This window comes from Bradysia coprophila, unplaced genomic scaffold (assembly GCF_014529535.1).
Source record: "Bradysia coprophila strain Holo2 unplaced genomic scaffold, BU_Bcop_v1 contig_561, whole genome shotgun sequence".
Classification (NCBI taxonomy): Eukaryota; Metazoa; Arthropoda; class Insecta; order Diptera; family Sciaridae; genus Bradysia; species Bradysia coprophila.
Window position 1 is genome coordinate 1,715,299 of NW_023503807.1, and position 72,089 is coordinate 1,787,387.

Below are 72,089 nucleotides of genomic sequence, written 5' to 3' on the forward strand. Positions count from 1 at the left end.
ATTTTATTGTTAAAAACAGAACACTGTTGACAGAGAGAGCTTCGAGTTTTATTAAGCTGATGTCTGGCTTCCACAATTGGAATCCATCAATACTGTTCTCAAAAGGATGCGATATTTTCTTTGAGAACTTACGATGTCACATCTCTTCGTTCTAATTGATATTTCCTAAGTCCTAGCTCCTTATCCGTCGGTGTGTAACACATTTTTCAAATTCATTTTATAAGTCTCTTGAGGATGTTTCTTTAATTTTGAACGCTTTCAAGAGAATTGCTTCGTCTTACTCGACGACATTTTTTTCTTTCTTTTTTTTATGTTACTTCATGCCATTTTCCTATTTATGTTGGATAAGAAGACACGTATGCTTTGACATAAAAAAAAACTGTCGCATCTTCTTCACATCTTATACACTCTCTCCATTCACATAAATGGCTTGATGGAAAATGGGGAAAAAAAGAAAAACCTTTTTTTTTTCTTGAAATGCTACACACAAAACCATTATAATAAACGTGTCCTTCAAAAATGTTTCTTCCTAGCTTTAACTTTGTTTATAAAATATAAACGTATAAAGAGCATACAGCCAACAATCGCTCGAAAAACTGCAAAGGGAAAGCAAATATCACATCACACACATACATACTGTGTATTCAAAAAGTGAACGTCAACCATCCCCGGGTGGTCTGAGAATATTATAGTTGACAAACACAAAGCTAACGAGAAATCATACAATCGTGTCAAATTATCAACAAGAGGTGACTCAGTAATTAGATGCGCATCTAACAGCGAATATTGCTAATGTGGTATGACACTGCGACGGGACTGAAGTAGCATGAAACAAAAAAAATCAGAATTAGTTTTCATTTCAAGCATAATTATTCGCTCTTGATTTATGTTATGGGCCCTTGTATTTGGCTGGCGTTGGAATAGTTATTTGTTAACCGAGAGGTGAGAAAATAGGAAATTCCCTTCGCTCTGGCCCGAGTTGGAATTTCCCATTACTCCTGCACAACGTGTGTACATGGTGTGATTAACTGTTTTTCCCCGCAAAACATCAATTCGCCATACCAATTTAAACATAAACAATGTGATCTCGCCGAAGGCAGCGAGGTATGGGTAAGTGAATTACACTAGTTGTGCTGGTAACTAAGTGAATAATGCGGGAATGCAGATGAATTTGAGAGAGAATGAATAAATGGAGAAAGTCGTCAACAAACCTGAATTTGGAAAATAATTTTACCGGTCAAAGTGCCAAGTTTCACTAAAAAGTGCCACGTTTCACATACATAAAAAGCAAAGCCGCCTGGATATTTCGAAAATAGCCAATAATAGCCAATAATGTGAAGTATAAATAATTTATCAGTCAAAAAACCCTTAAAGGGTAAATGTGACGCAAGTCCTTTATCTTACTTACAAAATAACTGATATCGCTGAGGGTGACGCATTGTGGCTGTGGGTCGTACGCAAAAGTTTTATCAACAAAAAATTGACTTAAAAAATTTGTGATTTTACAACAAGAAATTTGCGTCACAAGTGGCAGATTCGGTTTTCTTTCGTTTAAATTCTTTCAGTACATTTTTCAACCATTTTGCTAACAATACGTTCCTCAACATCTGCCACTTGTGACGCAAATTTCTTTTTGTAAAATTTTCTTTCACAAATTTTTTGAGTCAATTTTTTTGTTGATAAAACTTTTGCGTACGACTCACAATGCGTCACCCTCAGCGATATCAGTTATTTTGTAAGTAAGATAAAGGACTTGCGTCACATTTACCCTTTAAGGGTTTTTTTTGACTGATATCACAACTTTTGTAAGTATGTCATTTCGAGAACATCAAAAAACCTTATGGAAATTAAAAAATGCTAGAGAAATCAGTCTGAATCCCAACATCTAGAAACCAATCTTGGTACACCTCACTTATATTGAAAATAACCCAAATCCATCGAAAAATCCGATGGAAGTTAGGAAGTGCTAGAGGAATCATCTGTCATCCCAAAATTTAGGAACCAACCTTGGAACACCTCACTCATATCGATATATCACAAATCCATCGAAAAATCCGATGGAAGTTAGGTAGTGCCAGAGGAATCACTTGTCATCCCAAAATTTAGTAACCAACCTTGGAACACCTCACTCATGTCGATATAACCCAAATCCATCGAAACATCCGATGGAAGTTAGGAAGTGCTAGAGGAATCAGTCTGAATCCCAAAATTTAGGAACCAACCTTGGAACATCTAACTCATGTCGAAAATAACCCAAATCCATCAAAAAATCCGATGGAAGTTAGGAAGTGCCAGAGGAATCATCAGTCATCCCAAAATTTAGGAACCAATCTTTGTGCACCTCACTTATATTGAAAATAACCCAAATCCATCAAAAAATCCGATGGAAGTTAGGAAGTGCCAGAGGAATCATCAGTCATCCCAAAATATAGGAACGGATCTAGTGGAAGTTAATGATCCCAACAATTCCCAACAAGAAATACATCCCACAATTCAACACACACACCATTCACCACATTACCATCAATATCATGCAACAAAATATACAACTAATACACACACATACAAATTGGCTTTTATATGGCATTTGTATGAAGACTTTGGGGAGCTTCAGCTCCCAAGATATGGGTTTTTTCCAACTTCTAAAAATTCCATTCTTATTTTTGGGCCAGGAAATTTCAGGAAAATCTCTAGAAACGTTTAGGAGTTGCTGGATCCACTTTTCCATAGGAACTAACTAAGTAACTGAGTAACGTAGGCGATTTGCGTTATCTGAAAATTCGAAATTTCGCTTATTTTCATACAAACATCAATATTTCAAAGTTCAATATCTCGGCCAATTTTGAAGCTGCAGTAACGTGTGATAGCTCGTTGAACTCGTATGGATTCCTAGATTCCAGATTCGTTAAAGTTAAGGGGAGAAGTCAAAAAGTTGCTGTAAATATGCTCCGCCGTCCTCAAAAAAAATTTGTTAAAACATTTTTGGTAGTGGACTTGCGTCACGCCCGCTTACTAACGTGCGGGCATGATTTTTAATTGATGTAAATGATTATTCTGTAGAACAAAAGTGTAGGCAGAATATTTGAAAAATGTCTGCTTCATTAAATATCTCACTTTAAAAGCTGTAATTTGAATAAGACTTCTCGATCCATTCTAACCCATTCTAATTGGATTCTTGCAAAGATTCTACTAAGTGTGATGACAAGAATATTTTGCAATAATTTCTATAAAAAATTAAATATTTTTTTCAATGGTTTTCATGGTAAATCATCTCTTTTCTCAAAGTCGCACACAGTCTATTGAGAGGAGAAACTAAGGTTGATCACACCGCACGCACGAAAAACTTGTAAAGTCGAAAAAATGAACATAAAACAATTGGTCGTGTAAAATGACAAAAACGCTTAATTTATGTCGATCAACATATTATATTTTTGCAAAGCCGAGCCCATTTACATGCGAAATAATTAATTTCAATTAAAAACAACATGGCTGTGGTGAACATATCAATCAACAAATGAAATAATGGAAAACCAAAAAAACAATACCAGTCAATAAGTAAAGCCACAACATGGAAAATGCTCTAAAAAGTACATTACACATTCCAGAAATACAGAAACATTTTTTTTTGTAAAAAAAAAACCGTCCAACAATTGTACAAAACAATTTAGTTTTTGCATAAACAATCGCCGGAACATAAATTATTATACAATCAACGTACTTTATTGGCAAATATGCTCAACTCTGAAAAATGTTATCCGAAATGTTAAAATCGAGTTCCCATTTTAAAATGGAATATAAGTGAAAGTAAGAAAATTCGCCTTTAAGCCTATAATGTAGGCAATGTAGGCAAATTTGCATTTTATTTCCATAGAAGTTATAAAAGTCTCGTTTTTCTTATGCACAAAATTATTGCAATACTATTGTAGAACCATATAAAGTCACTTGATTTTATTTTAAATTGAATAATAATTTTTTGAATGGTATAAACAGACTCAAAAAAATGCCCAATTCAGTGTTGTGGGAGAGAGGAAATACAATCGCACAAGAAAAATGTATTAACTTGTTTCTCAAAATGATTTCATTCTTTTCGGAGTGTCGTTTGATATAATTCTCAGTTGTTCAAATTTTAAATAACTTTTAAATTATTGAAATGGTTATGGTGCCAATTGGAACATAGCATGAATTCTTGACAATAATGTGCTATGATAATGTGGCATGCGTTTTCTTGGTTCAAAAATCGACCAGTGAAAAAGGGCCAATCAAAATCATGAGGCAAGTCATACCTTTCCGCATGGAAAAGTCTAGCGAATTGTTAGCGAAATGAAAGTAAACTCACATACACTTCATCATTAGACTGTAGATCCGTTAGTTTGCATCGTTTTGAAGAAAATATTTGCTAGATCAAAGTGATTTACCGAACAATTTATTTAAATTGAATATAAAGTTTTGTGAAGTTTCCCGCCGAAGATAACCACTAGTAAAATAAATACTCCAAAAAGATATTCGTAATTTAGTCAGTAAATCAAATTTAAAGGCAAGTATACAACCAGTTAGTGGAACGAAATTCTCATACATTTGACTGAGCTGGAAATTTTGGAAATGTGATTTCACCGACTGGTTGAATACATGACTTAATAGTCGGGTGCGAGTTGTCCTTTCGCTCATTTCGATTGTAGGTAATCGGTACCAGATGAAGAATCGCGATGTTACCCAGCCGAAAAAACCATAGTTAGGGTGGCTAAGCCGTTGCCGACATAAATGTTTTTTGGCCCTATAAAATCGATTTATGCACCGATTGAGCTAAATCCAGCTGGCATGGATTCAGTGATTCTTTGCTCGTCTTAGAAAAATACGATAGTGAAAAGAAATTTATAGATGGCGCTAAAATCCAAGATGGCGCAAGATAGCACAAAAATGACCATAAGTCATTTTACATAAATAACAGCCTAACAACTACCCAACAGATAACCTCCAAAATAACTGCCATTTGTTGAAAACAGCGCAAAATTCAAATTTCGTTTGTAAATCAAATTTAAAGGTAAGTATGCAAACAGGTAGAATGAAATTCTTATACATTTTTCCACGCGAGCTGGAAATTTTGACAGATGGCCCATACATTTTCTGTCAAAAATTTCATTTCACCGACTGGTTATATACATAACTTAATATAAATTTAAAAACATAGCTAACGCCGACCCGTACGAAACACCTATTCGTATCAAGAGCCTTTAATGTGAAACTCTTCATTTCTCTTACTTCATTTTCTTCTCTGCTGAAAAACTATTCTCCCTTTAAAATCAGTTACATTATCCACTCTTTGCCTTGTTATCATATACAACTAAATTGCCGGAGGCAATATAGACAGCCCCGTACGAAGTCAAATTTCAAAAATTCCTATTTAAACAGCTATATACCGCTATATTTAACTATATTTCACTATAAATAAACATTTCACAGATAAATATATGCTATTATATAGCTCTATATGCCTGTATATAGCTCAATATAGCTGTATATAGGTATATATAGATGTCCATATATGGAATCCCTGAAACCCCACACACATAACTAATTATTTCCATGTTAACAGAAACTATCTAAGTACAAATTTTCCCACTTTATATCGTTTTTACTAAAATCCAATATGGCCGCCGGCAGCCATTTTGTTAGGAGACCGGAAATAGTACCGACGCTTTACATTCGTTAATACCTTTCAAACAAAAAAAAATTCATGAAATTCGGTCAAAATTTACTCGAGATATTCTCAAAATACACCACGTTCACTGTACTTCCGAGTAGCCAGATAAGAGTTCACTTCAAGAGACCTAGCTCACGCTCCGGAGAACATAATTTCATGAACTTTTTTTTCCCTGATTGGTACGGTCAATACCTATCTAATAAAGTGAAAACAGACGAAATATGTTCAAATGTGGCCGACCTACAAGCAAAAACTGCTTGCCGCCCTGTGCCTGTTCCACACCAAGGGGTCTAACTCACGAGTCGGTCATCCGATTTCCATAAACTTTTTTTTTGTCGATCGGTATTGTAAATACCTTTTATTTGACGTATCACTTACAAGTTTAACGTTTAAATGTCCGGAGATATCTTCGAAAAACCGTAAAGCACTTATTGGGCCACAGCTCGGGAGGGGTCGATCCAAAATCACTCATCTTCGAACTTAGCCTGTCTTTTGACATTACCAAACAGGAAAAAAAAGAATTTTCAAAATCGGATGCGTTTTACTCAAGTTATCGTGCAGACAGACAGACGGACAGACGGACATTTTTTTTTCGCGGATTTGGCATCTCTAGACAACCACAATAGGTTTCCCCTTACTCAGGGAGTCCAATTCGACGTGTTACAAACGTATGCGTAAACCTATAAGACCCCAGTACTTCGTACGGGTCTAAAAATTATATCTTTGCATCACCGACACAGTGCGTACTTCCTCCATATCACCAGTATAATACGCTGATTCCCGCTCTTCAATTTTATAAACGTTGAATGCCATTAAGTCTTTATCATCTTATCCGACGGACTTGATTGCTTGACGAATAAATTCTTTCTGTTGTTTTATTATCTACCACTACCTACTACATTACATACAAATTGCGATTTTTGAGTATAGTAAATAACGCATTAAGTCAAGATCGTATTAAACACACATATCCATTATGAAATTCGATCGAAAGCGTTCCATATAAAAGTGCGAAATTCGATATAAGACACGACTTCGTCGTTTTCTTTATTATTAAGAATTTTTGCATTACATTGTTGTTGAACATTGTTCGAAGTCATATTTCGACAAAATTGCATTCTTCTTGCTAATTGAAAACATGAGCAGTGTCTTAATAGCGATGTGGTTTTCAGTAGAGACCATATTTGTTGCTCCTACCACAACTAGTTTGTTTTTGAGCATTATGGAAAAATATATTTGGATTATGCAGCGAATGCAATCGATCAAACATAAAATCCCAAAATGTATCAGCTGCTTCGGCTGTATTAATTTTCAGTTCGCTGTCATATCTATTTGTTGTAACAGGATGTTAAAGTGATATTCAAGGATAATCGAATTGATGTTGCACGTAAGAAAAGAAGAAGCGTTTTAACCAGACCAGATAATGCTGTGTATCAAATTACCGAACAGATTGTGAATATTAGAGAAGAACCTGTTGTGTGCTGTGGAATCACATACGACGAAACTGGTTCTTTTACGTTTAGATCAATTATATATTGTGGTGATATTCCAAATAAAGCTCCGGTACGCAAAAGTGTATGCACCGTTGTTTTTAGTGAACAATGAAATTTAAATGTAAACACGTTGACCCGCTTTAAAAGTTAACCACTAACACTTGTCTTGTTAGAAAGAAAGAAAAAGGAAGGCTCTGTGCATTTTCAATTTAGAATCTTCTGCTAAACTATTCCAATTGAGGCCGTATGACCATAAAGAAATATTTTAATTTTTTATGTTTTCGAAATGGCGATATTGTTATTCTTAATTGGCTGCGGCGATATCGAGAAGCTTGCATATAATATAAACATGAATTTTATAAGCAACAACATGTTGCTATGAATAATCTATAATAAATGACTTTTAGTTAACCGAAGAAAAAGAAGAAGAAGAAGAAGAGACCGATCCCAACAACGGACGTCATAAATATTTATATGAAACGTTTGGATATGGATATATGTACAGAAGGCATATAGACGAACGAATGTACGCGCAAAAAAGGAATGATATTTATTTCGTCTGCATGCAAATTTATTTGTTGTCTTAAATTTCCATTTTAACAAAATACAATCCAACACAAATGTATATCATGTAAAACAACGTTTGTATTATTATTATAATTACGACAACGGTCCATACCATATATTCCCATGAATGAATGGAAAACTCGCCTCTTTCTCTCTCTCTTTATCGTGACGATTAACAGTGCTGGAAAGCGCTTAATAATTTAGATTTACTTCTGTTTGTAGTAAGCTTCTCAATGGCCTTTATGGAAATGCGATTATTATTGTTGTTTGTAATATTAAGTGGCAGTATAACTATTTCTTTCATAATAGTCTTCTCTCTGGCTTAATTACCCCCAAAATACTCACAGGTATCAATTCTATGAATCAAATACTATTGAACGGAAACCTATTTTCGAATCAAATTAAATATTAGTAACAAGGCTAGAAATGAGCGCGTCTCCCGAATCCTGCTAAAAAACCGACCTGATTTAAGGAAAAAAATCGGGTCAGCATGAATCGGGCTTCGGTTTCTCGAGATTCGAAAATTTTATTAGGCACGGCAGAGTAAAATAAACGTTTGATTTGACTAGAAACCTGAATTATCTAGTTGCCATATATTTTGCCAATAAAATTAATTCAATTTTTGTCAGTGTTCATTTGAGTTCATTGTCAAGAGTGGATTAAGTGCCTTATTTGACGTTTAAAAAGTGAACCGCTCCTGCCTAGTTTACTTTTTTTACTCTGCCGTGGTTATAGTAAACTTCCACCCGCTAACATCTCCAGCATATGCGTGACAAGGTATCAAAAATCGGTCTATTCAATCTGTCAAAGTGACGTTTTCAACGTCAAACCAAAATTGTCATGCCAAATAATCACAAAATCGTTTATTTTTCTTTAAGTCTATTCCACTAATTGAATTGGAGAAAAACAGGAGTCTTTCTTTATTTGGCATAAAAGTTTTAAGTTTGACGTTTGAAACGTCACTTAGACCAATTTTTGATCCCAACTGTCACATAATGCCGTGGCAAAGCTTTTCGTTCACAACTATGCATCACAGAATAGTATTTTTCCTAACGGGCTTTTATAGCTAATGAGCCGGTAGCGAATTCGCTAAAAAAATCCCTTTAGAGTAAGTTAGGAACAACGTTTTGTTTATAGTTTATAGTGGGCCGGAAATGAGTGGCGAAGTCGCGATTTTTCAGCACTAGATAAACAAAATCAATTTCATTCACTGCCGGTAACTTTTGTCGTTCAGTTCAAACTGGCAATGTTAACTTTATGATTATATTCTTCACAAGCGATTTTGATCGGCGAAACTTGACGCTATATTGCAGCCTAAATTTGTGCGCAAAAATCATATATTTTCGATGATAATTTTGTATCCTAGAAAAAGTAGAACTATCGCTTTGTGCTTTGAGTAAAAATAATAAATATGTTTGTGGTGGTGTCACCTACTTCGAGAAAACGCAATAGTTTACGAAAAGTACAAAAATCAGCACAAACATTTATCATTGTTACTCAATGTCAAAGCCAACATTTCTTGACACAAAACACACCAGCCCGTAACTAACACAGAATCCTACTACACACGATCGTGGTACTTACGAATTATTTTTACTTACTAATGTATGTGTTGCCTCGGCCTCGGCTCGAACAAACAAATTCTCATATAAAAATATTTCTTCCCGTATAACGATCACTGTATGTGATGTAAATATCTAATCAATGTAGTGACGCATCCGTTTTGCGACTTTACAATAGTTATTTTCATCATAAGGAGAGAAACCACGAAATTACAGTATACGTGTGAATTCGTATGCCGACGAAGTCGAGACGCAACATACAATGCAAAAATAATTCTTGTGGGATACGAATTCACACACATGCTATGATTGAGTGTATTCTCTCCATATGATGAACACAATTTTACACGCTTTATTATACGAAAAACAGAAAAAACAAAAAGAGCAAAAGAAATTGAGAGAGTTAGCTCTGCCTTCGTGTACATCAATTCAGAACAGGTCACATGCGAGTAAAACATCATCTATATCCCTAGACATGTTTACAAGGTCTGCTCAGAGAGAACTAAAACTATCATGAAGCGTGTAAAATTCAAATTTTGAATTTAATTGATTGTACCCCGAGAAAACTAAACTTATGCAAGAGTCCGTTTAGTTTCTCTTTTCGATATCAAAATAGATGTATTTTTCGCACTAGTGCGTTAGGATTAAATTTTAATGAAACAATATTTTGTGTCCTCGTGGAATCTAGTAAATGTGGGTAAACCTAAAATTAAAACAAAAAATAAAGTTTTGCCATAATAACAACTTATAAGTTATAAGAGATAGAATACAAATTCTGAAAATCTGAAGCCGATTCATAACACTTTCGTCATGGCAGGTGGTGGCATAATTTAAAGGAAACTAAATTAATAAAATGTTTCTTTCGTTCTTTCGGTCATGTTGATTTATCTTTCAACTTCAAATATCATACAACGCGTTTATCATTAACAAAATCAAAACAACTTTTGGCTCGGTAATTTTGCTGAATCCCACTGAAAATATTTGAACATTTGGATATGAATGCTATAAATCGATGCTGGGATGTAACGAAGAACAGAGGTAAATCTTAAAAGAATTCGTTTACCATAAAAGAAGATTGGAATTGCTTACATGTTAAGAGTTTTACGCTTTATAATCTATCCCAATCAAAAATTCAATCAATCAATCTTGTCTAATCTTTCTTCTTGATGCTTCGCAACATCGAATCGTTTAATAATTTATCATTACTACTGAAATGTTCGATTAAGTGCACGTAAATTTTGCATATAACTTCTAAATATTTGATCACTGCAACAAACTCTATTCTAATCATATATACAACTTACACAGTACGTATGTGCTGACATAACAAAATTTCCATTTCAATTAACAGAAAAGCATTCAGTTTGTGTATTTTGTATTTGTACAATTTGGCCTTACCTATAACTTGGTATTTATGATTCGTTGTGTCTTGCATACAATTCCAGAATTATGTCTTATACATTCACCTCGCATGAAATTTTGTCGAAAATAAATGCAATTGGTATAAAAACAGATTACAGTGTGTTCAAACTAAATTCGAACACCGTAAGATTTTTTAGAGTTTCTAAAGTCATTAATGTCAAATAGAAAAAATTCGTCCGTTTCAGTCTTTTTCTCAGGCGCACTTTTTATTTTGAATTTGAATTTTTCATCTTTTTCAATTTTTCGTTGTTTTGCTACAGAAAGTGTTCAATTTTAGGTTTTATTATTTTATTTTCTAATTTATTTGGAGGCTCAATACTGTAATTTACGTCCGGGCAAATAAAAGAATCAATAGAAATAAGTAACTTTTTTTAAAAGTTTTATCAGATTTTTGTCGTATAGTGGCCGACTTTTAATTTTTTGGTATAGTGGCCGCGCGACTTTCAATTTTGTGGACTATTTCGATTCAGCTGTTTGAAAGTCTGGTCCATGTAAACAGGGAAAGTCAGTTAATTTTATAATCAGTTGTAGATGAAAGTAGCAACAGTGGTTTGTTTATTATCGTTAACAATAAATACGACTAAAGATAGTGTATTCGTTGTTTTTAGAAGATATTTTTTCGCATGGATAGCATGCTTCAGATGGAAAACATATTTCAGATGGGAAACATATTTCAGATAGAAAACATGTTTCACATAGGAAACATATTTCAGATATTAAACAAATTTCAGATGGAAAGAATGTTTCAAATTGAAAACATGTTCCAAATGGAGAACATGTTTCAAACGGAAAACATTTTTCTGATAGTAAACATATTTCCAATAGAAAAATATTTTAGGTAGAAAACATGTTTCAGATAAGAACATGCTTTAGACAAGGAACATGTTTCAGGCAAGGAACATGTTTAAGATAAGAACATGTTTCAGATAAGGAACGTGTTTCAGACAAGGAACATGTTTAAGATAAGAACATGTTTAAGATAAGGAACATGTTTCAGACAAGGAACATTTTTAAGATAAGAACATGTTTAAGATAAGGAACATGTTTCAGATAAGAAACATGTTTCAGATAAGGAACATGTTTCAGATAAGAAACATGTTTCAGATAAGGAACATGTTTCAGACAAGGAACATGTTTAAGATAAGAACATGTTTAAGATAAGGAACATGTTTCAGATAAGAAACATGTTTCAGATAAGGAACATGTTTCAGATAAGGAACATGTTTCAGATAAGGAACATGTTTCAGATAAGGAACATGTTTCAGATAAGTAACATGTTCCAAATGGAAAACATGTTTAAAATGTCAAACATTTTTCAGATATAAAACATGTTTCAGATTCGAAACATGCTTCTGATGGGAAACATATTTCAGATAGAAAACATGTTTCAAATGGGAAACATGGTTCATATAAGAAATGTGTTTCACATGGAAAAACATGTTCTGTGTGGAAAACATGTTTTGTGTCGAAATAGTATACTATCAGACGGAGAAAAAGTGCGATGAAGTCGCACTTTTTTGGTCCTAGGTATGAAAAGTTTTGTTTTTGACCCAGGTGGTGAAAACGTCCGAAAATGACATGAGTGGTTCGAAAATTGATGTCACTGGAAACGAAAAGTGTGCCACTGTAACGAAAAGTAGAAGAAAAGGTGAGAGAAAAAGTTGTTGTTTTGGCTCTCTACCTGGTGAGGGAATGTGAAGTTTTTTTCCGCCTGAATGAAAACTTTTTTTCTAATTTGAGCTGAATATTGGAACTTCATAAAGTACTTCATTAAACTTCGAACAGTTCTTTTTGTCTCTTTTACACATGTTTTTTCTTACAAATTACGGCATAATGGCTCTTCCTTTTCCTTTGAATTTCGATGAATCTAGAGCTTTTGTTTCATAACCCAGCTTTAGGCATTTCGTCAGAAAATTTTCGAATGTTTGTATTAACCTTTACGAAGATTTTTTTATGCGATATTCCAAAGTATTAGCATCTAAATTATTCTAATAAGACTTTCCTCTTCGTCTAAAATGATTTTAGTTTTAGTTGAAACAAATGTCAGAGTTTACCGCCATTGATAAACTTACCTTTCGCGATTAAATTTAATTCAAGAAACTTCTAAGCTAGGCTTTGATTTTCTTCCATAAATGGTCTCAATAGAAGCCACACACACTGAACGGTCCTTTATAGTCCGTAGAATAAGAATGTGCGTTCTTAGTATTGAATCGACAAATGTGTCGTAAATTCTTTGAATTACCAAATCTGAAAAATTTTAATCAGTAGGGTAAAGGTTAGTCGTGCTTCTATACAGTGACGCTGCCTTGTAACGTGTGTATAACCTTGAAAATGTCAATAAACGTTACGCGTTACCGAAGAACTATACTAATACTATTCATCTATGAAAAATTTACGACAAAAATCTGATAAAACTTCAAAATAATTTATTTATATTAATTCTGTTATTCGCTCAGTCTCAAATTAGAGTATCGAACCTCCAAATTATAAAATAAAATATTAAAACCGGAAATTAAACACTTTGCGTAGCAAAACAACAAAAAAATTAAAATGACGAAAAATTCAAATTCAAAATAAAAAGTGCGCCTGCGAGAAAGTGTGAAACGGACGCATCTTCTGTTATAGGCCGATGCCATGAAATCGATGACTTTTAAAACTCTAAAATATCTCAAATGTGTTCCGAAATAAAAATAACGGACTGTATTTCCTTTCATTTTTCGTTAATTATAATTTTGTCGTAACAGGGCGAGAAAATGAAAAGGTGACATTTCCAACAGTATGGTAAACTAGACGTGTTACAAACGTGTAGTAGTAAATGTATAAGGTAAATGATGGAGAGTTGACTAAATTGACAAATTCCAACTTTGAACTTGAATTTCTCATCGATTTTTAAACTATGTTATACGGACTCACTTTTATTTTAAAGATTTATTTTTTGTTTACTTAATAAGAGTTGAGATGACAATAGGGTGGTCCAAAAAGCACTTTGTCCAATTTTCTTGGGTCCTCTTAGATATTCTGAAAGCTCAAGACGAGAAGAGAAAATCCTTTTGTTGGATTAGTGCAGGATCACGAAAGGAGATGACACCCAAATCCATGCAATTCCTAAATGTTTAAGAATTTTATGGAATTCAATTCCTAAAAATAGGCTTAGGTGCGAAATTGATCTTCAATCAAATATGCATATTTCTTTCATGCAACTCAAGCTATTGCTAGCTTCATTCTCCGAAGAAAAATGAGAAAAATATGCGTTACGTCCGTGATCTTTAAGTATACATTGATCAACAGCTCTGTAAATAGTCGAGAGAACCTTTTGTGAGTTTTTTTTTAAGTCTTTCAGCAATGATGTGCCTTTTTGTTCAGAGAGATGCTAATATGACGACTGGGACGTCGTTTCGACATTCGACATATTCCCTCTATCCGTCGGAACTACCCAGCCGTCATATCAGAACCTCTCTGTTTTTGTTACTTCTCCCGCGCTTTTATGTATGATTATAACAGCAAAAAAAAGTTGAGGCTACGAGTGGAGAAAATGTGGCAATGTGGATTTAGCATGTGGAATATGTGGAATGAAAAACTTTTAGATTGAAATGGTATGTTCTTAAAATTCTCACTATGTATTTCCATACTTCAAAAAGTCAATTTGGATACTTTTTAGATGTTATTACACCCAGCTGCATTATAAACGCACATACTAGTACTAAATCAATCAATAAACGATCATTAATAGTTGGCTATATGAGTTTTGGTATAATACAACTGCTGAACTGGAACATTTATGGACATTGTTACGTTGTTGCATATCTGCATAAAATAAGCATTACCCAGATTGTTATGGTCAAATGACTCTTTTTCCGTACAGTTTATGAATCTCTTGGATTTTTTTTTTAAAGTAAGTTTCGTTGCATGGTGTTACTGTATTTGATTATATTTTCATTTTGAATACACCTACAATTTCAGTTGGATTACAGTAGGTGAATTTCCGTCAGCACTCGTGACTTGATTTTTCCTAAAATCGACGAGCTCTAGAAAATAGGATGAAATTTAAGGAAATTTGATATCAGTGGATAGCGATGATGATGATAATCAGTCAAAAACACTCAAAAGAGTAAAAGTGACGCAAGTCCCTGTGCATACTTCCAAAACAACTGATATCGCTGGATGTGACGCATTCTGCGCTTGTACGCAAAAACTGTAACAGGAAAAATTTGACCAAAGAAATTCTAGAAACAAAATTTTACCAAAAAAATTTTGCCTCACAAAGTGGCAGATGATTCGGACGTATTAGGACGTATTCTTGCCTATTTTAAAAAATTTCTTAAAAGTACTTTCCTCAACATCTGCCACTTGTGATGCAAAATTTTTTTGGTAAAATTTTGTTTCTAGAATTTCTTTGGTCAAATTTTTGCTGTTACAGTTTTGCGTACAAGCTCAGAATGCGTCACCTCCAGCGATATCAGTTGTTTTGGAAGTATGCACAGGGACTTGCGTCACTTTTACTCTTTTGAGTGTTTTTGACTGATATCAGTTCTTTTGGAAGAATTAGTAGATTGAAAAATTTTGAAAAAATTTGAAAAGATTTGAAAAATTGAAAAATTTGAAAAAATTTGAAAAATTTAAAAAATTTGAAAAATTTAAAAAATTTTGAAAAATTTAAAAAAATTTGAAAAAATTTAAAAAATTTTGAAAAATTTTCAAAAATTTAAAAAAATTAAAAATTTAAAAAATTTTGGAAAAATTAAAAATTTAGAAAAATTTAAAAATTTAAAAAATTTAAAAATTTAAAAAATTTAAAAAATTTAAAAAATACTAAATTTAGGAAAAAAATTGAGGCGAGCAGAGCTTACCAAATACCAAAAGCGAACAAATTTGTTCTACCATACCCATCCACACACACACACTTAAAGGTGTTCTTATATGGGACCTATATGGGAACTTCGAGGAGCCCTAGCTCCGAAACGAGGCCGGTTCCCCCCAATTTTTTTTTTTCTGGAATGTCTTAGAATGACGACTAGAATCTACTCCCAAAATTTCAACAAAATCTAAAGAAGACTTTAGAAGATAGGAAACACGGACGGACGGACGGACTAACAAAGTAACGTAGGATTTTTTCATTTCGTTTAAAGTACTGAAATTGACCAAAATGTTTGGAAATGGGGCTTCTTGGAAGATTTTTTGCGTGGCCAAATTTTAAGCTGCAAGAACGTGTGATAGCTCGTTGAACTCGTACGGACGCCTAGTTTTTTTTAATGGTAATTTGGAGTCATTTGTCTTTGAATTGTAGAACTTCAATATTTGCTGTATATATGGTTCTGCAGTCTACGACAAAAACATTTTTTTTGAATTTTTTTTTAGTAATAGGACTTGCGTCACGGGCGCTATGCTAACGCGCGCCCATGATGGAAAATATTTGCAAAAAATGGCCAAAAATAGTAGATTGTTAGAAAGACCTCATCAGGAAATATGGCTTCAAGCTAAGCTAAATGTCTGAAAACTCGTTCTAGCTTGATGCATTTGGGGCAAACAGTGTTAGGTTGTTTAATTAAGTCAGTGAACGTCTACATACCGCATTCAAATATATAGCTTTGGTATAGGAATGGTCATTGAATATTACAAATTCTTTTTGATGAAAGATGAGCACCACATACAAATTAAATACCTTTCACGTCAAGCACCACTGGAGATTCTCCAGTACACTTTAAGTTGAAACAATTATAATAAATCACGAAAATTCTTGGTCGATTCCCGCAGCTCCGCAATAGGAGATATAGTTTTTCCAGAGAGATGATAACAGGTGACATTGATTCCGCCTCGGTCATCTGTTATCACGTCTCTGAGTTGTTCAGTTAGATAATGGTGGATTTACTTGTTTCGCAATTCTAATTGCATTTGATCTTCCTTGATCTAAAAGTGCAAAATCCAAGGTGAATTTATGGAAATCTAATCGATAATATGGAACAGGAACCAATAAAATGAATAACACGACCATAAATACACTTTTGTCGCAATTCATCATTAATTTAACGTAACATTTTCAGTTTTGATGTTGATTTTTTTTTTTTGCTTAAATGTTAAATGTAAATGGTATTGAAAATCACATGAAACGGGCCAGTTATGCAAATTGACTAGTTGTTATAAATCGTAGTTAGACATGACAAGAAGAAAAACTGTATAAAAAGCATAAATACTGTATTATACTGCACATATTCGAAGAGTGATGTGGCAATCCATTTCGTCAAAATGAAAAATAGACAAACATGTAAACGATGTTACAAGAGCCGTAAAAGATTTGTACGTTTTAACATGTTATTGAAATTTTCATAAATTGCAAAACAATCAACAAACATTTCTCAAAATGTTCTCTGCGTTTTCGTTCAGTATATAATACCCCCGATCATCTGCATATTATTTGTATATATCCACAAAACGTTCGATTCTTTTCTGCTTTTTTTCTCTCTCCTGTATGCTATTTTGCAATCCACGACAGATACCATTACTCACAAATCAGGGAAATGTAAAAAAAAAATTATTTCGACGATCTCAATGCAATGAGATGTTATAAGTCAACATTTACGAACAGACATTGTTAAATATCATTGACCTTGCATTAATCTACATATGCTCTGATATATTGCATTGGGTTAGATGGAGCATCCATGTAATGTAACGTACATTGATATGCTAATCAAACGATTATGTATGTTGCGTTTCGATGGATGTTAATACAAAAAATATTTTTCATATATTCGGCTTAGCATCTTGTTGTATATATGCATCAGAGATATATCGGGTATTGTCAGTCTCCATCTCGAGAATCGTTATTAACCGTCGAAATGTGCATAAAGGCATGATGAGTTCTTGGGATTTGTTTCAAGTTAAAAAATTGATTTTACATCCCCCAAAAATTCAAGAGAAACATCAATTCAGGCATTAACAACATAATCCGAACCTTGTAAAACAAGGTGGAAATATTTTTTGTTTTTCTCTGGAAACACATTACCTTGCCCCTAGGCCTAAATGACATGTGTCTATTGAGTTAATAAAACCGTAATCAGTAAGATCTCTCGTTCTCTAAGCAAACTGACATTAATGATGCATGAAATTTCTTTCCGAATAATACACACGAAATTCATCCATCAGATTAAACAAACAAACAAACGGGAAAAAAAATTAATGGTAAAAGGGTTGAGGTTAAATACAAAACTTTTTCGATTGATTTCAATAAAACAAACAAACATTGATTGATCAATAAATTAATTGAGTTGAAGCTGATCAGTTGGACGTATCGATCAAATCATAGCTTTCGAGCATCATCGATCTGACCGTTATATTGGATGATTACAAGAACTACTTGTTGTACGTTTGAAAAGATGTTTTTAAACTGATGCATTTCAAACGGCGCAATTAAATCGGAAAACAAAATGCTGTCTTAGATCAGGGCGTATTATTCTGATTTTTTTTTAATTCTTAAGAATTTCGAGAGTTTTAATTTAAATTTGACTTTAAGAGCGCTCACACCTTGGTAATTTTCTAGCCTACATTTGTGCGCAAAAATATTAGTTTTCTGATGATTTCTCTGAACCAAAATATTTTTTTTGAAAAACCATTGAAGCGTGCAAAAATGTGTTACTTTTAAGAGAAAAATTGGTTTGTGGATGATAACTTATTCAACTTGGAAAAACCTTTGCAAATGTGTAAATTTATGTGTTTTGCAAAAGTTTCTCCAAATGGGTTAAGTTATCTACCACAAACCAATTTTTCCCTTAAAAGTAACACATTTTTGCATGCTTTAATGGTTTTAATTTTTCAAAAAAAGATTTTGGGTTAGAGAAATCATCAAAAAACAAATATTTTTGCGCACAAATGTAGGCTAGAAAATTGCCAAGGGGTGAGCGCTCTTAAGGTCAAATTTAAATTGAGTTTATGTCACACTTAGCTCACATTTAATCTACATCTAGATCAAGCTCAAGTCAAATTTAAACTAAATTTGTGACATCCTTAGGTCAAATTTATAAGTGTACGCCAAACTATGGTCAAATTTAAATTAAGTTTTCGCCTAAGTAAAATTTAGGTCAAATCTAAACTGAGTTTAGGCCAAACTTAGGTCAAATTTAAACTAAGTTTGCGCCAAGCCTATGTCACATTAAAATTAAATTTAAATCAAATTTGGACTTAGTTTATGTCAAATTTGAACTAAATTTATATCGAATTTAGGCCAAACTTAACACATTTAGTCACATTTAGGCCAAACTTAACACATTTAGTCACATTTAAACGCTAATTTGTGTCAAATCTATACAAATTCAGTTAAATTCAAACTAAATTTGGACTAAATTTTGGTCAAATTTGGACTAAATTTAGGTCAAATTTGGACTAAATTTAGGTCAAATTTGGACTACATTTTAGGTCAAATTTGGACCAAATTTTAGGTCAAATTTGAACCAAATTTTAGGTCAAATTTGGACCAAATTTTAGGTCAAATTTGAACAAAATTTTAGGTCAAATTTGAACCAAATTTTAGGTCAAATTTGGACCAAATTTTAGGTCAAATTTGGACCAAATTTTAGGTCAAATTTGGACCAAATTTTAGGTCAAATTTGGACCAAATTTTAGGTCAAATTTGGACCAAATTTTAGGTCAGATTTGGACTAAATTTAGGTCAAATTTATAGTACATTTCGTACCTAGGACTAAAAGTCAATTTTAATAATATTTTTCATATCCGACGATGAAAAAGTGTGATGAAGTCGCTCTTTTTGGACCTAGTTAGGAAAAATCGATTTCGGAATGTTTCGAAACTTTTAGGAATTAAATAATGTTTCAGAAATTCCGAATACTAAGCCCTGTCTAAAATCCAAATATAATTTATTTAAATAAATTCATGGACCTGAGTACAAATTCACTTTAATGTTCTTAATAGAATTTTTATTTTCCGTTTCGAAATTAAATCATTTGAATAAATGAAATCAGGCAAGATTTTGATTTATATTATGTTTACATTTAACAAACGAGAGAAGAAAAAATAAAAAAAAAACTTTCTATTTTAAATATCTAATTCAAAACATGTTATTTTTCGGCAGATAACTAGGTGGAATTGCCGATATGATGTTAATTTAAATATTAATACAATTAATTATCACTACGCTGATTAATCACTTTATTAGAAGGCCATTTGCGGGATAAATTTTCGAAATCGTTAGCATCCAAATAAACATTAAATTGAATAGCATTTCTCGTTTGGTGGTATTAATTTGGTTGAATTAAACAGAACCAAATTCATGATTTATCGATTTTGAACGAAATGTCTGGGCAGGTTGAATTTTTTAGTTGACTTTTGTTGTTAGCGCATTCCAAAACAGATAAGGAACGGAAATGATTTAATTTTACTAAATTAGCAATTTATCAAGTCTTCAATTATGTCCTTCTCGTGAAGCGTGTTCAAGTTTTCCCTGGATTTTGGGGAGCAAACGGAGAAAAATCAAATCACAAAAATTGAATCGGTCAATTGGGTCTCGAGATAATCATAAATAAATTCTCATGTGTCTGACTATACCAAAAGTTTTCACAATCGCAAGTCTCAATTTTATTATTCAAAGCTTTTAACAAGCTTTGAAAATGTCAGAAAAATCAAACAAATACGATAATCCTAATTATTTGTGGAAGCTTTACGAGTTAGCCAAATTGGTGATGAGTTGAATTTTCATTTCAACTATGATTCGCTAGACTTGTATGTGAGCACTCATTATATCAACGTCAAAATAGCTTCCATATTTCAAAGATGTATGCGTGCACGATTGCATGTGTTGTGCGTTTTTATTCACACTAACAAATCATGACTCCTGTCTTTACGAAAGAAATACAATGCCTATTGCAGTCTTCGACATTTCAAATGTCTCACTGTCATTTCTTTTCAAAGAATGTCATTGTGAATTCGCACATGTCCGGAGCGTTAGCGGAGGACTTGACGCAGTCTAACTTCCAAAAAAAGAACGAAGAAATTTTTTTGAGACGCGGCAACTATATATAGCCGAACATTTCAGTTTCTACCCTTTGGTTTATATCACCACAAATCCTATTCTATCTTATTCGCGCTTCAAATACGAGCAAAACGAGCTATCACTCGACTATGTAGCTTTAAAATTATCGTTTTGAAATTGGTCACTTTTCATACAAAATACACCAAATTGACTGTTCCCAAACAATCAAAATCTTTCAACTTACTCTGTATGTTTCTATCTATCTATCGACGGACGATCTCGGAAACTAGTCAGCCAATCTCCATGAAATTTTGCAGGAACCTCAGGGTGGGCATAAAAATGAAATTGAGATACGCCATTACCCCAGGAAAAACCAGAATTTTGTTTTATTGGCCTCGAAGTGGTTTCTGAGCGTGGTTTTCGAGGGTCGGGAACGCGTTTTCGGGTGTAGCTTAGCTGTATTGAAACCTACAGAGGCGTGCGACCCATCAAATGAAAGGTATTCGTAACACGATTCGAAAAAAAAAATTAAAAAAATCGGGGCAGATTCGTTTGAGCTAGAGTGATTAGAGTGACCAAATTTTGAGCTACTCGAGCGTAGGATGAAAGGAGTAACATTTTTTTGGGTTATGAGAGATAGAGAATTACTTTCTTCGGCAAAGTCTCAGAGTTTTACGAGTAGAACAAAGTGGCATATGTGAAAAATGTCGAAAGTTGGAAATGGGTGGGTCAATTATGTTTTTACAGGTATTTCTTGAATGGTGACAGATAGAGAGTTACTTTCTTCGGCAAAGTCTCAGAGTTTTACGAGTAGAACAGAGGGGCATATGTGAAAAATGTCGAAAGTTGGAAATGGGTGGGTCAATTGGGGTTTTGGAGATATTTCTTGAATGGTGGCAGATAGAGAATTACTTTCGTCAAAATTTCGATTTTCGTCAAATTTTCTGAATTTCGTCAGATTTTGGAATTTCGTCAAATTTTCGAATTTCGTCAAATTTTCAAATTTCGTCAAATTTTCGAAATTAGTCAAATTTCGTCAAATTTTCGAATTTCGTCAAATTTTCGAATTTCGTCAAATTTTCGAATTTCGTAAAATTTTTGAATTAAAACTGTAAACTGTTATAAAAAGCAGTGTTGACTACACTTCTAAAACGACTGATATCCCAACAAAAATCTCTTCGAGAAAAGTGTGACGCAGTCTTTGAAATACAATTTCTAAAATGAATGACGAAGCTGAAAGCGTCAACTCTAGCGATATCATTCATTTTAGAAATTGTATTTCAAAAACTGCGTCACACTTTTCTCGAAGAGATTTTTGTTGGGATTTCTTATGTTCATGCTAGTAGCGCAGAGCTGTGATAGTGTTCTTAAAGCATTGTATCAAGTACCACTGTCACCATGGCCTGATGAGAAATCAGATAGATGCTAATATGACATCTGGGTCGTTTCGACTTATAGAGAGAATATGTGGAATGATTTTGACAGACACAATAATGCTTGCGTCGCATTTAGGTGTGCTTTGATCAGGCTGTGATTGGGTGCGTGCAAGAAACATTTCGTTTCTCAAACTATTCCTACAACGTTTTTGTAGAGAAATGATAACAGGTCACTTTGAGCATTTCTTTTTTGTTAGGGTTCAAATGAACACATTTTTTTAATTAGCAATCATGAAGCTGTTACTTCATGTGATCTACAAACTTTCAACCGATAACAAAACTCAATCTTTTACTTCATTAGTTTAACAATGTCTCTTGCCCTGGTACATAAGATTACCATCAGTAAGACATAAATCAGTGTTCTTCATTTACTTTTGATGTTGTTGTCGACAACATATTATGTAGCCGTTCATTTAATGGTAATAGTTCTGGTGATAATATGTTCACATCGATCACAAAGATTTGATGCTTATCAATTTATAACTTAACGTTGTAAACGTTATTTCAGCCATAAATGTTTCAGTATCCATCCAATTAATTTTTTTTTTCGTTTTGATGAAAAAAATATCAAATGACAAATCACTCACCAAGTCCACATACTCACCAGTATTTTTTTTATCGCCTAAAGAACAGTCTATAAATTGAAGTCGATTAGCGTGTAAGAATTTTTTACAATCACCAATCATAGAGGGTTTCGACCAGACTTGGTTTATTTTCATCTAAATGCAAAAAAAAAAACTTAAATTACTTGACATAAATATATTTTACTCTTTATCGCCCTTTCTGATAAAAGAAATCTTTTTTTTTTGTACATGGAAATCCATCAGATAAATCAAATAAATTCCTTTCCTTTGAAACAGATAGATGGAAAATGGTTTTAAAAAAATCGTTGAGCATCTTTGAAATGTTCTCGTCTCCACATTAACTTCTTTGTCATCATTTACAAATTATAAAATTAGTCAGATTGATATATGGAAAATACATCATCACCATCCAATTACATGCTTAGCTCACACACGTGTATGTCAATGAGATATCATCGTATGGAAATAAAAATGGGAGTCATAGCAATATGGAAAATATCAAAGGCTTGAAAGTAAAATATATTTTTCACCATCAAAATATAGACGTACTATTAAGGCGCATACAGTACGTTCGCCTGCACTGTAAGTATATTATTATATATAAATTTAGATGCAGTTTCTTTTACGTTTAGTTATATATGAAGAAGAAGAAGAAGAAAAACATCAAAGGAAAATGGCGAAAGATGATTTTCTCATAATATGAGAGTTTGTCTACTTAATGAATAACAAACAGCAAGCAGGTGTTCGTTTGGAACATTTTGTCGTTATTATTCTTAAAGAAAGCTTAATTAACTCCACGAAAATTGAGTGTAAAAAAACTTTCAACTTTCGCATTAATTATATCTCTTCTGACGAGTGCTATGCGACACTATATGGCGGGGAATAGAAAATGTAGTCGGAGGTGCAGTACGGCGAACAATTAATATTGACATATTAGGGATAATTTGACGAATGCGGTTTTCGGTTACTAATACCATGTCGAAGCGAGAGTGAAATATTCCTCTCGTGTGAGTAAGTTTAGAATTTTTATAAAGTCTTATGCTCCTTCCCACGAATGTAACATATTAGAGCATAGAGCCAAGAACAGATTTCGATAGAATTAATAATAAATCGTTCATGCCAAAGAACCTAGCATCGTAGCAAAATATTTTTTGTGTCAAAATAATACTCTTTTCATACAAATTCTAATGTCACTAATTGTACATAGCATAAGGTGTTTACAGAGAGCTAAAACCAGTTGAATTTAACTGGTCAGGGAGTCAGCCCTAAAACATTTTTGAACGAAAAAAATACGAAAAACGAAAAACCTGGTAACGACGGTTACCGTTTCCTGGTAAATATAATTTCATTAACCGGTTTTTGCGATAGAACATTATCACTATATGAATGATCAAAAATTCCAGGAATCTTACATAATTTACACTTACAGTGATAAAATCTCTAAATGACTGTCTTTTTATGAATTTCTTATTTCTCTTACTTCTCTCATTTCTCTTTATATTGAAAAATACATTTCAACGCTTCTCCTTGTATGAAAATGACGCTACGTTAGAAAGACCTCCGCACTTTCCATTTTGAATTTCAACCGCACTTACGGCGTGAATTCATTATGGTCATATCGAGAGTTTAGAGATTAGTTAAAGTTAACTGGTCAGAAATCGCTCAATAGATTGTATGATGAGAGAGAAGGAAACATAATTCGGATCGGTTGATTTAACTTCTCTTGTGATATGTGCCAAAAATTTATTTTTCAAAGTACTCTAAGGCTAAAAATTTTTCCCTTAAATGAAAGTTAGGGTCTTATGTCAGAAAATGAGCCTGTAGAAGTTTTTGTTTTCGTTGACTGTATCTCAGGTTTATTTGCACAAGGAAGCAGAAAATCACTCGAAAATCGATCGCTACTAGAATCATACTAAGAATCAAACGTCTAAAACGAAGAAAAACACTCTAGGAATGGATCCAAAATCATCTTCCATTTGTGATGCGTCACTCCTTCCTCTTGTAAGTGCTGCCAAAAAATATTTCTTTGACTTTGCGTCACTTAATGTTAGTTCTATGCATTTCTCTAATCAATCAGTAAATTTCAGAGAGATGCTAATATGACAACTGGGTCGTTTCGTCGAATAGAGGGAATATGTCGAATGATTTTGAAATTGGTTGAGCGAAAATGTATTGAATTCTCTCTCAAAAACCCAACTGTCATTCGACATATTCCCTCTATCCGTCGAAACGACCCAGTCGTCATATTAGCAACTCTCTGGTAAATTTATAACTTATAAACCAATGAGAGATTTCAAAGCCGCAGAAAAATGTGAACCGATTGTCAGATTTGTAAACAAGACAAATCCGACTGAATCGGTTCTTTTCAGTTGACTTTGGTCTAAAAGAGAAATAACCATAATCGGAGAGGCTAGCATAGTAAAGATCTAGCCCTAAAACATTCTCTGGTTGGTAGCAGATCATTCCATTGATTTATTCAAACTCCACACTACGTCTTCCGACCACTTCATTCATTGTTATTCTCGAAAATATTTAAAAAATAAAAAATAAAAAATTTCAAACATTCCATGGCTAATTACTGCATTACAATCATTTAATGTATACCATACCAACCATTTTAAATCGGTAGTGGTGAGTGTAGGTAAATCATATTTTTATTTTGAAAATCTCGGGAACGCTTGAAAGTTTATTTAACAAAATTTTAAACCACAAATAAATTCTCAATTATAATAAAATATAATTTAAAATCAAGCATTTAATGTTATTTTATGTACTTTTAATTTTGTGTAGGCGACGAATGAGTGCATTTTGTGGGTTTGGTTTACACGAGTTGATTGCATTTGTATGCTAATGAATAACATAAAAGAATTAGGCAGTTGAATAGCGAAGATGATTTTTCGATTTCTTTTGTGCACTAAAGAAAAGTTATGCTATAAGTATATATAAGATGTGTGTGCATTATGATGTAGGCTTCGATATGCGCTCTTATGAAAATATGAACATTATTATGATAACGTTTGGTTAAATGCGATATTTATAACCTGTAATCATTTATATTTTGTTTAGCATATATGCGTACGTACCGAAAGTGGTCTCATAATCAACATACTCATTTAATACCATTGGTACCATAAATGGTATTAACCTGTTACAGACGGCAGTCATATGACCACTGTAATTATCGGGTCTATAAATGATGGAATTTGTTTATGTACTGTCCGTTTGACAAGAGGATCGCCACGGTTCAGCAGGGGGTTTTGAACATTTGTTTTTTACACGTTGGCACACGTGCTCTTGTCAGATTCAAGATTCTTTTTACGAAGGTTACGCTGATTATACTTTGTGAAAAAGGCCCATACCTTGCAAATATGTCACATCTTGGACAGAATTTGACACTGCAATATCTGCAACATGAAAAAACTAAATGTTCGAAACCCCCTGAAACCCCGTGCTTCCACCTACGTAATATACACAAACTAGGTGAGCCAATCTTAATTTATTACTTTCATCGATCAAAGTATTTTTAACCGGTTGATTTCAAATCTTGTACTTCAATTTTTTTAAATGCATTTTACTACATAAATGACCATATTACTCAGAGCTTGTCAATATTTTTGTCGTCGTTATCGATAACAGATGAATCGCCAGGTTAAATATAGGATTATTTTGACGCACAAAATAATCTAAATATTCTAGAGTGTAAAAGGCAGAAAAATGGCCAGTTGCTCAACTGGTTTCGATAAGTGATACGTCACAATTTGTATGTAAAAGTCTAGTTAACTAGGAACAAACAAAACACTCTTTTTGTTATTCCTATCTCTACCCAATTTTGCAATTTTGCCTATCACACGGAGTACTTTTTTGGTAAGTGGAAATCAAGCATAACCAAAGCACCAAGCAGGGTAACAGAAAAAAGTAGTACTTTAGTCGAAGTATGCGAATATTTCCGTACCTTTTTTTTCTTAATGTCATTACAAAATTACCATTAACGCTACTAATGGTGTTATTGGTATCAAAATACTACTCTATTTGACGTGGTAAAACCTCTATTGCCATGCTAGGTGCTTTGGCATAACACTAGCCGTCTATGATCAGAATCAGAGCAAAAATACCGAAGACCAGTTAAGTAGGCCCCACCATTTAAGTGGATCGGGTCCACTGATTGATGAGACTTTCTTTTGTTTTATTAACCTATTTATTTAATTATTTATTTAAGTATTTATTAAATACCGCAAGCTCCGGAAAATGACACCCAAGCACAGCTTTCTGTCTAGGCCGATTAGCCTGACTGAAATGGTCGATGCTCTGACTGACACAAAAAATGGGAAAGCAGCCGGTTTCGATGCCATATACCCGGAATTTTTAACCTACAGCGGCTACAGGACTAGACTATGGCTGTCTCGTTTCTACACACACGTCCTCAGCACCAATTCCTTGCCACATGCATTCAAGGTAGCAAAGATCATTGCAATCCTGAAACCGGGAAAACCTGACGATTTGCCAGAAAGTTACCGACCGATAGCTCTCCTATCGGTTGCGCTGAAACTCTTCGAACGGATAATTTACAACCGCATAAATCCGGAGATCGACAGAATCCTACCAGCTGAACAGGGAGGATTCAGACAAGGCCGAAGCTGCGCCGATCAAGTTTTGGCACTAACAAATTTCATCGAATCGGGATTTGAGCGTCAACTGAAGACAGGAGCTGTGTTCGTTGACCTGTCAAGCGCATACGACACCGTCTGGAAAATGGGACTGATGTACAAACTAGTCAAAGCGATCCCGTGTCTAAAACTGTGTGACGTCATCTGCAACATTTTGAGCGACCGATACTTTCGAGTCCTGCTGGAAGATAAGCTCAGCGCGCTCAAAAAATTAAACAATGGCCTCCCGCAAGGATCTGTCTTGGCATGTATCCTATTTAACCTTTACGTTCACGATTTACCTCCATCCACTTCCAGAAAGTTCCTCTATGCCGACGACAAGACATACGCCTACCAACATAAGAGTTTTCGACAAATCAGCAAAGTACTTACGGAAGACATGGCCCAATACGTTCAGTTCTGTAGAAATTGGCGTTTGGTACCGAATCTGACGAAAACAGTGGTCTCATGTTTTCATCTGAATAATCAACACGCAAATCAACGTCTACATGTTCGTTTCGATGGAAAATATCTGTCCCACAGTTTCGAACCAGTGTATCTTGGTATCCGGCTCGATCGGTCGCTTACGTACAAAAAACACGCTGAAAACCTCGAGCTCAAGCTAAACACTAGAACGAACCTGCTGAGAAAGCTAGGTGGCACCACTTGGGGCGCAAATGGAACGTGTCTACGAACTTCTGCTCTCGCGCTTGTATATTCGACTGCAGAGTATTGCTGTTCAAGTTGGTTGAACAGCGTGCACACGAAGAGAGTTGACGTCGTCCTTAATAAAACAATGCGGCTAATCACAGGAACGGTTGCATCAACACCGACAGAATGGCTACCTGCACTATGTAATATTGCCCCCCCGGCCATACGAAGGCAAACAGCGCTTGTCCGAGAATACCGAAAAGCGTCAGAGAACGCAGACATGCCGCTGTTCGACGATCTGCTGGACCCACCCGTCCCGAGATTGATATCGAGGAAACTGCCAGTAGTACATGCAAAGCGCTTGATCGATTCAGATTTCGAACCACGATCCGCCTGGTAGGAAACTTGGAACAATTTCGGTGTAACCAGCCCTCTGTACATGTTTGACAGTTACACATCGCGTTCGCCAGACTTCAACCTGCCGAGACGGGCCTGGAAAAATCTGAATCGGCTGCGAACGGGCCACGGAAGATGCAACGACCTCCTTTACAAATGGAACTATATTGACGACCCTGCTTGTCAATGTGGTCACCCACGACAGACAACAGATCACATTCTCACCGGCTGTTCGATTCTGTCATACAAAGGACAACTGCAAGATATAGTTGACCTGGAACCTGATGCCGTGCGTTGGTTAACGCAACTAGAACTTTGAACGTATGATAACTCTGGGTGATCTTATTGTTCATCGTTTTTGTGACCTAGTCATTCAATTGAAACTTGTGATAATTTTCTATGTCCGTAACTCAATGCGCTTTCTTTATATTTTTAGACGAAAAAAGTATTTTTTGATTGTAGAACAAAGTCATACGCTAAATAAATATTAACCTGTCAAGACAGCAAGCATATTAACTATATGATTTGACTATCTGATCTATTACTTCATCGATTTGTTCCAAGGCTGTATGAACTGTCAAATTTCAACCATAACCTCAATAATATTTTTGTATAAGTCGCGTAGGCGACGTTGCTATATTTGTATGAAATATCACGTAAGCGACGCTGCTGTGGATTTTCACATATTGATTTCAAAAATCTTTTACTTCGTTTGTTTTGAACACGCTTTTTGCTACATATATAAGACCTCAATAGTCCGAGCTTGTCGTTTATTATTGCTGTCGTTGTCGATAGCAGATGACAGCCGTCTGTAACAGTCGATCTACTTTTTATGTACTTCGGTAAATTTGAAGTTGCAAATTACAGTACCAGATCAGATTCTGTATGCCTTCAAGTGTATTGAAAATCATTGCAGTTTACTTACTTAGGCGGGCACTACAACCTACTATTGGTTTTGGCCAGCAATCTTCTCCAATCGGACCTATTCCGCACCAACGTTTTCCAGTCGTTCACTATACTCTCAGTACTTTCAGATCAGACTCAAGTGCATCTTTCCATCTCGCTCTCGGTCTTCCTGGTCTCGGTCTTCAATTTTCGTGAAATTCTCTTTAACGATGTCAATGTTCCGTCCAATTAAGTCTAGGTCATCAGCATATCCTTACAACTGACTCAACTTTCTGAAGATTGTACCGCTGGTTTCCACGTCGCTCTCTCTTATCACCTTCTCAAGAACAATGTTGACGAATAGAGCTGCCAGTCCATCGCCTTGTCTAAGTCCTTCCAAGGCTTCAAAGGTATCAGATAGATTATTCCGAATTCTGACCTTGGCTCTCACATGTGACAGAGTCATTCTAGCCAAGTGAATAAGTTTTTTGGGGTAACCAAGTTCCACCATCGCATTCCATAGTTTCCTCCGAAAAACCCTGTCACATGCCGTTTCAAAATCAACAAACAAATGGTGTAGAACAGTTTAGGCTTATGAATTTTAGGCCCATAAATCGGCATCAGATGGTAATAATGTGGAAACTTACCGGTTATTCTTTGGATGTTTCGAGTCTTATTTAGGTATGGAGATTCTATCAGATTTGTTATAATGTGACTTTGGGACCGATGATTCTCAATTTTGAGTAATTTTTGTCGAAGCAGTCAATATTTTATCTGTCACAGTGCCAAAGATGATCTAAAACCATAATATTGGAACACGTTAGCAACTGCCTGACATTTTTCGCGGATGACATACCGTTATTCTTTGAGTCATCTAATGTGAAAGCAAACTTCCGAAAGCTCTAGCTTGATCAACTGATCCTATTTTTCAAATGTCATAAAATTTTTAGAAATTGAAATCGTTTAGGAGAGATCAGATGTCAGAAATTTTAAGGAAATTTCGAAATTTTCGGCAAGGTTATTCCCCACTAGGGCGTATCGAATTTTGAGAATTTTAATGGTCGCGATAGCCTGTGTGCGGAAAACGTAGATCATTGAAAACTAAGTCCAGACATATGGTTGATGGATCCGAAGGTGCCCGGGAAGAAGTCCCCCCGGACGACTTTAACTGTCAAATGGTCATAACTCGGAAAGTTAAGAGTATTTTTGAAAACAATGTTCTAGCAGGATGTAGAGCGTTAAAAACTCTACAAAACTGCCAAAGAAACCGATGGTCCAAAAGGTGTGTCTGTCGAGGTTTTCTAACATCGAAAGTTCGACATTTTCGTTTTTGACTTTTACTACATCGAGATCCCAAATATTTTGTAAAAGAGTTCAGCTACTGATATGGAATATTATTACCTCGACTCAGCAACACCGGTTACAGTGTCTGCACTGGCTTCGTGGGCGACGTGGGTACACTTAAAAAGTTCATTCATTAATGTTGAAAAAGTGGTTTCGGATGGATCGCCGACCGGGACAATGCCTAGTGTACTGGTAGAACTCGACCTCCTCTACAACCTCATGCCAAAAGCTAAAGTTAATAATTTGTCTCTCTGTCTCTCAGGAAATAAAAGTCAAAAACGAAAATGTCGAACTTTCGATGTTAGAAAACCTCGACAGACACACCTTTTGGACCATCGGTTTCTTTAGCAGTTTTGTAGAGTTTTTAACGCTCTACATCCTGCTAGAACATTGTTTTCAGAAATACTCTCAACTTTCCGAGTTATGACCGTTTGAAAGTTAAAGTCGTCCGGGGGACTTCTTCCCGGGCACCTTCGGATCCATCAACCATATGCCTGGAATTAGTTTTCAATGATCTACGTTTTCCGCACACAGGCTATCGCGGCCCTTAAAATTCTAAAAATTCGATACGCTCTATTCCCCACATTAGGCCGAGCTTAGACCATATTTTTATTGTAGTTAGGACTGTCATTACGGCCGCTTACTAACGTGGGGGTCTGATGATTTACAGATGGAAACATAATGATTTCACCGACTTGAAAGGCAATGCCAGCTCTATTCTCATTCGAGTCGTTCACGGATTTACTCCGCGCAGTGAAAACTCCCGTAACTGCAGTAACTTTCCTCATTTTAATAACCGAATTCAAATACTTAGACTAAATCCTTTGAAGTTTGGCTTCGATATCCAACAGTGCGTCAATCATAAACTTAGTGTCGTTCATCGGCTTCGGATGCAATACACTTCGACACGCCGATGTTAAATCTTGAGCTTTCAATGCAACTCGTCGTCTATTTCGTACAGAAATTAAATTCGGTTGTGCCACGATAGCGGCGATTAATCGCGTTGTAGCTTGAACCAGATGATACTCGTTTCCTTCGGTTGCCCACACCCGTTCATTCATCGATATCATCCGAGCGTAAATATCGAGCAGTAAATCCACATCGATTCCCATGGCAATGAGTGCGTCCGGCACCGGTGATTGTTCCAATCGTAACTGGCAGCACCTCAACTCCAATTCGTGTATCAGAAACGCGACGGGGAAACAGTTGCCCGAACTAATGTACTCTTTGGCCAAAATTTGAACTTTAGAAAGGAGTCGAGACGATTTTTCGTACGGTGAGCCGGGCAGATGCATTTCACGGTCGAGAATCTGCGTCCAAACGGATTCCACCAGCAATGGGTCATGGTGATGGGAACAATTCAAAATCGTCAATTTGCATTCGGGCATGTCGAATCGTTCGGCAAAGTCGGTGTACAATTGGGTCAGGTCGAACAATGACGCGTTCAGCTCCTTAACGGCTCGCTGTGATTCGTGATCGTTCTGATTCGACAGTGTGTCCAACAAGAGCTTCTGAACGCGGGCAATGTCCAGCTGTGATTTAAAGAGAGAGAGAGAAAGAACGGTCATCAATCGGACGTAAGGCACTCACACCCATTTTGATGTACAAACCTTGTCTTCTAAGTTCTTCAATAGGAATCCGTTATTGGCCGAGTATCCGATGGTGTCACTACGCATACACATTACAGCTCTGCCCAAGTATTCAATTCGTTGGATCAGCGGTATGGCATCGCTCTGTATCGATGCTAAATTGTCAAGGATATTTGTAGCTGCAGAGTGCTGCCCATTCAGTTCATGGTACTTCCACAACAAATCAGCCAAGCCTAAATCGTCCGGTCGTTGTTTAACCGAGTGCGTTAGGAATTCGCCGAGTGAAGGTTCTGAGATATCCAGCAATTCGGACAGCAGATTCTGTGACAGCAACCATTCGTACACCGAATTCTGTAGCAACTGATCGGGTGTCTGTAGTGCCAATGTGACGACATTCAATATCTGAGAGTTCAACGTCGGTTCCTGAGTGTCAGCCGATCTGGTCAAGTCACGTGACGCATTCTTATTGCAAGCGTTCAGATAGAATTGGTCGAGCATGTACTTGATTTCCTTGTAGAAATCCATTCGCCTCGAGAACACAATGTAGCCCTCTTGGTCGCCGGGCGGTTCATTGTTCTTGTAAAAATGTATGGCCGCTCCGTTCGGATCAATTTTTGCCGCACACACAGCACACAGTTCGATCACACCCTGATAGAAATTGGCTAAAGTAAATTGCTGACAAATGTTCGACAGCGGTAGATTCGGTGCGGCGTCTTTGCACAACTGCAGAGCCGTATGAAGTTTCTCTTTTTGCTCCTCATTGTCGGTACAATTTCGTGACGATATCAGAATTTCCGTTGCTTTGTGGGCGACTGCGTCTTCGTGGCGGTAGAGATTCGGGCAGACGTCTCGCAATTTTGACGATATGGCACCCACGGTTGCATTGTCATTCAAGTAGGTATTGATGAGGGACACAATGAACTGAGCGCAGGTATCGGCACGAGATAGAATTAAATCCCTAAAAAGAAACGAAGGGCGGGATGGCAATGGATGGATTGACACACAGATGGAATGAACGCTCACCTGAATGTGCAACAACAGAGAATGTCTTGTTCCTCCTTCTGTAAGCTGCGAAACATTTGGGGAAATTGATGTTCGCACAGAATCTTCCATAAACCGATCACCTCACAGGCATGTTCTGGAAATTAGTCTTTAGTTCAGTCACCACATTTACGAACCACCACCGATCAACACTCACTTATGAACAAAGCTAACGCTCCGAACGATCTCTTCTCTTCCGTCATCGCCTGCTCCAGCTGCTGTCTATTCATCGAGTTATCGTGGCTCTGAAACGCACCCAGCGTATTCCCCACCATGGAATGTTGACCGATATAGTTGGACATGTTGTTCATCAGAAATGAATCGACGAACGTCTTCGCGGCGTACAGATCGTCCAAAATGTGCGCACAGTCGAAATTCGTTATGGAACTGTTGCCGTCCACCGACGAGATGCATTTCTTCTTCCAAATCGGCCGCAACAGACGGCATATGTGCAGATAGAGGCCGGCGTGTTTAAACGAATAGCAAATGTTTGCGGTTGGGTCACCACTCGGTCCGGGATTCAAAATTTGATTGGTGACTGGAAGGAGGTTTATCGGAACGGTTCAATGTGATGGAAGAGTTTCGTTCGGCTGTTCAATTCTACTTACTTGGCGAGACAGGATACTGCTGTTGCTGTTGTTGTTGCATCGATAAAGTACTTCTCGGAGTAGAATGGAGCGGTGTCGACATAAACATCTGCATGTTACGATTCTGATTGTCTGCAACAAGTTTTACAAAAAAATTCAATTTTTTCCGGTCGTTGGCTCAGCACATCGATCACTCACTTGGCCATGGGCTACCCAACTGCCGAGTCACTGTTGCCGGATTTTTCACCAAATAATTTCCTCCAAAGTTCGGCTCTCCGCCGTACAACATAAAGGCCTGCGTTGCCCACATTCCAATGTCAGTACCTCGGAACGCTTCCATACAAGCCAACAGAACACTGGTCGCGCACGCATTCGCTTCCGTTTGACTCTGGAAGTATCCTTTGATTGCGTCATGATGCGGTCCGTGGCATGCCAGTAACAACTGCATCAACATGTGCATCGGCTTGACGAGCGAAACGATTTGCACTCCTTGATTGGTCAGCAACACCACCTTCTTATTGGTTTTCGCATTTTGCAGTGGACTGCTGATCGTCGATGACGAATTGTCACTTCCCATTTCGGCGATGCTCCACACTTGGCCGTTTAATGGCATTACGGTGGAGGATTCGGCCAAGTACGGTCGCAATGGGAATGGTTCGGCACTAAGTGACCACAGTACATCTTGATCTTGTTGTGGTGTGGAGACCATTAAGAGTGTTCCGTTGCTGTAGAAAGCGGAATGAATAAGCTTAGGTTTCCCAATGGTAGCATTCGGTGTGTAGCCAGGCGGCAGTCGCCCATGCAATAGATACAAGCCTTGTGGTTTCATCGATTCGTTGGGCACGTTAACATTTTGTTGCTGTATCAGTGGCACGGTTGAGAAATACAATCGGACACCATGTTGGGTGACTGCGACCAGATGCAAATTCGGACAATCACTTGCTGTTAGTGGACAAATGGCCACAATCGGTTTGAAAACGAGTTCGTCGATGGTCCTGCAATGAGAACCGATCGAATCAATTTCGCAAAAATCGACGGACTTCCGTTGATACATACGTCAGGATGTTTCGGGCATGGTATGCGATGTCACTTTGTGACATTCTGGCTAATCGTCGGGTGTCTTGGCTGTCTGTTCCCAAATGCCACGCTTCTATCGCTCCTTTTTCCGTCAACGCATACATGAGGTGTCTGGAGTCATCAACAACCATTTTGACGATGGCATCAACTTCCTACGAATGCAGAGAGAGATTACTGCGTAGCACACTCGTTGTCGGATGTACTGCGGTGGCAAGAACTTACCGAAAACACTTTCAAAAACCCTGGCACCATGTACGACATCAATCCTTGCGAGTGATTGACTTTCCAACACCGTTTACCCAGCCATGTTGATTCGGCTCTGTAGGAAATTTCGTACAAACATCCGTCTCGACCGCCCAGAAGTATCCGGTGATCTTTCGTTCCCACAACGGTTGTAATTGCGACGTCAGTGTTTACGATGAAAATTGGCTTGTTCATCAGTTGCATTTCATTGTAACTTGTTCGGTCACCGGTCGATGGTAGCGACGTTGTGGTATCACCGAACGTAACACCGAGCACAACGATTTCGATTGGCGTCGTTAAAACTAATAAATATTTTACGTCCGATATGAAAACGCCTGGTTTCGGCTGAACCAGGCCGACGCTCACAATTAAATGGTTCAAACCATCGAAATATGCTGCGTCTCTGCCATGTTCATAGGTCCAAATCTGTTCAGAGAAATCAGCAATAAGAGTGAATCAGGAACGGTAAATGCGACACTCACATAAATGTCCGAGTCAATAGTCAACCACGCTCGTCCAATCTCCGGAAACAGTCCCATCATACAATGACAATTGATATCTGAAATCAGCAGAAAACTTGTAGCTCACATCGCCCACGAAATTAGCCGTTTGATTCAAATTACGGTTGAAATGTTCCATGACTTCGGGTGGGATCGGGATTTTACCGACCGATTCGATTTGATTGAGATTTTTCAGGCCCATTGACAGATTGGTCAGACTTTGATAATCGAAATCGTTCAGACCACTAGCCGTAGCCATTCCGTGTTGGGTGATTCCAGTAACCTGCAGTCGTTATTACATTTTTTAATCAAATCCAGTTGAGGTTATGTTGAGTAAAACAAAACGACACAAACGATTTGGGAAGAGAATCTTCGAAAATCGAATTATACGGGCGCTGACAATCAAAACATCAACCGTCGGAGATTACTCCCAAAAATATTCTGCCATCAAATTGCATCTAAATGGATGAACACAAACCTCCAACAAACTTGGCGCTGAATTATCATACATATCATGTCGATCAAGCATATTCCCAGCATATTCAATTGCATCCGATTGACCATTCATTTCCGAAATATTCATTGCAGCTTAATTATGTTTACACAGTATCGGTTAAGAAGCGTTTCGAACGAACTATTTTAAAAGAAATCAACTTTTTCCACAATTTACGGTAAACATCAGAGAATTCTGAAAAGCCGGTCACTGGTAATCGAAGCTGTTGCCGCCATTTCGATATGTTTTTGACAGCTGTTACGATTTGCGTGTGTGTGTGTTCGTCACACTGTCAAAATTAAAAAATGCCGCGAACATTTAAAACGAATCGACAAAATGCTAAATTGTACAAGGTTCTGAAAGAACAGGTTAAGACACTCACGAAGGCACACACATTTTGACAAATAGATGCTTTTTGTTGAACACACTCATTAAAGATTGTTTGAAATGTCAACTTGAAGAAAAGAAAGAGTTTTTATCAAGTTGACATTCTGTTCAACAAAAAGCATCTATTTGGCAAAATTTGTGTGTCACCGCCTTCGTGATTTCCTTGAACCTTGAAATTGTAGCCTAAATTTGTGCGAAAAAATAACATATTTTCGATGATAACTTCCCATCCACAGCCTTTCTGGAAAAAGTGTTAAAAGTGGTGTAACCCATTATGAGAAAACGCAATATTTCTCTAAAATTGGAACAAATTCTCAGTTTTCTCATAGAAGCCAACATTGTTATTACTGAAAGCCAACACTTCTCGACACAAAACGACGGTCCCACTATTTCCAGAAAGGGCGCGGATAAAAATAGATTACTTTTCGCACAAATTTAGGCTACAATTTAACGTTTTGTCGATTCGTCTGAACAATTTTTCAAAAAATTTTGATTTTGTCAAATTTTTTTTGTCAAAGAATTAGATAAAGGAATGTGCTCTCGTTTGACAAGGCCTTCAATTCGGGTGTGTTGAACCGGCACTGGTGACAAATTCTTTGTTGTTATAAGTGGCCATGCATGTAGGAAAATGCTGTTGGGAAACTAAAGCTGAAATGTAATAAATTGTTCTATAATTCTATTACATTTCTAGTATATTTCGTCATAATGTCGGCGCTTCATTTTATTGTGAACCCACTTCACTCCTAATGTCATTTCACGGATAAACTACCAGAGTGAAGTTTTCCCACTAGAAAATTGGACGCAAAGAATGAAGCACTGACAAACATTGTGGCGCTTCTACTGGCCAATGTTCTCCAATCGCTTACTCTTATTCACGCCGTAAGTGTGTCTAAAATTTGAATTTCAAGTGTACGAGTCGATGAAAAAGGGAAATACATTAGAGCGCTTGTATGAAAATGACGCTGCGTTAGAAAGACTTGCGTGGGAAAGGTTTTGAATTGCGACTACACTTACTACAAATTCACGCCATAAGTGCGCTTCAGAATTTGAATTTTCGATGAATCGATGGATGTACCAATGAGAGAGATGCTAATATGATGACTGGGTCGTTTCGTCATATTAGCAACTCTCTGGAGCTAATAATTTAAAAATAAATTTCAACGTATTCTTACTGTGGATTTACATAGCAACGTAAAAGTGACAGATGCAAAAATTTTCTCATACGGCAACTCGAAATTTCATTCATAATTTTAATTTTATGAATGAAATTTCGGGTTGCAGTATTTAAAAAACATTGCATCTGTCACTTTTACGTTGCTATGTAAATCCACGGTTATAATAAAGCCTAAAGCTAGTTGATTAAATACAATACTGCCTTTATATGCTTTATAGCCTGTACAGAAATTCTATTTTTTTCGTCGCTCAGTGTACGCGCTGAGTTGATCAATATAAGAAATTATGACAACTCTCACATCAGGAGCGCGTTCAAGAGCTCGTACAAGAATTGTATTTCGTTCACTCAAGTTAACTTTTGTCGCTCAGCTAATACTGTCAAAGTTAACTGTGAGTTTAGATTCTCCACGGCCGATTTTGTCCGTGAAGAATTACCTTGTCAGTGAAACTTGACATTTCTGATGTAAATGATGATGTACGCTCCCCAATAGCCCAATAATTCTATTTTATTCACTGACGTTAACTTCTGTCCCTCAGTTAATCGTGTCAAAGTTAACTTTGTGGTTATATTCTTTGATCGTGAAAAATTAACTCGTCAGTGACAAGTGTCAATAAAGATATCAATTAGTTTTGGATGTCAGTTATCAAAAATTATTAGTTTTCAATCGACAAGTCTTGTGTAAATAGTAAAAATTACCTAAAAAAATTTGTTTGTACTGAAGTGAGAGTTGTCAAAATTTAGTTTCATTCAAAGTTGTGAAAGAACAGGTTAAGACAACCACGAAGGCGGTGACACCAAATTTTATACATATAGTGTGAGAAATCAACTTGAAGTTCCATTTTACATATAGACTTCGCAGCCGTTGACGCAATTGTGTGTCACCGCCTTCGTGATCAACTCAGGGTTTTCTTAACCTGTTCTTTCAGAACCTTGGTTTCATTAACTCAGTACGTTCACTGAGCGACGAAAAAAATAGAATTTCTGTACGGGCTTCAGTACAAAGTTTATTAAATAAATTTTCACTATTTACACAAGATTTGTCGATTGAAACCTAATTATTTTTGATAACTGACATCCAAAACAAGGAAGTCCAAGAATATAACTTTGACAGTATTAACAGGAGCAACAAAATTATTGTAGAGACGTCAGAATGATTTTTTCTTTTTTTCTTTTTTGCTTGGATGCTTTACTTGATGCTTTAGAAAATCGAAGGAGTTTAGGCAAATTCATGGATTTCAAAATCTCATCTTGAAAATACCCGCCACATTTGTGAGAAACAATAAACCAAAAAGTTTGCTGGGAAAACGATAGTCAAAATGAACACACTTCGTTACCCCCCTCTCTGAATATTTATATGTCAAAAAAGCCGCCGATCTGAACAGCCATTGATTTGTATTTTTCATGGAAAAATAACAACAACGCTAACAAATCATGGACAAAACTCCGGATTGTAATTTGGATCGGATAAAAGACGAACCGGCTGAATGTAAGAATGAACCGTTAAGCCGTTGTGATGGTCAAGCTAATGAATTCGTTGATAACACATCTATTATGGTATCGGTTCCACTATCTGCTTCTGAAATTTCCGAAATCGATTCCATTGTACTCAATGACTCGGTATCAAAAGAAGTTGAAAATGATAAACCGGCTGATGTGCCCCCCGTGGAACCGATGGAAGTTAACGAACAAGATAAGAGTGATATTCCCGACGCTAATTTGACTGAAGATATTGATTTACCGTCAACTGCCACTCAAAGTACTACTGTGGCCACATGTGACAAATCTATAGCAGATCCCTCATCTACTCAACCAAATATCGAAAAGGGAGATGACACAAACGTCGACGAAAATGATGTTGTGATGCTGTTGAGCGACAGCGAAGATGAGGATACTGCGAGAAAAAGCAGACTGGTCGACACTGCGGAAATGATTGAAAAATTTTCAACGCAAGGAGTGACGTTGGAAGTCGTCAAGCCAGCGAACGATAAATTGAGAGCTGCATCAGTGCGCACAGAGAATGTTGAAAATAAAACCAACGACAATGACACAAGTGTCATCATGCTAGATGACTCTCCTCGAGAAGTCGAGGCTCCCACTAATGATAGAGATTCAGCGAAACGGAATGCGATAGGTGAGTAATCGTCAGACCATTTGAGCCACTTGAATGTCAAATTCATTTCTTTTAGAAGTGGACGAAGAGCCACCTCCACAAACCGCAAACGAAACCGACGACCCGGCTCAAAATGCGCTACAAATGATCAGACAGCTTGTTGACGGATGTTACCCTGATGACAAGGAAAGCACTGCAGCAACAACAGCCACGACAACAACAACAACAACAACAGCTTCAAAATCGACAGACTCTCCTGCCCCGAACGAATCTCAAAAGACTCAATCCACTTTCCGGCTTGTCGGAATGGATAAATTGCTGGAAACGAATTCAGTGAAATCCGGAGAGAAGCGAGAGTGCATCAACTTCGACTGTAAATCGAAGAAGTCGGTGGAATTCTACAAAGCTCCGCTGTTGGCGCTCAGTCATTTTAACGTTCCACGAAAGGTGAATCGGGCCCAGTTTATCTGTCAAAATTGTTTCGATGTTTCGGTCAACGATTATGAACGCATGGGAGTGGCGCTGGTCAATCAACAACCGTTGTTGTTAGAGGAAGTGCCTGTTCGTCCCGAAGTGGTCGAAATACTTGATAGTGAAGAGGAAGACAATGGTGGTGGCAGCAGCAAATATGTCGATGACATCAAGCCACTGTCATTGGACACGTTGACCTTACTCGAAGACCATTTCGAGGACGTGCTAAAGGAAGCATTCAATCGTATCAATATTGCACAGCAAATGGCCTGGACCGATCAAATTCTGAATGTGAGCTAGACCACTAGACCACTTGTGGCGAAAATTCCCTTTTTACCAGTTGTTCCGTTACAGCACAAAATCGACAAGAACGAAACCAAAACCGAGGAACTCGAACTTCAAGTCAAATCAATGCAAAAGCTAGCCGATTCCATGTACGACAAATTGTACAAAAACACAAACTTTGTCATCGAAGAGCTGCCACCGTTCGATTTGAACGAGAACAAGCAATTGCACATGTACGGGCCGAATTATCCGCCTCAAGGTGAACTGATTTATCCGCCGGTTGACATGAATTCGTTGTATTATGCGGTTCGTGCCAAATTGCTGACCACTTGGATACCATGCAAAGTCACTGAACGAGTCGACGCATCTGTGGATGGGGTGAGTTTGAGTTGAATTATGTACTCGAAGTTGCTGGAAAGCGTTTAAACCTTCAGTGAAGGACGAAGGTCCTTCACCATCACCATTGTTCCTTACTGTTGAACTTTGAGAAAACCGTTCCTTTGAATCAAAAATCAAGATTCCAATTGCAGAGTAGTCTCCGTATCCATGAGTAGTGGACCAGGTGGACACGGTCAATATCGTCCTGACGCCTTCAATTTCCCGGGAAACAAATTTTTGGTGAAAATATTTCCCGGACCAGATCATGTCCGGAGCGATAGCGGAGGACTTGATGCAGTCTAACTTCCAAAAAAAGAACGAAGAAATTTTTTTGAGACGCGGCAACTATATATAGGCGAGAATTTGAGATTCTTTCCTTTGGCCTGTATCACCACAAATTCTGCCGGAGATACATCGTTTTGAAGTTGGTCATTTTGATAGAAAATGCACCAAATTAACGTTTTCCAAACAATCAAAATCTTTCAACTTACTCTGTATGTTTCTATCTATCTGTCTGTCTATCTATCGACGGTCGATCTCGGAAACCAGTCAGCCAATTTCCATGAAATTTTGCAGGTACCTCAGGGTGGGCATAAAAATGAAAATGTGATACGCCATTACCCCAGGAAAAACCAGAATTTTGTTTTATTGACCTCGAAGTGGTTTCTGAGTGTGGTTTTCGAGGGTCGGGAATGCGTTTTCGGGTGTAGCTTAGCTGTATTGAAACCTACAGAGGCGTGCGACCAATCAAATGAAAGGTATTCGTAACACGATTCGAACAAAAAAATAATTCGTTTGAGCTAGAGTGACCAAATTTTGAGCTACTCGAGCGTAGGATGAAAGGACTAATATTTTTTTGGGTTATGAGAGATAGAGAATTACTTTCGTCGGCAAAGTCTCAGAGTTTTACGAGTAGAACAGAGGGGCATATGTGAAAAATGTCGAAAGTTGGAAATGGGTGGGTCAATTGGGGTTTTGGAGATATTTCTTGAATGGTGGCAGATAGAGAATTACTTTCTTCGTCAAATTTTCGAATTTCGTCAAATTTCGTCAAATTTTCGAATTTCGTCAAATTTCATCATATTTTCGAATTTCGTCAAATTTTCAAATTTCGTCAAATTTTCGAATTTCGTCAAATTTCGTCAAATTTTCCAATTTCATCAAATTTTCAAATTTCGTCAAATTTTCAAATTTCGACAAATTTTCAAATTTCGTCAAATTTTCAAATTTCGTTAAATTTTCGAATTTCGTCAAATTTTCGAATTTCGTCAAATTTTCAAAATTCGTCAAATTTTCAAATTTCGTCAAATTTTTGAATTAAAACTGTAAACTGTTACAAAAAGCAGTGTTGACTACACTTCTAAAACGACTGATATCCCAACAAAAATCTCTTCGAGAAAAGTGTGACGCAGTCTTTGAAATACAATTTCTAAAATGAATGATATCGCTAGAGTTGACGCTTTCAGCTTCGTTACGCAAAAATTAAATTTTACACCCAATTTGAGTTCAAACAAGCTGGCTTAGTTTTTCTCATCATCTGCCAAATAATTTTTACCAAAAAAAAAATTTGACTGGAAACAACCAAAATTTGATCTGTTCCTGAACATTTGCCACTTTGCGACGCAGATTTTTTTGGTAAAATTTTGGTTGTTTCCAGTCAAATTTTTTTTTGGTAAAAATTATTTGGCAGATGATGAGAAAAACTAAACCAGCTTGTTTGAACTAAAATTGGGTGTAAAATTTAATTTTTGCGTAACGAAGCTGAAAGCGTCAACTCTAGCGATATCATTCATTTTAGAAATTGTATTTCAAAGACTGCGTCACACTTTTCTCGAAGAGATTTTTGTTGGGATCATTTACATGCCCAATTTAAGTGGAGGAAATTCGTGTACCGTCAGGAATCTTGTTTCCTCTCGTATTCGCCGCGTAGACGTTTCCCTTTTATCATCCTTAAGAAGATTACATTATAAGTAGGTGATGCACTTACACCTTCGGTAGGCTCTCTTTGTAGGGATCGTGAAGAATCCAAATCCAAATTGGTTATTTGTCGAAGTTTTGTGGAAAAGTTCCTCGAGAATAACCGCCGTTTCTTGGTTCCCCTTCTCTTCCAGAAGAAAATGTTCAAAGTCAGATTTCTACGTACCAAAGGTGTGCTCAACAAAACTGTTCCCGGCAACCATTTAGCATACGGCACAGCACCATCCGTTCGTTTAACCGTCGGCACCCGTGTGATTGCATTGTTTACGATGGAGCCTCACGACAATTTACGTTCGACCTTCTTCCCTGGTAAGTGAATTCGCTTGAGGAACTGTTGAACTTCAAAATTGTCAACATTTTTTGCATTTCGTAGGAATCGTAGCCGAACCACTTCAACAGTACAACAAATGGCGCTACTTGATATTTTTCGATGACGGCTACGCCCAATATGTCACACCGGACAATCTGCGACTCATTTGTTCGCCATCGCCTAACGTGTGGGAGGACGTTTATCCCGATGCAGCCGAATTTATCAAATCGTATTTGGAGCAATACAAAACCCAACGACCGATGGTGCAAGTGAAACGTGGACAACGCATGATAACCGAATGGAACTCAGAGTGGACGCATGCTCGTGTCCATGACATTGATGGCAGTTTGGTGCAAATGTATTTTGAAAATGCCAAACGTTCAGAGTGGATCTATCGCGGTTCAACGAGACTGGGCCCGTTGTACAAAGATCGTCAGTTACAGAAGCATTCGGTCAGTTCTGGCAAGCGGAACGAACCGTTTGTTGAGTACATGACCATTGACGATGACGGCAAGAATAAGACATCGACGGCAGCGAAACCAGTTCAGGCACAGAAGCCAGTTGCTGCAAAGCCATCGCACACAAACACACCATCGCAAACACCTAACCCACCATCGCACACACCTAACACATCTTCGCAAGTAGCACCACAATCGGGGGAGGAAAAGCGCTCCGTTGCAAGAAAGAGTGTAACGGCACCACAACGTCCACAGCCGGCTGTTCAGCATATGAACAGCGCAACCATTTATATCGAAGAGGACAATCGACCGAAAGGAAAAGTGGTTTACTACACAGCGAAGAAACACATGCCACCCAGAAAGTTCGTACCGCACAAATGTGGTGTCGGCTGTCTGTATGAAGTGAAACACAATCTGAGCACGTACAGTCCGTTAGCGAAACCCCTACTGTCCGGTTGGGAACGGAAAATTCTGCGAAATAAAACGAAGAAAAGCGTCGAATATCGAACTCCGTGCGGACGGAACTTGAGAAACATGGCCGAGCTGCATCGATATCTCCGCCAAACGAAATGTGCGTTGAACGTTGATAATTTTGACTTCGATTTTATGGTTCATTGTCTGGCTGAATACGTCATTGACACCTGTGTCGTACAAAAGCAGGTAAGAGAATTGATTCGACTGTTGGTGTGGAACGGCAAAAAATTCCCTTTCAAATTTGCAGGACTTGTCGGATGGATGTGAACCGATGGTGGTTCCGTGCGTCAATTCCTATGACAATACAATGCCGCCTCCGTGTGTTTATTCCGCGAAACGTATACCAAACGAAGGAGTCAACTTGAATCTCGATACGAATTTTATGTGTGGCTGTGATTGCGAAGACGATTGTATGGTAAGTGCGTGCCACGGAGGGAGGGCTAGTCTTTATCCCAACAAAAATCTCTTCGAGAAAAGTGTGACGCAGTCTTTGAAGTACAATTTCTAAAATGAATGATATCGCTAGAGTTGACGCTTTCAGCTTCGTTACGCAAAAATTAAATTTTACACCCAATTTTAGTTCAAACAAGCTGGCTTAGTTTTTCTCATCATCTGCCAAATAATTTTTACCAAAAAAAATTTGACTGGAAACAACCAAAATTTTACCAAAAAAATCTGCGTCGCATGTGGCAGATAAATTTTCTTGCTGGTCTGTTCCTGAACATTTGCCACTTTGCGCTTTCAGCGTCAACTCTAGCGAAATTCGAAAATTTGACGAAATTCGAAAATTTGACGAAATTCGAAAATTTGACGAAATTCGAAAATTTGACGAAATTCGAAAATTTGACGAAATTCGAAAATTTGACGAAATTCGAAAATTTGACGAAAATCGAAAATTTGACGAAATTCGAAAATTTGACGAAATTCGAAAATTTGACGAAATTCGAAAATTTGTCGAAATTCGAAAATTTGGCGAAATTCGAAAATTTGACGAAATTCGAAAATTTGACGAAAATCGAAAATTTAACGAAAATCGAAAATTTGACGAAGAAAGTAATTCTCTATCTGCCACCATTCAAGAAATATCTCTAAAACCCCAATTGACCCACCCATTTCCAACTTTCGACATTTTTCACAAATGCCCTTCTTTTCTACTCGTACAACTCTGAGACTTTGCCGAAGAAAGTAACTCTCTATCTCTCATAATCGCAAAAATATTAGTCCTTTCATCCTACGCTCGAGTAGCTCAAAATTTGGCCACTCTAATCACTCTAGCTGAAACGAATCTGCCCCGATTTTTTAAATTATTTTTTTGTTGGAATCGTGTTACGAATACCTTTCATTTGATGGGTCGCACGCCTCTGTAGGTTTCAATACAGCTAAGCTACAGCCGAAAACGCGTTCCCGACCCTCGAAAACCACACTCAGAAACCACTTCGAGGCCAATAAAACAAAATTCTGGTTTTTCCTGGGGTAATGGCGTATCACATTTTCATTTTTATGCCCACCCTGAGGTTCCTGCAAAATTTCATGGAGATTGGCTGACTAGTTTCCGAGATCGACCGTCGATAGATAGACAGATAGATAGACAGATAGATAGACAGATAGATAGACAGATAGATAGACAGATAGATAGACAGATAGATAGACAGATAGATAGACAGATAGATAGACAGATAGATAGACAGATAGATAGACAGATAGATAGACAGATAGATAGACAGATAGATAGACAGATAGATAGACAGATAGATAGACAGATAGATAGAAACATACAGAGTAAGTTGAAAGATTTTGATTGTTTGGAAAACGTTAATTTGGTGTATTTTGTATGAAAAGTGACCAATTTCAAAACGATGTATCTCCGGCAATTTTAAAGTTACATAGTCGAGTGATAGCTCGTTTTACTCGTATTTGAAGCGCGAATAAGATAAAATAGGATTTGTGGTGATACAGGCCAAAGGAAAGAAACTTAAATTCTCGCCTATATATAGTTGCCGCGTCTCAAAAAAATTTCTTCGTTCTTTTTTTGGAAGTTAGACTGCGTCAAGTCCTCCGCTAACGCTCCGGACATGATTTGAATGCTGAAGACATTCACATGTTTATTTGCAGGACAAAAGTAAATGCCAGTGCTGGAAACTAACACTTGATGGTGCACAGTTCGGTAATCCGAATACGCCCATCGACCAAGTCGGCTATGAATTCAAGAGGTTACCGAATCCAGTACCAACGGGCATCTACGAATGCAATACGCGTTGCAAATGCTCCAAAACGTGCTTGAACCGTGTCGCACAGCATCCGCTGCAATTGAAGCTACAAGTGTTCAAAACTGTGAGCCGAGGGTGGGGACTCCGTTGCTTGAATGATGTGCCAAAGGGCAGCTTCATTTGCATCTATGCCGGAGATCTTTTGACTGAACAGAATGCAAACATTGCCGGTGATAATTATGGCGATGAATATTTCGCCGAATTGGTAAGAGAACAGAATGACTGGACTGACCAGTTCGATAACATCAATTTTCCATTTTCCACAGGATTACATCGAAGTTGTGGAAAATTTGAAGGAGGGCTACGAACCGGGAGTGATGGACGATGACTTCGACGACGACGAATTCGATCCCGACAAGACGAAAGACGATTCGGATGACGACGAGTATGTGGCAACGGTATCGCAGGGACCGCGACAAACCCGATACAATACGCGTCATTCAGTGGACGCCAGCAATAAGAAGAAAACCACCGAAACGCCGAAACTGAAGGTCGATCCAGCGTCCGGTTCCAATTCGGACGAAGAAGATGCCCAGCGGCAATTGATCAGTTTCATGCCGAATGCCGATTCCGTCGAGTTCGAAAACAATACGACCAATCGGTACCGGTCGATTCGGAAATTTTACGGCAAAAACGAAAGCGTTTTCATCATGGACGCTAAGAAGCTGGGCAACATCGGACGATACTTCAATGTAAGTGAATGTTGTGACGATCAACCGTATCTGTAATTGACCAAGTTTCTCTGTCTCAATGTAGCATTCCTGCTCGCCGAACCTATTCGTGCAAAATGTGTTCGTTGATACGCACGATCTGCGATTTCCGTGGGTCGCCTTTTTCGCACTGTCTCACATTCGAGCTGGCAGCGAATTGACGTGGAATTACAATTATGATGTGGGTAGCGTGCCCGGCAAAGTTATGTACTGTGAATGCGGTGCGGAAAACTGTCGAGGACGACTGTTGTAAATATGAAGAGAACAAAGGAACCAGCAGTAATTAAACTCACAGCGTCAAAGCAATTACGGAAAATATTTTTTTTTCATTTTTCACGTTCCTGCAACGGTTTATGCCAGTAAAGGAACCAGCACCGTTTGTGTGTTAGTGTGTGCGCTACTCATAAATCCATCGACCCATAAATATGAGCATGCCAAACCTGTAAATATGCATTTTTATAACGCGCGGTCTGTGGGACGACGGCACCGTGGGGGGTGTAAGTGCAATGAATTTGCACCATTTCTAAAACACCGCACATATTATATTTCGATCGGCACACAAAAGTAACCGCAAACAACTGCCATACACATATACACGCCGGAATGTCTGTTTCGCACATAAATACACGACTCTGTGAAACCACCCTACATCATTTCGGTGTGAAAACCAACAAACATTGTCGGACAACAATACAACATATTACACGCCGAACATGCTTCTTTCTTCATTTATTATTTATCGTCTTGTTGCCAGCATCGATGCAAGAGGAATATTTGCATATATGTACGTTGCATGGTTTGGCAAGTTTGGTTCTATTCTGTAAATGGTATTTTTCGGAGGTGGGTTACGGGGGTTTTCAACTCTACAAATTTCTTTTAAAAAAAATGGAACGTAAGTTTGTTGTTCAGTAGAGGTGTCCAAAATTGTATGGAAAAATTAAAGTTCCAAAATGTTTGGGGCGCAGGGCAGAAAATCATTCTATATGGTCCCCTGATAAAAAGTGTCTATGGGAACGACTCGATCCGAATCGATTTAGGGGTCGCTCATTGACGAAGTATGTGAAAAATAGCCAAAATCGCTTGCAAACCAGGTTTTTAGAAAAAAAATTATTTTGGACTGATGATGAAGAGTGATGTTAGGACATCTTAGTTTATATTAGTGTAAAATCATCACGAAAAAACACTTTTCAACTTTTCCCGTGTATCGGCACCTACTGTGTCCAGGCAGTGCTTGTCAAAGATCAGATTCATAGCGTATATTCTGAGAGCGAGTCCTTATCGGTGACGACCAAAACCCAAAAAATTATTATGTGGAAATGGTCTGCGTAACGAGGGCTTCAAGATAATGCAAAGAAAAGTTTCATTATTTCAGATTTGTTTGATACTTTTCAGATTAAACTTATTACTCGGCGTCCCCGGCGAACTTTGGTAAGTGCACTGGACGTTCACGCAAAGGATCCGATCTCTTTTTGTCATTTCTTGATAGCTTACCATGTAACCATTTAAAATAAACCAAATTTGTCAGAAGGTACAGACTAAGTCGACTTCGATGAGACCTAATGTGTGCCCATGTCGAATTTCTCGAAAATTTCAGTAAGAAGAAATTCGAAAATTTCAAATTTCATGATTTTCAGAGCAGAGCTTATTTACGACAGTAAATGAGAATATTACTTTGAAATTATATACCTTAAAAGTGTGTAAGATGAGATGATAAATTTCATCTTTCGAATTTTTTCTTACTGAAATTTTCGAGAAATGCGACATGGGCACACATTAGGTCTCATCGAAGTCGACTTAGTCTGTACCTTCTGACAAATTTGGTTTATTTTGAATGGTTACATGGTAAGCTATCAAGAAATGACAAAAAGAGATCGGATCCTTTGCGTGGACGTCCAGTGCAACTCACCAAAGTTCGCCGGGGACGCCGAGTAATAAGTTTAATCTGAAAAGTATCAAACAAATCTGAAATAATGAAACTTTTTTTTGCATTATCTTGAAGCCCTCGTTACGCAGACCATTTCCACATAATAATTTTTTGGGTTTTGGTCGTCACCGATAAGGACTCGCTCTCAGAATATACGCTATGAATCTGATCTTTGACAAGCACTGCCTGGACACAGTAGGTGCCGATACACGGGAAAAGTTGAAAAGTGTTTTTTCGTGATGATTTTACACTAATATAAACTAAGATGTCCTAACAACACTCTTCATCATCAGTCCAAAATATTTTTTTTTCTAAAAACCTGGTTTGCAAACGATTTTGGCCATTTTTCACATACTTCGTCAATGAGCGACCCCTAAATCGATTCGGATTGAGTCGGTCCCATAGACACTTTTTATCAGGGGACCATATAGAATGATTTTCTGCCCTGCGCCCCAAACATTTTGGCAATTTAGTTTTTTGGACACCCCTATTGTTCAGCACATTTGGGAATAAATGATAATCGTGGAGGGAAATGGAAAAATTAGATGTTGGGGCCAGTACAGTCGAGTGGATTTTATGAGAGAAGCAGACAAGTGATCCCACTCTTTAGTGCAGGTAATTTCTTGAGCACTACGTTCTTTAAGACTTTTCTTGGTTCAATGTGGCTTGCCACGAAAAGTTGTGGAACCAAATTTTTTATGGAAAATGGAAAATTACTTTTCCAGCCGGAAAAGCCATTCACATTCATAAGAAAACCTTCTTCGAAGTCGAAAGTACATTATCTTTTTGAAAAATTTCTTCTGTTCTGGAAAATTATCATTAACGTTTGTCATTTTTATTTTTTGATTTGAATTCCATTTACAACACTATTCTGAAATATTTTGTAAAATATAAAATATTTCATCCAACCCTTTATGATCTTCACCAAAAGTGCCCATAACTCTGGCAGCGTTCGTGCGTTGTATTGCCATACCTATTCGCTGTTTCAGGTACATTTTTGATCTGTTTTCACCAGTTCGTTCCTGGATCAAATTTCCTAATGTATCGATGAATTGTATTGCTTCGGCACACCATGGGCCTAACGTCTCGACTGCAAACGGTAGGATTATGTAATTTTGCTCCAGTAATTTTTTGTACTTGTTCAATTTAACGCCGGCAGCTTTTGTCGCTACTTTACCGGGTCCATTACATGAAAGATGAATGTAAGACGGCGCCATGGTATCAGAGCATGTAGCATCCCATACCAAATTTTGTCCTTTGCTCCATGGTATAAGTGTTACGCCATCAACTCTTTTCCCATCATCTCTGAACATGCCTGGAGGCTCTCGCATTGCAGGAATATTTGATGATTTTAATGACAAGTGAATGATGTTGTTTAACTCCGAATGACATGGTATTCGTCCTGCACTTTTAGAGCAACTGAGTCCATGTAATCCATCCTTGAAAACCATTTCTCCACAAACACATTTGTGACGCGAGCATATATCCAAACCGAAACGTAAAGCTATCGATATTCGAAATGTATTGTTGTCCAACAGAGTGCCTAAATGTTTTGATGGTAGTGCAGCCAACCAGAAATTCGACTCAACCGTCGCTGACGCAAAATATCTTGCTTTGTCCTTGTCTGAATTGAAACGCAAATTGGCCACTTTCTCTGATATGCCTATGTTATCCCACGAACGTTGGCTCGACATGATGTCAGGAATAGAATTGAAACGTGTAAACCAATCTTCCATTGCCAGAGTGTAATCAGCAACCATTGTCTCATCTGATAATTGTGGATCAATCGATGTGACGAGATTAATTACTGAATGTACCGAGCTGATGAATGACGGCAAACATATTTCTGTAGACTTTCTGATGCCGAGGCCTCCACAACGTGCAGGCAATGAAATTAGTTCCCATTTGTCGCATTTGAACTTTGAGTTACATATCGTTTCGAGCGTTGTTTTAATGTCTTCGTCAATTGAATTTAACAGGTCTCTGTGTTTGAAGTAGCCAGTTGATCTCAACAAATACGTTAACTTGGGTATGGAGAAACAATTTTTCAACAGGAAGGACGCCATATGATGATTCAATGTGCCAATTCGTTCAAACATTATCTTTAATTTACTGTGCATTTTGACTAAAACCTTCTCCTCCGCCTCTTCTGTGATCGGTGCTCCTAGGAGTTCGAAATCGTTATTATCGACCACTTTAATGCCAGCCGAAATTGTGTTGAATTGATCAATTATCATTTGATCTTTATCACCGCAAAAGAAGAGTTCACACTTTGTGGGATTGATTTCTAGACCCATTCTTTGACATTCTTGTATCAAAAATTTGAAATCGGTTAATACAACAATTCGGTGTGGCACATTTTGTACTACAAAATCTGAGAAAGTGAAATTTGTGAGAAAAACAACAAATAATCGTTTTAATTAGTTATTTGACCCACGAACAGTAGTAAGAAGTCGATTTCGTTGCAAATACACATTTTTCGATATTTTTACATAAGGTTGAACTTCGTGGTATACCGTGTCAATATAATGTGCTACATCGAGATCCCAAATATTTTGTAAAAGAGTTCAGCTACTGTTATGGAATATTATGTGCACTTACTGGCCAAGGTTACCTCGACTCAGCAACACCGGTTACATTGTCTGCAATGGCTTCGTGGGCGACGTGGGTACACTTAAAAAGTCCATTCAAAAATGTTGAAAAAGTGGTTTCGGATGGATCGCCGACCGGGACAATGCCTAGTGTACTGGTAGTACTCGACCTCCTCTACAACCTCATGCCAAAAGATAAACTTAATAATTTGTCTCTCAGGAAATAAAAGTCAAAAACGAAAATGTCGAACTTTCGATGTTAGAAAACCTCGACAGACACACCTTTTGGACCATCGGTTTCTTTGGCAGTTTTGTAGAGTTTTTAACGCTCTACATCCTGCTAGAACATTGTTTTCAGAAATACTCTCAACTTTCCGAGTTATGACCATTTGAAAGTTAAAGTCGTCCGGGGGGACTTCTTCCCGGGCACCTTCGGATCCATCAACCATATGCCTGGAATTAGTTTTCAATGATCTACGTTTTCCGCACACAGGCTATCGCGGCCCTTAAAATTCTAAAAATTCGATACGCCCTAAGATTAACCCAAAAAGTGTTTCGTGACAATTCATCAACTTGGAAACCATTTTCTCTGGCCATTACCAATCCATTTTTCATTAAAAATTGTGTCATTCGAAAGCTACATTCCAGTACTTTTGATTTCATCCGGTCGGCTTTAATCCAAATTCAGTAGCCTAAGATATGGCCTAGGAAAGACAAAAGATTTCCTAGATTAATACAAGAAAAGTAACTATACTCTGGTATACTAGTTCCAGTGTTTCTTGTACGGACATTTAGTCACTACTTCCTCTCTCCTTGTTTTCTGTTCAAGGATTATGGCACGTTTCATTTTTAAGATGTTATTGACGATTTTCCCAATGAAAATTTCAATTTACTTTTAAGAAAGCTACTTCGTACGGCGTAACTCGATTCAATTCCTCGACTCAATTTTTTTTTTACGTGAAGTAACTCATCCAAAATACCCCCGAATCCTTTCGTTCCTACAACATCTTTGTTCTAGACACTAGACATTTCTTGCGTTTTTGGCAATTTTTTCGGCTAACATTTGGACTGTTAAGAAGTTTTAAGTCACCAGATGTAAGTTCCTAAAAATAATTGACGTCTTCATGGTTCACTGTCTTCCCTATCCTAGAACTGTAGAACTGCAGGGAATTCAGACGATTTTTCTGGTTCCTTCTGAATTCTGTCGATGGTAAAGGTAACAGCAGGTTAAGAAAAATCGTCTGAATTCACTGTAGTTCTAGGATAGGAAAGACAATGGACTATGAAGATGTTTGAAGACTTATTTGTTCAACGAAGGAAAAAAAAAAGTTGGAAAAGCGGAGGGCAAAAAACGACTTTTTTCTCGCCTGCGCTGCGTAATGTCAATTTGCCTTTGTCGCAACACCTAATTGGCCGGCTATCCTTAAAAAATCATTTTTCATACCTAGGACCCGAAAAGTGCGTCCAATATGAAAAATACTGTTCGTACCACGGACTAAAAGTCTTTTTTTAGCGTATTCGATTCCAGACCTCGCCTTCGGCTCTGTCTGGAAACTTCTCACACGCTAAAAAAGACTTTTAGTCCTAGGTACGAAATGTACTATTTCTGTCACAGGCTGTGATGTAACATCTTATTTTTGGCCAGTGTGCAAATCGAACAAAAAAAGTATTGGATGGTCAGACGCCACACAGATTTTGATATATTTCAAAGGGCAGCTCTGGTGAACGAAACATCTTTTGAGGTTAGCTTTGTGAAGTTGACAACTTATTTCGCACTTTTTGAGAGAAGAAAGCGCCATTTGACTTTGAACTACAGTCGATCCGTTTTCGAAAATTCTTGTGTATCTGATAGAGGACACTACTTCACCTGATATGCATGTGGGTGGGCTCTTGGTGCACCAGTTGAAGTAGTTCCAGGGCGAGGTTAAAATGACAATATATATTTCCCAACTATAAGTCATCATGGCAGTGAATATGTTTGGCAGTAAAGGCAGCTGAACTGTCTTCCTGCTTTTTGTTGATTATTTTGATGTTCTTGCGTTTTTATTGTTTATTAGTTATTAATACTAGTTTTTGTAGTCCAGTGACCTGACCCACCCAAAAGAAGGTGGGATCAAACACCATTTCCTATACTTTACACAAATTAAGTAATAGATTTCGTCATTATGTAGTTTGTCAATTAACACCTTTAATACGGTAAATGTAAAGGTGTTAATTATAAATGCACTCAGAAAGAGTAAAGATACATTGAAATGCTGAGATAAGAATTAAAGATAAGAAAGAAAACCGAAATGCGGTTTTGATCATGTCTGGAACTTCAATTTTATCCACACTTTCGGTATACTAAAACACAGTCAAAGAACCCAGTGAGCAGAAATTTATTTCTTTTTACAAACAATTCACTTCTTACAAAGTTTTTCACATTCTTCAACAGTATTAAAATTGTTGCCATTCGCACGACATCCTCCGTAAATGAAATCTAAGCATTCGTTCGTCTCGACCTTGTAGTAGAATCGTGGGAAATAAGCTCGACATTTACTTATAAGCATTGGCACTTCTTTACAACGGGCTGCACAAATTGTTGGATTGAAAAACAAAAATTGCTCGATGATTTCTATAATTTTCATGTTATGCAACTAACCTGGGTCCTGTGGCAACTCATCAGCCGAAATGCTGTTGACAACAGCAGCAATAATTAACAAAAGGAACACTAAACTCTTCATTTTTTAGCACCAAATGACTTCCGATGTATAAGTAAACGCAAAAGAATCTGACTGTGCTCAGCGAACGTGTTTGCATTTTTATATGCAAATCGCGAATTAATGTCAAATAGTCATAGTATTAATCGGGTTTATTCGTTATAGAGAATAGAATATTTGAACAGGTAAGATTTCAAAATATAATGAGAGAAGAAGTTGTTATCTGTTATGTGATAAGCACGGAGAGCTTGAAAATATCCTTATCCATTCGTCTCGCCCATCCATGAAACGTTGTTACATTTAACTTAAATTTTTCGTTCATTGAACGAGCGCCATCTGTTGTCATTTCTCTGTCACTGACGTAAAGTTACAAAAATCGACCGAATGTAACGTTACCATCACAAGTTATGATTCATAACCAATAGGTAATGTGTATTCATACATCCCAGGCAAATGTTATGCAAGTTACAGATGAACATTTTTTACAGAAATAATTCTTGACTCGGCTCATACCGTCTGACACATTATGGGCTGACCCACATATTTGTTTATGTTTTATGAATTATGTTTATCTGCCTTGAACGATAGTCTCGATGTTCTCGGCAGATAAAATAGCGTATGCACCTCTGTCCTAAATGTTTATTTTGACGATTTGGATTATGTACAACGCTTTTGGCTCGGTACTTAACTTCCAAATCGTCATAATAAACATTTTAGACAGTGGTGCATAATCTACTGCACATTCACGCCGTAAGTGTGCCTAAAATTTTAAGTGAACGATTCGATGAAAAAGTGAACCGAAAAATACATTTCAACGCTTCCTTGTATGAAAATGACGCTACGTTAGAAAGACCTCCGCACTTTCCATTTTGAATTTCGACCGCACTTACGGCGTGAAATTCAGTGTTCAGTGTTCATTTGAGTTCATTTTCATACAGTGTATTAGGTGGAACGTAAGTGGAACGACAAAGTTTTCTACAATTGGTTCTTTCTCTTTACACAACAGGTTGCAGTATATTCATAACCAATAGGGTACATGGATTTTCTACTTTTTTTTATAGAAGTGTATGAAACCGGATATAAAAGTTATCTGAAGACATTTTAAAATCCATATAGCCAAAAATTCTTTTATCGAATATAAGCAAGCTTGGCCGTCCTTCATCATCAATTATCACCACCATGTCATATGGTTTTGTAATTACTTCTACGACTCGGCAAATAGGACATTTTGAAAATCTCGAAAAGACGATGTACCAATAGTACATTGCGTCCTTGTTTGGAGATTATTTTGCCGAGTAGTAGGTTTGTAGCTAGAGGCGAAGGTGAGGGCTATAATACCTCGTGGCAAAATAGTTTTGATTTTCCATGCAGTTTAAAGAGTTTGAGTTGCTTTCTTTTGCATTAGCATTTCTTTCTGGAATAGTGCACAGTGACAATGCTGCACGTGGTGCATACGGTACAGGCGCCAAAGAAGGTGTGGCTGGAGACTCACCTACCAAGATAGAGATCGATAGAAATTCTTGAAATGAGGGTTTTCCCAAAAATTTTCAAATAAATACTTTACTACCTGCCCCATGCGAAAGTTGACCATTACACGGAATTTGCCCCATGTGAAAATGATCTATTACAAGTGAACTCTGTTCGGTTCAACCCTGATAGTGATATTATCTCTGAGCGATAATATTGCCCAGAACTGTATTTTTTTCGTCTTCTGGACGATATTATCATCCGGGACGATAATGACACTGTATAAATGTCCAGTCACTGATGCTCGGTTATCAAAACACTTTGTAGAAATTAAACTGGACCATGCTGTGCAAAACCGATATTGAATGTGACGTTAGAGAGATAAACATAGGCAAAACGTTTAATGATTGTCTCTGCATTATTGTAGTTGCGAGTCCCCTTTGAACATTCGGCGTCACTTGAGCATGACCACAATATATCTGGTCGAGGCGGACGAAGTCGTTAGTATGATAGGTCCATTACTTACTATGACAATCGTATCTTTATTTGTGGACAGTTGGTTTATCTCTTAAACACTCATATAGGGAGGTGGGCGTACATTTCACCGAATAAATTCAGTGATGCTAAACCAAACCATCAACAACAACAGCCACCCCAATAACGTATATGTATATGCGGGTGCGGGAAATTAAATTCAACATCGAAAGCGAAATTAAACATGCGATTGAAAATCAACTGCCACGAAATGCATTGAACAATTTTCGATTTTTCGAGTTGCATAAAAAGCGCTTTGCAAAACGAAAAAAAAAACTTTAAATTGAGTCCCGACTCGGATACAACTCGGATTTCAATTAGCGTTTTATAAACAACATGGAAAATTCGTTACAGTTTATTCCGTGTAACACACAGAAAAGTTTTTACATGGCAGAACTGAAGCTAAACGACAATATACTACATAAAAGCGACACAGTCATTATGCAATGCGATTCGCCGAGCATTTTGCATTAATCAATACTCTCGTTCCCAATTGCATTCTCGAATAATTCAGCAATCAGCATAATATGGACAGTGATGACAGGGAACAATATTTGTGTAATGCTTAAAGTGATGTTATAATCAATGGTATCATCCTACGCTTAAGATATCATGTCCGGAGCGATAGCGGAGGACTTGACGCAGTCTAACTTCCAAAAAAAGAACGAAGAAATTTTTTTGAGACGCGGCAACTATATATAGGCGAGAATTTAAGTTTCTTTCCTTTGGCCTGTATCACCACAAATCCTATTCTATCTTATTCGCGCTTCAAATACGAGCAAAACGAGCTATCACTCGACTATGTAACTTTAAAATTGCCGGAGATACATCGTTTTGAATTTGGTCATTTTGATAGAAAATGCACCAAATTAACGTTTTCCAAACAATCTGAAATACTTACTCTGTATGTTTCTATCTGTCTATCTGTCTATCTATCGACGGTCGATCTCGGAAACTAGTCAGCCAATCTCCATGAAATTTTGCAGGAACCTCAGGGTGGGCATAAAAATGAAAATGTGATACGCCATTACCCCAGGAAAAACCAGAATTTTGTTTTATTGGCCTCGAAGTGGTTTCTGAGTGTGGTTTTCGAGGGTCGGGAACGCGTTTTCGGCTGTAGCTTAGCTGTATTGAAACCTACAGAGGCGTGCGACCCATCAAATGAAAGGTATTCGTAACACAATTCGAACAAAAAAATAATTAAAAAAATCGGGGCAGATTCGTTTGAGCTAGAGTGATTAGAGTGGCCAAATTTTGAGCTACTCGAGCGTAGGATGAAAGGACAAATATTATTATTATAATTATTATAATTATGAGAGATAGAGAATTATTTTCTTCGGCAAAGTCTCAGAGTTTTACGAGTAGAACAGAGGGGCATATGTGAAAAATGTCGAAAGTTGGAAATGGGTGGGTCAATTATGTTTTTAGAGGTATTTCTTGAATGGTGACAGATAGAGACTTACTTTCTTCGGCAAAGTCTCAGAGTTTTACGAGTAGAAAAGAGGGGCATATGTGAAAAATGTCGAAAGTTGGAAATGGGTGGGTCAATTGGGGTTTTAGAGATATTTCTTGAATGGTGGCAGATAGAGAATTACTTTCTTCGTCAAATTTTCGAATTTCGTCAAATTTTCGATTTTCGTCAAATTTTCGAATTTCGTCAAATTTTTGATTTTCGTCAAATTTTCGAATTTCGTCAAATTTTCGAATTTCGTCAAATTTTCGAATTTCGTCAAATTTTCGAATTTCGTCAAATTTTCGATTTTCGTCAAATTTTCGAATTTCTGTTATAAACTGTTATAAAAAGCAGTGTTCTAAAACTTCTAAAACGACTGATATCCCAACAAAAATCTCTTCGAGAAAAGTGTGACGCAGTCTTTGAAGTACAATTTCTAAAATGAATGATATCGCTAGAGTTGACGCTTTCAGCTTCGTTACGCAAAAATTAAATTTTACACCCAATTTTAGTTCAAACAAGCTGGCTTAGTTTTTCTCATCATCTGCCAAATAATTTTTACCAAAACAAAAATTTGACTGGAAACAACCAAAATTTTACCAAAAAAATCTGCGTCGGGTCAGACGAGACACTGCAACTACCCAAATTATGATGCTTGAGTGAACTCTAAGACGTTACCAATGCGATACAATCGCTAGAAAAATTCCATGTGGAATTGTCTGACACGGGAATCGAACTCGGATCATTTTGGTGGAAGGCCAGTACGTAGCCACTGAGCCATCCCGTCTGTAATTTATGGACAACCCCAAGCAATCCAGACCCCGGTGATCTACTTTATATGAAAATGTATTCACTCATTGTGCAGTCAGTTTAACGTTCTTGAAGGACTGATACAAGAGACCAGAATTATCATTGACTCGTTGGAAATTTTACTTAATTTTGATGTAGTTCTGGTGCACTGTTAGATGGTGCAAAAAATCATTTATTGTCCAGACCATCCGGAAAATTTCTGTCCTATGATTGATGATAGCCAAATGCATGAGCGAGAAGGATTATATGGTGAGTTGAATTCAAGCGAACAGTTTAAAACAGTGCCAGAATACATCGTTATTATAATGAACATCAAGTAAAATTTTCTCTGTTAATGGAACTAATCTATTTTACCAGCATGAAATGAACGAAACTTCTGCTTAAATCTAAAATCGCTGATATCACCATTTCAATAAGCGTAAAATTAAAAATTTAGTTTGTGCTGCGATAGCACGTCTAAATTTATATTAATCAATTTCCTTATAAACCATTGTGTTATCCGAATTAAGCTATGTTCAAACTAATCTTATAATCTGTAAAATATGCTTACAGCTTATTCGTTTTCCTCCTTCAGACAACCACACTTTGATAGCAACAGACTTAATAACAATAAACAATGTAGTGGCATTAGTGAAGCACAATACATATAGTGTCCATTATACAAGCTTTTAATATCCGGTCTGTATAAGCAACCATATTATAGTTATACTTAACGGATGTGTAATGTTTTTCGTTGCGAGGGAATTGCTGAGGTTTTTTGAGATTTACGTTTCTTTTTAACCGTTCACAGACGGCAAGCATATCAGCAGTTTTGCTTTCGGATCAATTTGACTTCAGTATTTTCAAGCAATTGATGCGAAATCTTTTACTTCATTCTTTGAACATGTTTTTTTGTTATACGAGACCGCTTGTTGCATTCGTTGAGAATAACTATTTCTTGTGGACGTTATATCGATAGCCGTCTCTGATAGGGAGTGACTATTTTTGGGAATATTTTTTAACAAATTTACCTGGATTTTCCAGAATTTTCATAAAATATTTTTTGCGAAAATTTATGAAAATGTGCGACAGTTCTAGAAAATTATGGAAATCGCTTTACCGTTTCACAAAAACATTCCTTGGTAACAAGTTAATTAAGAATAGTTTAGGAAATGCAGATATTTCACTTTCATATGGAGGTGCGGGAAAATAAGAAATGTATATCCTTCAAAGCCTGTTAAACACTCAAATTATGACAACAAGAATTTTCACATCGTTAACTATTTAGAACAATTATTACATCTAAAGATTTAGGTAGGAAAATTGCACAAAACAAAAAAAAATCCGCAGTTTTCCTGACTCCTGGCTACTGATCCACGAACACAATTTTCAAAGACCATAGATTTTCTGATTGGTCTAGTCAATATCTTTCATTATCAGGTTCAATGTTGAGCTGGTTCTTCTAAAGTTATGTTTTGAAAACTGAAGAAAACAAGCGAAAACACACAAAACCGGCTGATTTTCTGACGGTGGCGGGACATTTCCACACCGTCAATATCGTCAGGAACGATATTATCGTTTTTTTGGACGATACTATCGTCTAAAAAACGATACTATCGTCTAAAAAACGATAATATCGTTTTTAGACGATAGTATCGTCCAAAAAAACGATAATATCGCCCAAAAAATTTTCATCCAGGACGATAATATCGTCTAAATTGAAAAATTCTAAAATATTGTCTGGACGATAGTATCGTTTTCTTGTCGATATTATCGTTCAAAAAACGATATTATCGTTTTCTGGACGATATTACCGTTCTAGAAAATCTAATGGATATTTTCGTTTTCTGTACGATAATATCGTCCAAAACGATAATATCGTCCTGGGCGATATTATCGTTTTCTTAAACGATAATATCGTCCAGGACGATACTATCGTTTAAAAAAACGATAATATCGCCCAGGACGATATTATCGTTTAGTTTTGGGTGGTAATATTGTCCAGGAACCAAATGAACCAATTTTTAATATATATTTGCCGTCTATAAAAAGGTGTTTATCTACAAGATTTTGTGTTTCGTCTTCAACAACCATCCAGAACGATAATATCGCCCAGGACGATATTATCGTCTAGAATTTTTATTTTAAATAAATTAAAAACGATATTATCGTCCTGGACGATATTATCGTCTCAAATATAAAAAAATAAATTAATTAAAAACGATATTATCGCCCAGGACGATAATATCGTCCAAAATAACGATAAATTTGTTCAGAAAAAGAAAATAACGATAATATCGTCCAGCGGATATTTTCATCCAGGACGATATTATCGTCAAAAAAACGATATTATCGTTTTTTGAAGGATAATGTCGTTTTTTAGACGATAGTATCATCAAAAAAACGATAGTATCGTCCAAAAAAGCGATATTATCGTTTAAAAACGATATTATATCGCTACTGACGATATTGACCGTGTAGTTATCTCGCCTCATCAAAAAATGCTGTTTTCCTCACGCTGAGGTCAATAGCTGCTGTTGCACTAACCTAATTCTCTCAAAATATTCAATATTTTGATTCGGCTCGTGAATATCTTTCATTTGACGTTTTACTGGATTTCTCTCCAATACGTCTGTTCCAAGGTAAATATAGTGAGGAGGTAATGCCACATATAACCGAATCAGATGTGCGGTGGCACGAAAGTTCGATACAAACGCCATCTCATCCCTCCGTTGAAAGCAAAAAATGGAATAGAAAGTCGGGCCATCTGTTCTGCCATAGAGAAAATATTTTTGTGAAATACAAGTAAATCGTAGTCAACCATTTAGAAAAAAAAAGATGTCAGAGGCATCGAACTTATGTGCTGGGCCGCGCGTAACCTCCGTCCATATATTTACCTTGGTCTGTTCCAAGGCCGTACGAATTGTCAAATTACTGTCAAATTTCATCCATAGAGACATAACCTCATCCAATATATATGTATGAAAACCGATCTCAGTGGTTGAAATCGTGTTCGCTCGGCCATTCAAAATTTGTGTTTACAGTTACTTAGAACAAACCTATACCTACTGAACGGCGACGAACTTATTTGACACATCGTACACAAGCGATAACATCCAGAGATATGAAAAACAGGCAAATTAAAACAAAACAAAACACTGTTCCTGGAACTTCTGTCACTGGAACTTCTGTACCTGGAACTTCTGTACCTGGAACTTCTGTCCCTGACCCCCAGACCTACGACATTTTATCACATGACGTTCCTGGGAATCCAATCATGCGTATCCTTCCAATATAATGAACCGTGTTCAACAGATTAAGCATCGATTGGTAAACTTACCATTATGTATGAACTGAACAGCTCAAAAATACGAAATAATTTGCAGGCGATGGATCGTCCTGATTCCTAATTATGCGACTAAATATTTGGTATGGTAATACCGCATTCATACACAACACGAAATTCACGTATTCCGATTAGCTATACTTGGTGTATAGTGTAGTCTGTATAAACATAATTCTGATAATAAACACGTTTATTCGATTCGAAAACAACATTGTACACACAATTTCGGTATTTATTAGTAAATTAACTGGATTATATTATTCGACTACAAGCAAAAGAGGTTATTGGATGGGTTTAATTGAGATCCAACGATTTCATGTTTTGCTGTAACATTTTGCTGTATAATATTGTGAAGTGGGTACAGTACAAGCAAACACGCTTGTACTGCTATGCTACAATATCTCCAGCTAATATGGTTCCAATTGGAAGTTTTGTAATACATTTGCACAGACTACAGCTTATCTAATAACCATTTTGAAAATATGTGTCCATTCCGGAGTTCACAAACTTTATGCTGACCAGTTTGCTCGTTTTGTTATAGCATTTTCAATATTCCATTATAGGCAACGACACAATACGAGTGGCTGAAAAAGAACATTTTAAATGGCTTGCAAGTGTGTCGAACCATCAGTAGGATAGTTTGATAGTTTTTTTTCTTCTGTGTATTGCCAGACCATCGAGCTTATACCTTTGGTTCATTCATAACATAACACCATCACCATTGGCTTAAAGTAATTTCGAGTTTAAATAAATATTTTCGTATGAGTTTTGAATGAACTCAATTAAGTGTCAGACGACGTAATATCCTTGCATGTTCGTAAAACCGTAAGTATAGTTGTTTAGGGTGGCGGGACATTTCCACACCGTCAATATCGTCAGGAACGATATTATCGTTTTTTTGGACGATACTATCGTCTAAAAAACGATACTATCGTCTCAAAAACGATAATATCGTTTTTAGACGATACTATCGTCCAAAAAAACGATATGATCGACCAAAAAATTTTCGGCCAGGACGATAATATCGTCTAAATTGAAAAATTCTAAAATATTGTCTGGACGATATTATCGTTTTCTGGACGATATTACCGTTCTAGAAAATCTAATGGATATTTTCGTTTTCTGTACGATAATATCGTCCTGGGCGATATTATCGTTTTCTTAAACGATAATATCGTCCAGGACGATACTATCGTTTAAAAAAACGATAATATCGCCCAGGACGATATTATCGTTTACTTTTGGGTGGTAATATTGTCCAGGACTCAATTTTACTCAGAGGTGCAGCAAGAACCGAATTCTCTTCCAAAATATCGAAAAACAATTGTCAGAGGAAATCACCTGCACATCAGTGTTTAAAAAAGGTGTTTAGTTCGTCCCTAAATAATTCATCTTTTGACGAAATGAATACCAACTATGATTGTACATAAAAAGCGTTTTAACACGCCGAGCGATCCGGCCCATTGCCCCGGAGCGAAGCGGAGGGCCGCAATGCGAGCCGGGCGCCGGAACGGTGTCGGAACTTAGGAGTTAATTTTTTTTTCTCGCATCATCTCATAATTAGTCTGTGTAATTTTTCTATATAAAATTTAAATTTACGGAACCAAATGAACCAATTTTTAATATATATTTGCCGTCTATAAAAAGGTGTTTATCTACAAGATTTTGTGTTTCGTCTTCAACAACCATCCAGAACGATAATATCGCCCAGGACGATATTACTATCGTCTAGAATTTTTATTTTAAATAAATTAAAAACGATATTATCGTCCCAAAAATTATCGCCCAGGACGATAATATCGTCCAAAATATCGATAAATTTGTTCAGAAAAAGAAAATAACGATAATATCGTCCAGCGGATATTTTCATCCAGGACGATATTATCGTCAAAAAAACGATATTATCGTTTTTTGAACGATAATATCGTTTTTTAGACGATAGTATCATCAAAAAAACGATAGTATCGTCCAAAAAAACAATATTATCGTTTAAAAACGATATTATCGTTTTTTTAAACGATAATATCGTCAAGAAAACGATAATATCGTCCTGAAAATATTTTAAAATTTATAATTTTAGACGATATTATCGTCCTGGATGAAAATTTTTGGGACGATAATATCTTTTTTTAGACGATAGTATCGTCTAAAAAACGATACTATCGTCTAAAAAACGATACTATCGTCTAAAAAACGATACTATCGTCCAAAAAACGATACTATCGTTTTTTAGACGATACTATCGTCTAAAAAACGATAATATCGTCTAAAAAACGATAATATCGTTCCTGACGATATTGACCGTGTAGTTATGTCGCCTCATCGTTATTAAGCACCGAGGTAAGGTATCAAAAGAGTGTTAACAAGAGATCTGCCAGGCGATTCATCTTTTGATTCAGAGGACTGAAAAGTTTAATTAAAACTTATTTTTGATTAGGTAGGTATAAATCGAGGTATAAATGGTGTCGCTTGAAAGGGGTAGATGTTTGAATGGATGTAAGACAAGAAAATCTTTGACTCATCATTTTCACCTATACACGAATCAGTGTGAGTCCTTCTTTGGAACTGTTTATATTTTGCCGATGCAGCAATCCAGCAATCACACGAGGCAAAATATCAAGTTCTAACAATTACATAAGTTAGGTTATAGCTTGCCCCATGCGAAAATTGACCATTATATGGTAGATTAGCCCCTTCGAAAGTGATACACGAACAATATTTTTGGTTTATGTTACAGTAATTCCTTTGTGATAATCAACTTTCGTAATTGATTATTTCGGAAACAATCTTGTGATACTCTGTAACTCACTCGTGTATTTTTGACATTATCTCTCGTATCCATTTTACATCCTATTCCCTATAGATAGATACGTAATCTACTATTCGCCAAGTAAACTCTAAACTGTAAACTTGTCGAAGAGTGTGAGTTTGATTTAATCACAACATTGTGTTCCTCATTGTGTCTTGTCCGACACTTTTTTGAATGAAAATATTTTACCGTCGAAGTGAACACAGCAAACATTCATTCTAGTACTTATAGTAGCGGAGTGTCACAGTTGTGTCGAAATATTTTCTGTGTTTTTGTCGCAACAAAAAAAAACTTTTTGTTTTTGCATCGAGTAAAAAGTGTTTAGTGTTCAAATATGCCTTGGCGACCTGAAGAGACTATGCCCGAATACAATGGAAAGCATAAGAGTTTCTTTGAATTTTTTCGGTGAATTTTTGTGATAAATTTTCCATACATTTTCGGGAAACTGTCCTGTCATTTCCTAATGACGGGCCTTCACAGTGGCGATAATTGCGGCTAGTCAGAGTTCAGCTCCCTGGATTTTTGTTAAGGAGTCAGAGACCTTAAAAAAAGATAAAATTCTAGATTTTCAGAACTTTTTTTGGAGGTATGTCCTGACTCCTTAAGGCCCGTCATTGGGAAATGACAGGACAGTTTCCCGAAAATGTATGTAAAATTTTATCACAAAAATTCACCGAAAAAATTCAAAGAAACTCACCTCTTATGCTTTCCATTGTATTCGGGCATAGTCTCTTATGGTCGCCAAGGCATATTTGAACACTAAACACTTTTTACTCGATGCAAAAACAAAATTTTTTTTTTTGTTTTGTCGCGACAAAAACACAGAAAATATTTCGACACAACTGTGACACTCCGCTACTATAAGTACTAGAATCAATGTTTGCTGTGTTCACTTCGGCGGTAAAATATCTTCATTCAAAAAAGTGTCGGACATATTATAAAAATCATGAAACAGTTGACAAAGGGTAGCGTATACAGTTAATAATGCTCATCGACCATTTTTTAAAGCTTTACGAGAGCTCAGCGGACATTCTTTCAACGATGGGAGAGCATTTATTAAAAATTTAGCCTCTCGTAAGACTGCGCTGAACGTAAATAAATGTTCGTTCCTCTTTAGTAAGCTAAGAAGACTTCGCGAAGTCTAATTATGCCACCTCTTTGAACAAAAATATCGGCTGAGTTCTAATAATTCTCCGCTGAGCTTTAACAAACCTCCGCTGAGCTTTAACAAACCTCCGCTGAGCTCTAATAATTCTCCGCTAGGCTTCAGGAAATGTCCGTTGGGCCTAAGCAAGTTGCAAGAAGAGTCGGAAACTCAGCTGAGATCTGCCAAAGCTAAGTGGAGTCTTATTAAATCATAGCAACAATTATTAGGTATCCGTTGATGCTTATTGAGTGTTCGCTTAGCTTCATTGCCTTACTACAACGTGCTAAGATCTGACTGACTCTTGCTGAAGCCTAGCGGAGAATTATTAGAACTCATTAGAGGTTTGTCAAAGCTCAGCGGAGAATTATTCGACCTCAGCCGATATTTTTGCTCAAAGAGGTGGCATAATTAGGCTCAGTGAAGTCTTGTTAGCTTACTAAAGAAGTGGGAGAGGTTACAATTTTAACAAATGTCTACCATCGTTGAAGTGTCGGGCACTTTTTTGAATGAAATTATTTTACCGCCGAAGTGAACACAGCAAACATTCATTCTAGTCCTTATAATAGCGGAGTGTCACAGTTGTGTCGAAATATTTTCTGTGTTTTTGTCGCGACAAAACAAAAAAAAACTTTTTGTTTTTGCATCGAGTAAAAAGTGTTTTAGTGTTCAAATATGCCTTGGGGACACAAAGAGACTATGCCCGAATACAATGGAAAGCATAAGAGGTGAGTTTCTTTGAATTTTTTCGGTGAATTTTTGTGATAAAATTTTCCATACATTTTCGGGAAACTGTCCTGTCATTTCCCAATGACGGGCCTTAACAGCAATCAAGAGAGCCGAAATACAGCGAGTCGCAATTTTCTTCAGTGTGTTAATGGACTGGGAACCACGATGACTTTTAAAACTCTTTAAAAAAAACGGTTTTTTAATAATGAACCGACGGAAGTACCGCATTGAATGAATTACTTTCGCAGCTTCCAATGTAATATATACTATTACTCACTAACACCCCGGAAAATGATACTTATGTGAACGAAGAAATGACCTATTTCCCGTCGGTGCATTGTGTAAAATAACTTTCAATATTTCTCTGCTACCATAATTTGTGAAATCAAGTCGTTAGCACAAAACTGTTATCTTTTTTAAAATAATTCAAATCAAACGCGGATGCACAAATCACATAGCCTTTAGTTTTAATTAAAATTTATTAAGGACAATTTTCAGCGAATCTACCAACTACTATGCGGTACTTTTCAATTCAATTTAAAGTTCCGTTTCCGTATAAAATCGGATAACGTTTCCATCTCACATTTACACACCTTATCTAAAATTGCAAAATTTTAGTTCCATAGGTATTACACACTGACTGTGGTAGTAAATGTACCGAATGTATAACAAACAGGGGTTAGTGTGTTGCAATCTGTAAAATAAAATTTGTAATTTCGAGCGGGATCCCCATTCTATACAGACCGTATAATACGCTGGCTGTTGTGAAAGGTAAATAAAGGATGGAGAGAGTAACAAAAAAATAATTTTTACAAAAATGCTTTTACCAGCGGAAGTGTTATAGAATATCGTTTTAAGGAAGTTAATTGTTCGTTTACACTCGTTATGTTAAATTATGTTAATTAGCGTAAGCTCAAAACTTACACGACAAACTTTTTCTCCGTTAAAAAGTGTTGATTAATTACACAATACTTTGAAGCAGCAAAAATGGAAATCCATACAAATCGAGTTTCTCCTAACATTTTTTCTTTAAAACAATGTTGAAATTGCAAGTTAATATGCTTTGTGATTCTCAAGTAAAAATTCAATTGTGGCACCACTAGAATTTCACCAATGCAGCCATATTCTTCTATTTTTTCTCATTGACTCATAATGGGTGTTTTTTTTATCTGATAATATATATTATGCACCTGTTGCCAAGATTGATATTTTGACGTGTAGGAGATTGTTGCCCTAGTCGAAGGCGTGGGCCATAATGCCTACACGTCAAAATAACAGTCTGGCAATAGGTGCATATCATATTTTATCTGTCGAGAACAGATATATCGAGATAAACAAAAACTCCCTAGAGGGATAAGCTCAAGATTATCGTTCTAGACAGATAAAAATATGAAAATATCGAACCGTCAAAAATATTTCTTACGTGACCCTAGTGCGTTCGTAACTCTATTAAGTACTTCACCCAAATTTGAAACTTTTCGACCAAGATTCTATTCAGTATATGTCCTTGAATTTAGCACAAGATTAAAAACACAAGATTAGTAAATATTTTTGAATCGAAATTTTTGTGAAGACAATAACTTAAAATTAGCCCAAATGGAGCATGTTTCTTCAAGAAAAAATTTTTTGAATCGAAATTTTTGTGAAGACAATAACTTAAAATTAGCCCAAATGGAGCATGTTTCTTCAAGAAAAAATTTTTTGTATCGAAATTTTTGTGAAGACAATAACTTAAAATTAGCCCAAATGGAGCATGTTTCTTCAAGAAAAATTTTTTTGTATCGAAATTTTTGTGAAGACAATAACTTAAAATTAGCCCAAATGGAGCATGTTTCTTCAAGAAAAATTTTTTTGTATCGAAATTTTTGTGAAGACAATAACTTAAAATTAGCCCAAATGGAGCATGTTTCTTCAAGAAAAATTTTTTTGTATCGAAATTTTTGTGAAGACAATGACTTAAAATTAGCCCAAATGGAGCATGTTTCTTCAAGAAAAATTTTTTTGTATCGAAATTTTTGTGAAGACAATAACTTAAAAAAAAATTTTTTTGTATCGAAATTTTTGTGAAGACAATAACTTAAAATTAGCCCAAATGGAGCATGTTTCTTCAAGAAAAATTTTTTGTATCGAAATTTTTGTGAAGACAATACCTTAAAATTAGCCCAAATGGAGCATGTTTCTTCAAGAAAAATTTTTTGTATCGAAATTTTTGTGAAGACAATAACTTAAAATTAGCCCAAATGGAGCATGTTTCTTCAAGAAAAAAATTTTTTTATCGAAATTTTTGTGAAGACAATAACTCAAAATTAGCCCAAATGGAGGCTGTTTCTTCAAGAAAATTTTTTTTTTATCGAAATTTTTGTGAAGACAATAACTTAAAATTAGCCCAAATGGAGCATGTTTCTTCAAGAAAATTTTTTTTGTATCGAAATTTTTGTGAAGACAATAACTTAAAATTAGCCTAAATGGAGCATGTTTCTTCAAGAAAAAATTTTTTGTATCGAAATTTTTGTAAAGACAATAACTTAAAATTAGCCCAAATGGAGCATGTTTCTTCAAGAAAATTTTTTTGTATCGAAATTTTTGTGAAAACAATAACTTAAAATTAGCCCAAATGAAGCATGTTTCTTCAAGAAAAAATTTTTTGTATCGAAATTTTTGTGAAGACAATAACTTAAAATTAGCCCAAATGGAGGCTGTTTCTTCAAGAAAATTTTTTTTGTATCGAAATGTTTGTGAAGACAGTAACTTAAAATTAGCCCAAATGGAGCATGTTTCTTCAAGAAAAATTTTTTGTATCGAAATTTTTGTGAAGACAATAACTTAAAATTAGCCCAAATGGAGCATGTTTCTTCAAGAAATTTTTTTTTATCGAAATTTTTGTGAAGACAATAACTCAAAATTAGCCCAAATGGAGGCTGTTTCTTCAAGAAAATTTTTTTTGTATCGAAATTTTTGTGAAGACAATAACTTAAAATTAGCCCAAATGGAGCATGTTTCTTCAAGAAAAATTTTTTTGTATCGAAATTTTTGTGAAGACAATAACTTAAAATTAGCCTAAATGGAGCATGTTTCTTCAAGAAAAAATTTTTTGTATCGAAATTTTTGTGAAGACAATAACTTAAAATTAGCCCAAATGAAGCATGTTTCTTCAAGAAAATTTTTTTTGTATCGAAATTTTTGTAAAGACAATAACTTAAAATTAGCCCAAATGGAGCATGTTTCTTCAAGAAAAATTTTTTGTATCGAAATTTTTGTAAAGACAAGAACTTAAAATTAGCCCAAATGAAGCATGTTTCTTCAAGAAAAAATTTTTTGTATCGAAATTTTTGTGAAGACAATAACTTAAAATTAGCCCAAATGAAGCATGTTTCTTCAAGAAAATTTTTTTTGTATCGAAATTTTTGTAAAGACAATAACTTAAAATTAGCCCAAATGGAGCATGTTTCTTCAAGAAAATTTTTTTTGTATCGAAATTTTTGTAAAGACAATAACTTAAAATTAGCCCAAATGGAGCATGTTTCTTCAAGAAAAATTTTTTTGTATCGAAATTTTTGTAAAGACAAGAACTTAAAATTAGCCCAAATGAAGCATGTTTCTTCAAGAAAAAATTTTTTGTATCGAAATTTTTGTGAAGACAATAACTTAAAATTAGCCCAAATGAAGCATGTTTCTTCAAGAAAATTTTTTTTGTATCGAAATTTTTGTAAAGACAATAACTTAAAATTAGCCCAAATGGAGCATGTTTCTTCAAGAAAAATTTTTTGTATCGAAATTTTTGTGAAGACAATAACTTAAAATTAGCCCAAATGAAGCATGTTTCTTCAAGAAAAAATTTTTTGTATAGAAATTTTTGTGAAGACAATAACTCAAAATTAGCCCAAATGGAGGCTGTTTCTTCAAGAAAATTTTTTTTGTATCGAAATTTTTGTGAAGACAATAACTTAAAATTAGCCCAAATGGAGCATATTTCTTCGAGAAAAAATTTTTTGAATCGAAATTTTTGTGAAGACAATAACTTAAAATTAGCCCAAATGGAGCATGTTTCTTCGAGAAAAAATTTTTTGTATCGAAATTTTTGTGAAGACAATAACTTAAAATTAGCCCGAATGGAGCATGTTTCTTCGAGAAAAAATTTTTTGTATCGAAATTTTTGTGAAGACAATAACTTAAAATTAGCCCAAATGGAGCATGTTTCTTCGAGAAAAAATTTTTTGAATCGAAATTTTTGTGAAGACAATAACTTAAAATTAGCCCAAATGGAGCACGTTTCTTCGAGAAAAAATTTGCAAAGAAATTTGTTGACTTTTAGGTTCTGATCATCTCTGTAGATGAAATCGTTGTCGTTCAAGTTGTCAAAGTTTGGGTTTTCAGTTAATTGCAACAAACATATAGCAAATTCACTTGTGTGTTTCTGAGTGTCAAGTTTCGGTAACAGTTTTTTTAGACAAGTGTTGAATGTGCATATCGATGTAATGAAGCACGCAGCAGCATCCAATGTACTCTTGCTTACTACCTGCCGCATGCGAAAGTTGATTTCCATATAGGAATGGATCATTTTCGCAGGGGGCAAATTGCTATGTAATGATCAACTTTCGGATGGTGCAGGTAGTAAAATTAGTTTGCTATGTGTAGCTGCCTCTCAGCCTTGGGCCACGCAATTTTTTTTACTTTTTGTTTTTATTTGTTGAAATTGTTTTTCCGTACAGTCCTCTCTTCTGGTCATTTTTGCCTTAAAATTGTCTTGTATAGCAACGATGAAAAAAAGATTCGATTAAATTTCAAGTGACTACACGGACGGAACGTTTTTCCTTTTTTTATTATGAATTTCGGTACAATTTTAATATCATCCCATCTGTCAATCAGTTCACAACATTTACAACGATGTGGTATGTACAACGAAAAACGGTTATTGACTGCGCTCAATTTAATGAATTTGTTTGCAATTAAAATTTAAAATTCATTCGCCAAAACCAATGGCTAAATGGATTCCCCAATTTGATTTTTTTTGGCTTTGTAGCAGATTATCGAATAATTTTCCCCCAATTAAAACGAATTATGAGTGAAATTAGCAGCCATTTGATTTGATAAATGCACCATTTTCGTTTACAAATCTATCAAACTTAATCACCTATTCAAAATGACCATAATATTGTATATGGTACGTACGAAATGATGAGTGAGCTTTATGTGCCGACTATAACATAAGGGAGGTATAGAACAGCGTAGGATATTCATCGCACGTTGTGTATAGATGAAGTAATATTAGTATTAAATTTATAGGCACTTAACCTAGTACTGAGAGTCAGACATTCGCAATATGTTTCACGTAATAAATAAACCAAATTGCATATGTCATGCTCTCGATCCTATCTTCCACAGGAGGAATATAATACTAACGGCATGAATTTTAGCA

At 36.4% G+C, this 72,089-nt stretch overlaps 2 protein-coding genes across 3 annotated transcripts; one reads left to right on the top strand and one right to left on the bottom strand.

Moving 5' to 3' along the window:
• Nucleotides 1–31,427: 31,427 nt before the first annotated feature.
• On the bottom strand, nucleotides 31,428–36,402 carry LOC119083135 (nuclear pore complex protein Nup154). The gene is made up of 11 exons (XM_037192773.1): nucleotides 36,173–36,402; nucleotides 35,818–35,977; nucleotides 35,677–35,753; nucleotides 35,174–35,620; nucleotides 34,931–35,103; nucleotides 34,073–34,869; nucleotides 33,896–34,006; nucleotides 33,445–33,825; nucleotides 33,270–33,384; nucleotides 32,268–33,204; nucleotides 31,428–32,189 (listed from the first exon to the last, which is right to left on the bottom strand). The coding sequence occupies exons 1-11, from the start codon at nucleotides 36,275–36,277 to the stop codon at nucleotides 31,473–31,475; spliced, it is 4,020 nt and encodes a 1,339-aa protein (XP_037048668.1). The 5' UTR covers nucleotides 36,278–36,402; the 3' UTR covers nucleotides 31,428–31,472.
• A 2,712-nt stretch (nucleotides 36,403–39,114) lies between these two features.
• On the top strand, nucleotides 39,115–47,494 carry LOC119083129 (histone-lysine N-methyltransferase eggless-like). 2 transcript variants are annotated; one of them, XM_037192767.1, is made up of 10 exons: nucleotides 39,115–39,879; nucleotides 39,935–40,620; nucleotides 40,684–40,992; nucleotides 43,104–43,278; nucleotides 43,343–43,851; nucleotides 43,891–44,397; nucleotides 44,459–44,626; nucleotides 46,324–46,683; nucleotides 46,745–47,170; nucleotides 47,235–47,494. In XM_037192767.1, the coding sequence occupies exons 1-10, from the start codon at nucleotides 39,180–39,182 to the stop codon at nucleotides 47,439–47,441; spliced, it is 4,047 nt and encodes a 1,348-aa protein (XP_037048662.1). In that variant the 5' UTR covers nucleotides 39,115–39,179; the 3' UTR covers nucleotides 47,442–47,494. The 2 variants fall into 2 exon arrangements, with proteins under 2 accessions (XP_037048662.1, XP_037048660.1); XM_037192765.1 differs by having other exon boundaries at nucleotides 43,343–44,397.
• Nucleotides 47,495–72,089: the final 24,595 nt, after the last annotated feature.

Bases quoted from the DNA above. Each gene is read 5' to 3' on its own strand.
- LOC119083135 (XM_037192773.1), bottom strand. From the start codon at position 36,277: ATGAATATTTCGGAAATGAATGGTCAATCGGATGCAATTGAATATGCT. The intron at 35,754-35,817 runs GTAATTTGAATC...TGCTGATTTCAG, and splicing joins AGTCATGGAACATTTCAACC to ATATCAATTGTCATTGTATG. The intron at 35,621-35,676 runs GTGAGTGTCGCA...TTCTCTGAACAG, and splicing joins CTATTGACTCGGACATTTAT to ATTTGGACCTATGAACATGG.
- LOC119083129 (XM_037192765.1), top strand. From the start codon at position 39,180: ATGGACAAAACTCCGGATTGTAATTTGGATCGGATAAAAGACGAACCG. The intron at 40,993-43,103 runs GTGAGTTTGAGT...CTTCTCTTCCAG, and splicing joins TCGACGCATCTGTGGATGGG to AAGAAAATGTTCAAAGTCAG. The intron at 47,171-47,234 runs GTAAGTGAATGT...GTCTCAATGTAG, and splicing joins ACATCGGACGATACTTCAAT to CATTCCTGCTCGCCGAACCT.